Genomic DNA, 54,335 nt, shown 5'->3' with positions numbered 1-54,335 from the left:
AAAAGAGAATAGGGTTTCAAACCAGACAACCAGATGCCAGTATAAGCATATATATATATATATAGAACAGGTAACCGCATTGACCATTTAACTGGGAATGCTTATGGAAAATTTCAGGCTTGCACTAAAAATCGACATTTTGCATTTTTTATAAGCTCCCCTCCCCCATTTTAAGGGGACATCTCGTCAAACCAGTTTAGCTGCATTATATCTCTTTCTGCAGAAAAGGGTGTTAAATTATGATACAGAATCTAGGTAGTAGGTGGCCATTACCTGCTGTTTGGCTAACACTCTCAGCACACCGTGGCAGGCAGATGGACGTTGAAGCGTAATGGGAGTTATTGCCCACCAAGCTGCTCTATGCGAGCAAACAAGCAAAGGTGCTGTTTAACCTTTTTACATTCAGAGGGGCACGTGTGACATAATAAGCCCCTCTGGCTACATGGGTGCTGCAGTTTGAATATGAGGGGCTTATTCACTAAACTGTACGTTTGCAGGAGAGTTAAAACAATTTGACTCCCTGGTGTAATTATGCAATATAAAGTGGCAAAACACCAGTGAGCTTCTCATGCAAGAAGACCCTCTATAGTGTATAGTTATTATGGGAACATTTCTAGAAAGCCATCGCGCTGTCTTACCGTACAGAATCACGGTTCAGTGAATAAACCTTCGTAGGTGCTGCTAAAATGCATTAAAAACCAGTATTTTGTGGATGCCTGTAGCAGTCTTATCGACAAGGTGTTTTATATGTCCTCTGTCCTTATATCTTATCCGTTCCATCATTCCACTGCCATGTCTGATGCAGCGGAGAGACAATGCTATCTGGAGACGAGCGAGAATAGGTTCTATATACGAAAGGGGACCACGTGGCTAATTGAACTGGGGACGCTTATAAAAAATGCATCTTGCAGGGCTGCACTGACCTGATAACAATCCCGTGTTACACATTTATCAAAAGAGCCCCAGTTAAATCTGGTCACCCACAAAGTGTTACCCTAGATTATGTCTGTGTGCCACGACCAACACCCGTAGGTTCTCCGAGCCATATTTTATTATACGTTGAGCGATGTGTTGTGTTAAGTGTGCTGAAGGCTGTATTGATAAAGAACCTCAGTTTGTGATTCCCGTAACCATCATGGCAGCAGATTTTCCTACCTAGTATCCTGTCATAGAGGATTAAGGTCTTTAGCAATGGTTGGGGTATACTCTGGCGCAAATGTATATAAATCACTTTGATTCTGCATATAATTATATCCACCCTCTACGCATTGCCGGAAATCTTAATATCCCCCGCGGTCTCGGCAGGTCTGAAAGTCGGGATTCCGTTTAGAAGACTCCCTAATGTTCCACCATTATGTAGCGAGGCCGTACAATTGGTTTAGAAGTGTGGTGGGACTTAATGTTCCGGCAAACAGGATTGCAAAGTTCACCGCAGTTTAGGCACATACATTTTTATCGTTACCCAGCGTCTTCTTCCAGAGAACTCTAAGCCTGCGTTACCTCGCAGGAACTCGACGAATACACTGGAAATACAATATGTTACTTGACTAGTGTACACGACAACATAAGCTTTCTGTGGTTTGTATGCAAATGGCTGTTGTGTCCAGCAGTGCCATGAGTATTCCCTGCAGGGCATGTCAGACTTGAATGTTTTTAGATCCTAATCGACATCCGCAATCATTCTCTACTGTAGGTAAAAGAAGTAAGAATGTAAATTGTTACAGTAACCAGTACGTTGTATTTAAAGGGAAATGGATAAGCACAAAATGTTTAGCCTCTCCGTGTGCTTCGGAGTGCTTCTTTGTCCTAATATGACTTTAAGATGGGCATCTAAATGACCATCCCGACATTTTTCCCACGTTATGTCAGTATTCTTTTTTCGGAACCTGCATTGGCTATGATTTCAGTAGGAACCAATCCAAGATATAGCCCCGGCCGCCATATTTAAATGTATTTAGGTAATATTGGCGGACCTGTGATAGCAGAACAATAGATGGGACTAAATGTATTTGTACATATTTAGTTAATATTTAGTATCCCCCATCCTTAACCCATTCCCCACCATGTAGACATGGCATCGGGCTGTCACATTTATTAAAGCTGCTAATTTTATGATATATTTTCTTTACGTGTAGAGTTTATTTGTTTAGTTGGTTTTATTTTTGGTTTCCTAAATCTTCAGTTGCTTAGTTAAGGTATCTCCTTTTTTTTTCTTTTTTTTTGCATGGACTGCATAGACTTCTTCTAGGCTAAGATAAACAAAAATAGCCGTATTAGCCCAAGCTTTTATTTGGCCATTATAGAAAAATAAGTAAAGGTACAAACACTTTTGGATCCCCAGAGGTTTCTTCTTCTTATTAGGCCAACATAGAAAAACTAGTAACATTATACAGATGAAGAAGAGGCCTCTGAAGTCTTAAAAGCTAATGTAACTTCACATCTTTTTCTATGTTGGCCCAATAAAAGTTATCAACTTCACCAAAAGGCTTAAATCGGAACAAATTTTCCTCTAAGGCAGGCACGAGACTGTGCAATGCTGCCGGTCCGTCAGGCTTGGTTTATCTAATTGAGAATCCATATGGCGCTAGAGGCTTCGACATAACTGGATGACGACCAATCTGGTCCTAGCAGATCTCACAATCTGTGTTTACAGCTATTTAAAACGTTAGGTTTCAAGAAAGAAAACAATGCAGCAAATTCTTTATCATTGTCACATTTACATCTTTAAAATGATCCCCATACAAACAGGACATCTGCTTATTCTCCCCATAGTAATGGCGCCCTGTTATTTTTTATTTTTCATTTGATCTAATGGGAGCGAATTCTATTTCTTTGTACTTTGAGATGATTTATAGTCATGGTAAAAGAATACAATTTAAGCACAAAAATATTAATTGACATAGCGTAAACACTCCTTTGTGAAAAGTTTGATATTAATTCAAGAATCAGAATTATTGGATTTACTATATGGAGCAAAAAATTGAGGCATTGATGTCTTATTTGGCTGGGCTGTATTTACCTACATGATCTGAGACTGGTTAAGGTAGGGTTATTGTATTTATACCTGAAAAGTCCTCGCTCCGGAATGCTTTGTTGTAGAACAGGCCCGCTATTATGAATATTGTTAGATTCAATGTTCTCTATAATAAGCACATGTCCTCCTTCTATCAACATGTCTACTTTACTGTCTTCTACTGCCCACTGTAGGTAGAGCTTCTTGATATATCACTTTTTTCACCTCAAGTCACACAAAAGCTGGCTATTGTTTAATGGGATGTTTTTTCTCTCTCGAGATTCATTGTTTTAAATAATAATTTCGGTTCCTGTACCGTAAGCATACATTTGCAGGTAGAGGAACCAAGTAGAACACACGGGAGAAGCGTAGAACACAAGCTTTTTCCGTTCTTTCATCGCGTTATGTTTCCTATACCCAGTAATAGTTAAGGCTTCTATTATCTAGTTGTAGTACATTTTGTAGAATATCTGACCTGTCCATAACTGTAAGAAGGGATTACAATTTAACACAACCAGAGAGCACATATCTGTAAATGTGAATACTGCCAATGTCATAGAACATGGGACTGCAGCCTGTGTCTCCATCTGTTCATGAACCTTACCTCTGGGGATTGGAGGACCAAACGAGTTGGGGTTATTCAACACGTGGAGGGCCTCGTTCCTCAGCCCTTGCCCTCAATGGTTTCCAACAGTTAGAGTTATCTCCCTGCACAGACATGTATCGGTGTAGCGATGTCCTTGCAACACGACTTGATTGGTGGCCCTTGAGGGATGGAGCTGAGAAATGTCACTTTAGAAATACCTCATTGTCATTTGTAAGTACGGTGGGTCACGGTAGAAAACGGATAACTGAATAATTCCTGGCAAAACCATCAACCAGGCAGTTTCGTTTAGGATAAATCCAGACGAGCACCGGCTGGTGGATGAAGCTGGTTCTTGGCGGGTCTGGATCCATTCTCTCGCGTGGGGATCGACTGTAAACCAGCTCTGGGGACAGATTTTAGAAAACATTTGTGATGTTCCTACTTGAACGCTCATTGATTTATAACATGTATGTCCAAAAGCGGATACGTGAATGGAGAAAGGGGGTGATGTCTCAGTGGCTTAGTGTAGGGAACTACTGGAAGCCGAACCGACATGCGGCAGCAACTTCTTTGTTCTAGCAAGGAGATGAACTTGGAAGGGCTGCTTCACACCCCATCGTACATGTACGAGAGCAAAACTGTTACATATAACAATGTTATGTAAGAGGGGCCCTTGTTACGTCGTTCTCTGGGTGTCCCACCTTTTCTTAATACTTAGCGACAAATACAGTAGTTTGTTTGTGGTAAATGGAAATGTATATATTTGGGGGAAAGAGCCTTCTTACCGAGTTTTTCCAATGAATTCAACAACAGTTTTATAAACATGGATTTGTATGATGTAAACTTTTTAAAGTCAAAAGACCTTGTTGCACATTGTAGTTCTGGCACACACGCTCGTTTTAGATTAATTTGGGAAAGGTGTTTGGCTTATCTCGCCCAAATGAATACCTGGTACTAACGCACTATATCACTTTTAAACAAAAACTAGTGAACATGGATCCATGATCGAGATACCATGTATACCTCCGAATCCCCCCCAGACTGTTCCACTAAATAGCCATTGTTCCCCGGTTTTTACCTCTTTCTCCTGCTTTCCCACCCCCTGCTGCCTTTCTCGCGTTCATTAACGGTGAGCGTTCTGCATTTTAATCCAATCGCCTCATCTCTGGTCATAGTTTAATATATTTGTGAATGTACAACCATGTCTGTATAGCTGGTATCTTAGTTCATAATGTACAGTTGAGAATTATCTGTAATAATAATTCTGGTAGTTTTCAATGTTGCAATATTTGTATATTGTATTTTTCCCTGTGTTCCAAAGCCGCACCTAGTATTACGATGTTAGGTAGGCCGTATCGACCAGTGTTTTTATTATTGTATCTTAGTTATTGTTTTTTCACTAATCATTAATAACTATATTGTTACTGGTTTGTTGTACGGTTGTTTTTTTTTATGTTCTGTGTCTGTTGAGTTTTTTGGTATACCTTTCCCAATGGACTTTAAGGTCTCCAGGTCCACCATTATCCACTTCAGGGCATTATTCACCATAACACACCCTACTGAAGCAAGTACCACCATATTCCAGCATTCAACCGCCAAATGTCATGGCTATCATCATTTAAGCACATGGGAAAGACCAAACGCTCAAGCACAATACTTGAGTGCTAGCAACATGTTCTGATGGTTCAGTTACCAGCGTAGGTGCCTAACCCCCTACTATACTTATATATCTTAAAAGCACAAAATTGGTGACCATGCACCTTCTGGGTGGCAATATCCCAACCGAGTCTATGCTCAAGCACAATAATCAGGCAGGAACGTCATATTTCAACGAGCGGATCCCAAAAAACAAGTCTCATCACGCAAGCTTCTGCTCTAAGCACAGGAACGCTTTGCATATTCTCCGTGTGCTTCTCAGCACTCCACATATCCCCAATATGTATTTCAACACCCTAGCAAAATAACCTGGCCCACACGCTATATGAATGACATTTATAAATACATGAGCAATTGAATGGCATATGTTCTAAATGTAGAGAAATCAACATAAACATTCAATTTGTTGCTATGGTGATTGCTCCACATAAAGTACTATGCTTCACAATTGCATTGGTTCTTGTTCTCTCCTGTAATCTTATGGTACAAGTGTAATAAACCGAAGACGTGTTATTGAGGGTTAATACAAGTTACCCATAACCTCTGTTAAATAAAAAGTATCCATAGCCGAGCTGCCAAACTCGAGTCTCTTAAAGGTTTTTACCATTTTGTCTTAGAGTTCTGACAATTTGCATACTCCATATAGTTAGACTATATCAGATTAATTATATCTTTCAGCCTCAAAACAAAATTAGGTCAGGGTCATTTACCTAAAAAAAAAAAAACAAAACCAGAATTTTAGATAAATATGTATTTGGCAAAATGCGGAAAAATGATTAACTATCACACTCAAAAGGTTAATCCTGTTGATCTTGATATGGAATGTAGAGAAACTCTCCGTAATACAATTATTACCCATTTTATTTCCAGTTACTATAAAAAATTGGCCATGGCTATAAACCACCATTCATGTAAAATGTCATTTATTGGGTGTCTTAAGTAGATTTGTAAATTGTATCACATGCTCACGTATTATATACAGTATTATAAAATGAAATACTTCTTCGACATGGTCAAGTATTTCATATACATCATCAACTTACTCACTCCATGCAAAGTCCAGAAAGGTCTAAAACGGTATTTCCCTCCCGGTGGTGCCGGCGTTAGTTCGTAAAGTGTCGTTCCTTTTCCTGCTTTCCTAACGATATTGTTGATGTATGTTAAAGGCTATACAAAGTTTACATTTTCACATAGCAATGTGTTCTGTATGCGTTGTATGTAACCGTTCTGTAACATAATATCTGAAAGTATTTGTTCCTCCTCCCCATATTCATAGTGAAGATTACGACCAAAATCCTCCAGTTTCTCCATTTTTGTTTTTATCCACTTTGAGTGACAGAGAGGCATGAAATGTGAACGTGCCTTCAGAAGCCGAGGCATCAGTTTCACGTGGACTTTTTCCTTACATGAAATAAAACGTACAGTCCGTGCACGGGTAGTAAAAAATATAAAAGGCAGGTCAAGGTGTATCCAAGACACAAATGGAAAACCAACTAAATAATTCATTAATCTGTGAGGGAAGCCCTCCAGGCTCCTGGGCATCTATATCATGTGTCCAAGGCCAAGTGTCTTGAACCACCCATGGTATGTACGTTCAGGAAACCTTTAAATGATCACTGGTGGCCAACACATCACCTTTTTAACCCTATACAGCCTATTTTGGTCACTTGAGTGGATCCAAAAAATATTCCCCGTTGGTCACCCTTCACCAAGGTTCTTGCTTCACCCGTTTCACTTATGTGTTGATTCGTTTTGACTGTAAACTGATAGCAAAGAGAAAAAAATGCTCCTCGATTACATTTAATTGGAGCTTCGTAATTATGGCTTCTCTGGAGTGTTTATTGTATTAATACGAGACTCCTCCAATACAGAGAGCAAACGGAGTGTGCGTCTAATGAACAACCCTTCTCCAAACAGCGACATTTGTACATATTTGTGGAAGGACCTGACATCACAATTCCGTCATGAGGTCATCAATTATCCTGCTGTTACTTTTGTATTAGGTTTTATTCAGTTTGTGCTTAATATTATATTGTAGAACATACAAATTATTTTGTCAGTTTTGTTCTCTTGATATTGTTGAGTTACACGTCGCTTTGTCTTATTTCTAATTTCACCCTGGTTCTGATGGACATGATACCGACGGCCACAAAGCATTACATGGCTTCTTTCTCCTGAAACCAGACTTAGCAGTTGAGGTCTCAGGAATCCTCCCTACGAAAAAGTTTTGTATTTGAAGTGAATCAGACCTATCCAACATTCCAGGCATCTCTGTATTTAAAATTGACGTTGGCTGCTGGTTTGGTGGATATTGGTACTAATGCCATGTTCTCTGATGCCTGTGGAAGTCTTGTTGACTCTCTGCCCCCTCTTGCCATGCTTAATGTCATTCGTACTCGGGCTGCACTTTTTCCACTGCCCCAGATGCCCTGTAATTAGTATTCTACCCCATAAATAGACCTTCTTAGCGGCAGCGAGATTGATTATCAGATGCCACTGCTTGCTTTATTGCAGTAACAACAAAGCTCAGCAGAAACTGGCGAAGCCAAGAACAAAATGGCCGCCTCCATGAGCCTCTGTTACGTGGGTCTGGGAAGGCATTTTTTTTTTTAGAAAACTGAGGTAGTATTTGGTGTTTTCCAGGCATATTTTTCATTCATTTCGTAAGATGGCATATTGTATACATGGATAACCAGACCATATGTCACACAGCATCATTGATTGCCATTTCTGAGTGGTCTGTGTGGGGTGAAACTTTAAATACATCGCATCTTTTTTTTTACTCCAGCTCCTTTTTTCCCTGATCATTTCGCTCAGTTTTTAATCATTCCAAAAAAAAAAACACCGCTAGAAATGTAATATTATTTACCGCATGCTGAGGCCTGGCCTGGTCTTGATCACACTCCAATGTCTCGCTGACGTATGATGTGTTACCGGTTAAATGTTCATAGCAATAATTGTGTAAAGACAACAACTCGTTGTTATTCAGTTAAAATGCTGTACAAGTGACTTGTAGAATCTTAGTAAATAGAGTTTAATTAAATTTATATTCCAGACCTGTGTTTTGTGTTTTTTGATCCATACATAAGGCATATGAATAAGGTGACGTAGGAGAGGCCCAAAGTCTACACAGCGCGGCAACCTGCTACTTTCTGAAAAATCAGCCCCCATGTAAAGGTTTCATATAAGAAAGGAGGTTCATAGAGCGGGTAATAGAACAACGTGAACATTCAAGACCTCAGAGGACCCTTTTTCAGCTGTAATCCAAATCACTGACACTTGATGAAGAAAAGATAAGATTGGTGCTTGCGTCATACCTCAAACAACCGATTCAAAGTCTTTTTAGAGACCAATTAAAGATGCCTGTTCCAGCTTATCTTCTGTATGTATACATTTTAGAAACTAAATATAACATTCCAAACATCCCACCACTTATAAATGTTCTATAAGTTCTATAATTATGTCAAATCTTTAAACATATTTATCAGACATATGACGCAAAAGAGGGCACTGATAAATTGAAAGGTTTTGAAACATTCTGCACATCCAGCGCATTTGACATTTCAAAGGATACATGTTCAAGTTCTCCCGTTAATATGTATCCTTAATTGGTGAGGCGCCATGGGACATTATTATTATTTTTATTATTATTATTACTATTATTATTATTCATATATTTTTAAAAACTTTTTAGTTTGCAAGAAGCAATACACTTATATAAATCATAAAAGAACACTCTCTCACATAAACTACAAACAGCAGAAGTATGGGCTTAACTCCTTCATGACCAAATGTATTTCACGCTCCAAAGACCAGAGCGTGTATTCAGACAATGAATACCCATGTATTATAAATAATTGGAACACCCTGTCTGGCAGTCATATTCTTATTGAGAAGAATAAGAGTAAAGACATTTCCTATACGGTTTTTATTGACCTTTATATAGCTTTACTTTCTTGTAAGTCCATTTGCAACAATATATCAAATTCTGCAAGTTGTTTCCTATTCTGGTATTATAGTAATAAACAGCATACTGTACAAGCCTGTCCCCTAGTGGCTGCAAGAGGAAGGACAGGCTCCTAATGGTCATTTTATATATATATGTATATATATATATATATATATATATATATATTGATACTTTCCCTGCATATTTTCCATTGTTATTCTAAGCAACTTCTCATTTTGAAAATAACTGATTTTGTGAATCATAAAAAAGCAGTTTACTGCCCTTTAAATAATAACTACACTTCTTAAATTGGTTGTGTAACAAAAGAAAAGGAGTAACAAAAGTGCGATACAGTCACATATACATGTCCGTCGCTGGCTATGCATCCATCTCTAGAAGCTGATCCAGTATGGAGTTTGGGTAACGCAACATGACCTCTCACCTGACCTCTACAGCCAAGGCATGATCAGCCTACCAAAGAAGCCATGTGCGCATGTGTCCACACCTACTGGAGCACGTAGCTTTGGGGTAAACATGTCAGGATGGAGATATTGACTGCTGGGTCCTCAGTCTTCGTAAGGTAGAGGAGGAACTGGACGTACCAGTTGGTCGCTGTACTTGGGGTGGCGTGGGAACAAAACCAGAATCCAGTCCTAGAAAAGATTTATCAGGATCCCGCACAGCGGAGGATGTCTCTGGGTTTTGGCCATACGTGGCTTTCAAAATTGTCTCTGAATTCTTGTGGCGGTCGGGTGAAGAACGGAACATGTCCTTCACTGCGATGCTCTGTGATTTACTTGGTTGGTTGAGAACGGTTCTGGTTCTGATATCTTTGCTTTGCTCACTCTTTGCATTAACAGCGGGCGGGAGTGGCAGAGCTGCGCATGTTGGTATTAGCGGGCCAGATATATTACCGCTGCTGGGTCTCCTATTCTCCTGGACCTTGAGCTTCGAACTTGGTGGGCAGGGAGCAACTTTAAGTTCACTGTCTCGTAAACCGCCAGATAAAGATCTTCTACTAGCGGCTCTGGCGCGTTGATTCTCAGACAAGCTAATTGTTGGAGCATCTAATGGTCTGCAAGTTTAAAAAAAAATGTTATAAAAATAATAAAAGTAAATTCAGCTAATAGCAACTATTATCAGTGTTCACCCATCATCCACATGGTCATTTACATGGCGGCTAATGATACAATGATTATTCAAATAATAAATATATTTAATCAATTCTAATTTTAATTTTTAAAGAAAAATAGGACGATGAGTCCAGTGGATCGGGCCCTGTATCTAAGCTGACAATTGGGGGACTTTGTGTGGATCACTTGCCCTTGAGTCAATCCACTTTCATTGGTGGGAAACATTTGACTTCAATGGCTACCTTGGTCATGGAAGACGGCTAGTCTGGTTTCAGCCCGGTAAAGGAAGCTTGCCATTTTTATTTGATCTATTTTTCCTGTGTTTCTCAAGCAATAAGTGGATGAAGAGCCTTTAGTGGAACCACTACTTGGAAGCTACTTATTGGTTCTCATACAGGGCCGGACTGGCCCACCGGGATACCGGGAAATTTCCCGGTGGGCCGGAAGGTCAGTGGGCTGGGCGGCCATGAAGACAGCCGCTGAGCTGCCTCCCAGGCTGCCCGAAATCTAATCAAAGCGGCCGCTGGGTGCTGATGCGGCCGGCCGGCCTCAGCACCCAGCAGCCGTGTGCGATGGCCGTCTAGTGATGGGAGCAGTGTGAGGGGTGAAAGCTCCGCCCCCTCGCACTGACCTTTCACCCCTCACGCTGCTCCCATCACTATGCGGCCATCAGATTGCTGGGAATGTAATCTGAACGGCCGCTGGGTGCTGATGCCGCCGGCCGCCTCTGCTTTAATACTTTTTTTTTACTTTATATGGCGAGCCGATCCTGCTTACCATATAAATAAATAAAAAAAAAGTGTTAAAGTAGCTCCGGCCGGCGGCATCAGCACGCACCGGCCGTTTAGATGACATTCCCAGCAGTCTGATGGCTGCATAGTGATGGGAGCAGCGTGAGGTGAAGCTCCGCCCCCTCGCACTGCTGCAGCACCGGATGTCAGGTCAGTGGCATCCTGTCAGCACAGAGGAGAACAGTGTGCAGCTGCCAGGAAGTCAAGAGAAGTAGAAGGTGAGTAAAATAATGTATTTTTTGTACTGTATAATGTTTTTTGTAAAAAATCGGCATGTGTGTGTATGTAAGTGTGTCCCCCTATATGCCACTCTGCCTCCAGAAATGCCTTATATCCCCCTATATGCCACTCTGTCCCATGATATGCCTTTTAACCCCCTATATGCCAGAGTTGCATATAGGGGTATAAGGCATTTCTGGATGCAGAGTGACATATAGGGGGTCAAAAGGCATATCTGGAGGCCTTTTAACCCCCTTCATGCCACTCTGCCTCCAGAAATGCCTTATACCCCCTATATGCCACTCTGTCCCATGATATGGCTTTTAACCCCCTATATGGCAGAGTGGCATATAGGGGGTTAGAAGGCATATCATGGGACAGAGTGGCATATATTATTTTTTATTTAATATGGCAAGCTGGATCGGCTTGCCATATAAAGTAAACAAAAATGTCCCATGATATGCCTTTTAACCTCCTATATGGCAGAGTGGCATATAGGGGGTTAGAAGGTATATCATGGGACAGAGTGGCATATAGGAGGGTTGAGGCATATCAGGGAGGCAGTGTGGCATATAGGGGGTATAAGGCTTTTCTGGAGGCAGAGTGCCCCATGATATGCCTTTTCACCCCTTTTATGCCACTCTGCCTCCAGAAATGCCTTATACCCCCTATATGCCACTCTGTCCCATGATATGCCTTTTAACCCCCTATATGCCAGAGTGGCATATAGGGGTATAAGGCATTTCTGGATGCAGAGTGACATATAGGGGGTCAATGGCATATCTGGAGGCAGAGTGGCATAAAGGGAGTTAAAAGGGATGTCATGGTGCAGAGGGGCATATAGGAGGGTATAAAGCATATTGGGGAGGCAGAGTGGCATATAGGGGGCATAAGGCTTTTCTGTAGGCAGAGTGCCCCATGATTTGCCTTTTAACCCCCTTTATGCCACTCTGCCTCCAGAAATGCCTTATACCCCCCTATATGCCACTCTGTCCCATGATATGCCTTTTAACCCCCTATATGGCAGAGTGGCATATAGGGGGTTAGAAGGCATATCATGGGACAGAGTGGCATATAGGGGTATAAGGCATTTCTGGATGCAGAGTGACATATAGGGGGTCAAAAGGCATATCTGGAGGTGGAGTGGCAAAAAGGGGGTTAAAAGGCATATCACGGGGCAGAGGGGCATATAGGAGAGTTGAGGCATATCAGGGAGGCAGAGTGGCATATGGGGGTATAAGGCATTTCTGGAGGCAGAGTGGCATATGGGGGTATAAGGCATTTCTGGAGGCAGAGTGACATAGGGAGTAAAAGGCATTTCTGGAGGCAGAGTGGCATATAGGGGATTAAAAGGCATATTATGGGGCAGAGTGGCATATAGGAGGGTATAAAGCATATCAGGGAGGCAGAGTGGCATATAGGGGGGCATAAGGCTTTTCTGGAGGCAGAGTGCCCCATGATATGCCTTTTAACCCCCTTCATGCCACTCTGCCTCCAGGAATGCCTTATACCCACTATATGCCACTCTGTCCCATGATATGCCTTTTAACCCTCTATATGGCAGAGTGGCATATAGGGGGTTAGAAGACATATCATGGGACAGAGTGGCATATAGGGGGTATAAGGCATTTCTGGAGGCAGAGTGGCATATAGGGGGTTAGAAGGCATATCATGGGACAGAGTGGCATATAGGGGGTATAAGGCATTTCTGGAGGCAGAGTGGCATATAGGGGGTTAGAAGGCATATCATGGGGCACTCTGCCACTCTGGCAAGTGGGAAGCCTGGGGGCAGAGATGCATAACTCGGGGGTAGGTTGTCAAATGAAAGGAAATAAAAACCAAATCATAGCTTTTATTAAATATGGAAAAAAATAGTCTACATGAATTAATAAAGAAATAAAAGTTTCTTACCAGAATATCGTGACGAATAATGTGATCAGTGTTTTGTTCCACTGAATTAAATGGAACTCTTTCATCTAAAAATGTTCGCAGTAGTAAATGTTTTGATCCCATTATGTGTAATGTATTTAATTTATTAGGGCCTTTTAACACTTTTGCTTTCTGGCATTTTAATACAAATAATGAGATAAAAAGAATGGCACATAGTGTGACTCGGGTGTGTATAAGGGGTGCGTGTGGGTGTAAGAGCTTCACCGTGAGATAAACTATATGGGGCTGGTCTCGAAATTTTTCCAGGGCTGCTTTTCAGTCCCAGTCCGGCCCTGTTCTCATAAATAAAAAATCATGTTAAGTAGAAGGTCTTTTTTTGGCATTTTATTTCTACCTTTTTGTGCTCTTGCTGGTGTTCTTTTGGTAAAGCAATGAGGTTACAGGTGACTGTTGAAGGTGTAAGTCCGCCTCGATAATACGCCTTTCCTCCTTCAACTCTAGAAATTCAGGGAATGAAAAAGGTTATTCTGTGAGCAGTAAGAACCGATTCTTTATCTGCAGAGCCTTTAGTTCTAGTTGATATCATTTATTGGGCCATGGTTAAAAAAGATGTAAATTTACGTATATTTTCAGGACCTCTGAGCTCTCTTCTTTACATCTTCTATGTTGGCCCAATAAGAGGTATCAGCTTTCTCTTGGGCTAATAGGCCTGATCCATTTCATTTAACACCTTTGGTTCTGTAAGGCACAATTACATTAAACCAACTGCCCATTGCAGGCTTCCCATACTGCAGTAATAGATATAATATTTAGGAGCACATTATCCCTTTTTATTTCAAACACATTGAATCCGTGAGCACTTGACTCAAGAAAGGATCTGCATTTACCTGACAGCGATGGTTCCGGTGACGCAGCCTGAGATTCGGCACCATACTGATGTTCTAATTCCAGACGTTGCTGCGCCAAAAATAAAATAGGATTTTTTTCCTACTACTGCAGTATATTTACAGTATATCATACCGGTATTACCGCTCTAAACAGCAAGGACACTCATTATGTTTAACATGACTGGTCAAAGGAGGTGCAGGTCTTGGGATTGGATGGACCATGGCATCTTAGCTCCAGAAATGGCTCGCAATAATGGTGATTTTCTTTTACAGTTTAAATTCTTACAGGGTAAGAAGAAAACATGATCCATCTTATTTATCACGTATCTAACTTATAAATCATTTGACAGATAGATCAACTGATACACAGATGTGTAGCTCAATTGATAGATAGATAAACTGCTCCACAGATCCACACGGGTATTCAGTTGAACATGATTTGTGAAGCCAAAATGATGTATTTTTCACATGCTTTCCTTACAGCAGAGACGTCCAGGAGATTGTGTGATTTGTGTGACACCGAATCCCACGTTGTTTATATCACACATTTATAGACACCCAGCTCGTTATGCTCAGAAAATCAACGCAACATCTGGCGCTAATCATTATGCAGTTGTAAAATAAATTTAAAAGTATGATTTTGGATTTGCGCTGCTTAATAACTAAGCCATAAGCATTAACCGGAATTTAGATGAAGCTGTAATAATTGTTATTGTGCTAATTAACCCTCGCAATGCATTGCTCTCCCTATTGTTACTCTAATGTTATAAAACTACAGGGGTTACGTATAAATAGTATTTCCTAAGGAGGTCAATAGTCCGGCTTCACAATGTATCTCTGCGGTTATGTGAAACAGAAACTTTCTGACTGTTTAGAGCCGGTTCTAAGTCAAACTCTGAATTAGTTTTAGCGTAATGAAAGAGATCGGAGTGATTCAGCCCATCTAATCCGCCAGTTTCTCCGGTTTCCATACCTTAAGCAGTTCTTGTCTTAGATTCAAGTTACCTTTTTTGCTTTTAAATTCTCTGTGGGATATGATGGCGCAATAAAAACCAATAAATAATAATAATCCCTTGGTCTTTCCAGATCATTTTTGTCCTGCAAACCATACCCCGTTTAATGAGGTATCCACCAGGGGGCAGCAGTGTCACATAAAATTATGATGTCACCCTAAATAAAAATAATAAACCGCATAACGAGGATGTTGTCCCCGTCGGCATGTAATTGAATGGCCGCCTTAAACTGTTACTACAACATACTTGTCTGTTTTAATAATTCTAGCTAATGTTATTTTAATGCAGCTGCATTATGTATGAATTTGCTCTCCCTAGGGCTTCCACTATGTTAAAGAACTATAGCCCCCCTGCTCCGACAAGCGGGTAGTCTGTAACAAGGTAGGCATTTAGTTGGGAACACCCAAGTTTGGTACTGTAAGGGCCCATGGACCGCACTAGAACCTGGGCCTCAGACTGCTGTCCTTATTATAAATTCAAACACATTCATAAAAATTCACTTTTAAATAAATATTTATTTATTATTTATATTCCTACATTGGTGGCAGCTCTACTAAAACTATTAGTATTTAAATCACTCGATCTGTTTTTACTGCCACGTACCCCGTGCAATCTCCACCCCGGCACCCAACAGTTTTTAGCAATGAAATGTCGCTGGAATCCTCTGACGGATCAAACAATTGGTTGAAGGTCAGAGGCAGAGAGTGGAACGTGGTATTTGGGATCTCTAATCCCCATCTTTGCTGTCTCTGCTCTGTGTGTGCGCTCCCACTCAGGACTCAGTGTGGAATTTTACTGGATATGGATGTAGAACCACTCACATCACCCTTTGCCGAGTATGCGTTGTCTTTCTAATGCACAAGATTCTCAGGATTGTGAATTAGAAATAGTAGTGGGATATGCATAAAAAGTTATTCTTAGATTTTCACTATTCTGATTGGATGATGATGTGACCCCTTTTGAATCCCACCGAGCTCTACCTCCATCCCGAAAACTGAAAAACAGAGGTAGAGCTCGGTGGGAGAGCCGGATAGAGGGGGGCAAAGTCTGGACTGTCCACTTAAAGCTTCTAAGAACCACCTACAGTACTATGGAATCAGCAGGGAACCCAACTCTAATCCTGATTAATACCCTGCCCAAAATACATATCTAAGCACTCTTATTCCAATATGGACACGGCTAAAAGAATTCTACTGAATTCAGAATGTGCTGCTTCCAGGCATATAATATACGATCACGAAAGCAGGGCCTTCATCGCCTTCCGTACTGTATTGTTAGAATTGTTTGTGTTATTCTCCCCTCATTGTTAAAGTGTTCCGGAATCTGCTGACGGGCTATAAATCAAATGTAATGAGAGGAACAGTAACAATACAAGGTCAAAAGATTAAGAAATCAGCAAAAGGTGGCTTGGTGAATAGCAGATAGAATGGCATGGGGAGAGTTCTTGGCAGATGGACAATCTAGAATTTATGCATATGTGTAATCTTAAATTCCAGCTCCTTCCTCTTGCAAAGGCTTGGAGGAATTCAGCAAAAAATGCCTCTTTCCTTGCCCCCGGTTTCTAGTCTTGTAGATGTATTGGGCTGAAAACATCTTCTGCTCACATGCGGTATACTCATTCCAGCCACTTCTGGAGCTGGCTTGCAAGAGAGTTCCACCCCACCCACATGTGCAAAAAAAAATGCTCCCATTGATTTCAGTGGAAGCAATTTCTTGCCTGTGATTGGCTGCTTCCTGTTAATGGATCCTTGGACCACCACAGGCTTCAACAGCCAGAACTGTATTTAATGAACACAATATTCTGTGTGGTTGTAGCAGAACTTATACCTGCTGACCTCAAGAAACCCTCACTAATGTGCGATACACCTAACAGTGACGGAAATTAATGAACCCCATTTATTGGTTATTTTTCCATGAAAGAAACATCTAAGTAATGCTCATGAAGAATAAGAGTAGACATCCCCGAGCCGAAAGGGTAATCAGGCACTTGTTAAACAAAACAGGCAACCCAAGTCTGAGAGCTTTGTCAAATTTCCCATGAATTGCGCCCCCCCCCGTTCCAATATAGCGACCTGTAATAAGAAGCTATATGTTAAGTCGCATACCTGCAAGAAGCTGATATCTTTCTCCAGCGTCCTGCATTCGTCTTCAAGTAAAGATCTGTGTGGGAGAAAGAAGAAGATCTGTGGTAACCGGACAGGTGGAAGAGATCATGAAGATCATTTTGTTCTCTAACTAAGATGACTTCTGCATTCTGTGCTGAATGTTGTCAGCCCCCCCCAAGCATGTTACAACTTAACACGGATAATAACACAAGCGATAGACGGCTTCCATTCTTGGATTCAATTATGGTTTTGTCTCAGATGCCACGGTCTACATTTAGAACAAGGTTAGTTATTTAGCGTTAAATAATGTTGCTTGTCGATGCGATGTGAATGCCCTCCCCACCTTCTATTACAGCAGCAGATGACATCTAAAACACGCAATTACAGTAGCAAGTACTTTGATCTCACACGGCCACATTTTTAGCATCCGATCAAATGCACGCGGCTGGGACACAAAGATACGGTTGGGGGGGCTCGGTAGAACGCCGTTGAGAATGCTTTTTACTTTCAGGCTTCGGAATGTCAAGATTTTGATCAAAACTGAGATATGCCGACTAGCTGAACAAAAAACCCTCTGTTTGTGTGTCTGAGTTCATTATCCTAGAAATATACAGAAGGGATAAAAATAACCAGGGGGGTGGAGAGCTGGAAGGGAGCTATCAAACCGTCAAATGTATCTGCCAAGCAAGTAGACCTCTTCACCTCGCCAACACATACAAAGTCTATTTCTACCACCTCACCAAGTTTCCCTGAACAGCGTATCAAAATATACAGGGTTTTTTTTTGCACATAATACCAGGACATTGAGATGTATATTAATAACTGACTGTCTGCAATAAAAATGCTACATGCACAGCCGGCACTATGTAGAGGATAGAACATTTATGTTCGCATCCCAGACATACGACCAAAGCTAAATGGTTGGAATGTTCACAACGTTCTGACTTGTTCAGCTTCTGTTCATTATTTGTTGCCCTGATTTCCATGGAATTCCTCTAGATTGGGTCCTGGGTTGTCTTTACTGCTATAATGAAAGATTATGGTCCCACTCTCGGAAAAGCCGCGTTGAGTTCCTCTCTTGATGCACTGATCGTTTTATTTTGGACATAAATAGGTCTACATACCACCGCACATGTGTGAAGTCTGGGTACCAAATTATTTTTGTTGCTTGTAAATACTTTGCATATATCTGGTAATAAACTATAGAAGTCATCAGAAGCAGATGGGTCAGTCTGTGCACCAAGAAGGTTTGAGGAGGTCTACGTTATACCTTTGTCTTCACAACTCTAGATCCAATTTGGTGTTAGTAGGGTCCCAACTGCAGATAGATGCCATTGCATCTAAGGCTGGGCCCAAGGAACCAACCTTGACTGTACCATGTAATATAATAAAGTCAAATAGTCAAAATAGTCTTAATGGAAAGTTACTGTATATGGATGCCGTGAATTATCCTTAAGAACGTTCAAAATGTCTGTCAGTTTTGGGTTCTACTGGGAATAAATATGATCAGGACAGGTTGGAAAGATTTGTAGAAAAACATCTTCTAGTTACTCCATGTATGAAAACATTCTTTGAAGATTAGCAAAGGATCATAGGAATTATGGCCAACAGGTAGCTCATCAGCTGCTGTCAAACTGCTAGACCGATGACAACAAAACGGGATTTGTCAGAAATAGACAGAGGGTCACGGAAGATGACGTTCGGAAAAAGCTAGAGCGCCACATATTGACCGTATTATGTTTAAAACGTAGCTGGATCCCGAGGGCAGCGATCCACGGATGAATGAGGCATCACTAACATGGGCAGGTGCAGTTCATTAACACACAAGGGTGGTTTTGTACTTTGTAAAATCTCCGAATACGTCCTGGACCGCTTCCAAACCCTCTGGAAATCTGACCATTGTCAGTCTTAAGGAATAAATCCTTGTGAATTTGATTTAAAGTGAATGAAGTTAGTATTCATAGCGAAGGCTAAATAGATTGACACAGACAGGCACATTTGGGCTAAATTTCCTTTTCGCTAACTCTACAGGGTCCGGAATCAAACAAAATCGAATGTATTTAACCCCGAGTTTCATGATCAATAACAATCAATAGACCAACGAATACTAAATTGTTTTAGTGTCATGGGGCCTCCGGAAACAGAATCAACCCATCGGTCATCTTTGTTTCACAAAACGTTAAATTCTGAGTGCAGTGAGTATATAAACTAAGCCCCTCGTCGCTGCTGAAACATGAAAAATACTCAAGTTCCATCAAATTTCCTGCCTAGACGGACAGCGGTTTTTAGGTCATTTCGGAAATTTCTTTGTGGATTTTTGTTGGAACTCCTGTAATGGACATCATTCGTGCCAAGCACTCAGGCTAGATCTGTTATCTAACGTTACATGTAAATTGTACAGCGCTACGGATTAGGATGGCGCTACATAAAACAATAAATAATAATATTTATTATTAATTAAACTGATTTTTTTCATTCATATTAATTCCAAATATCAAGTGTTTCCGTTCCTTAACTGTTCATAAGCTTCAACTCCCATGATGCTCTGCCATCCCTGTTTTAACCCTTTGTTATCCCCCAAAACGAGGCGGATGACAACTCCTGCACTGCTGTTCAGTCCGGTGTCGTCTATTGGCAGTTCTGGGTTAATGGTGGATATGAACTACCTTATTGTATGAGGTGAACAATTTCACGCGGAAAGTGAATAAACTCGCTTATCTTCCACATCAGACGGCAGACTCTTTCCAGCGTCAAACGCCAATAAACATTAAACGCAGTCTAAATATTCCAACGCGATATAGATGACGTCATCTCTGAGCTAAAGCGTTTGAATTGTCCTGTTTTTGGAGAAATGACAGATGTGAAACAGGTCCGAGAAGTCTTGCCAAGCGACCGGCCCTCCACACCCCGGATAAGGACCATCAATGTTCATTTAGTGAGTTATCCCAGAGAACTTTCCTTTCCTTCCTCAGTAGTTGGGTGGTTTTTTCCCCCGGTTCGCTATATATATATATATATATATATATTCCGCACTCTCACCGGGGATCGCAAATCATTCCGGCACAATCGCCTTTTTGTTCTGGTGTTTCCCCCGCTTTCTCTCCCTGGAGCTACTAATTCTGTGAAGCTCCTCACATCTTTGATATCCTTCTGCTGTTCTAGTAAGATTTCCTAAGAGAAGAACCGCCTTGGAACTAGGAGGTTTGGCCCGTATCACAAATGCGAAAAAGAGTACTCTAGTGGAACAACACCTTTAATCGATGACGTACGTTCCGACATTATGCTAATGACGCTTTCACTTGCAATAAACATCGCCCAAATATATCGCAACAAACATAGTGTACGTGTTTCATGCTATACAATATAGACAATACACGTGTGTTTATGCTATACAATATAGACAATACACGCATGTTTATGCTATACAATATAGAAAATACACGTGTGTTTATGCTATACAATATAGACAATACACGCGTGTTTCATGCTATACAATATAGACAATACACGCGTGTTTCATGCTATACAATATAGAAAATACATGCGTGTTTATGCTATGCAATATAGAAAATACACGCATGTTTATGGTATGTGTAAAGCATTGTTCACACGTCGGAGACAGACCCACTTTTCCCAAGACGGTTAAGAGCAATACACGTAGGAAACGCGACAGGCCGGCCGGTATGGATATTTTATGGGCCTCAAATAAATGTGGATTCTCGATAAGACATTTACATGATTGTTAATTCTTAGAAAAGCAGAAAAGGGTCTTGTTAATTTATTAGGTTTATTGCAAAGCGTAAAACATTTCATTATCCCCGCGGGAAGAATAACACCACAAAGAAGGTACGTTTTTTTGCGGCTTACAACAGAGCTTCTATTATGTATAAAATAAAGAGAGCCATAAATAAAAGTTTAATAGTATATGCATTATTTCCAGTATGCTAAACACGCCGGTACACATAGAGACGTGTCTGGGGGGCCGAGACATTTACGTGACCCTGTGACCTATTGAGAGCGGTTTGTGTAATTGGGAAAGGTATTGGGAAAAAATATAATGTATTTTATTTACACAATTTAAGTAACAAACACTGTTTTGACTTTTAGGCCCACCTGGGAGCTCTTCTGGTTTGGCTCAGAGTCTCCAGCTGTTTCTCTGGATCTCAGGGTCACTTGTCTCTTGCTCTAGGGCGGGGAAGCAGTATTTAGCCACGCCTACTCCCTGCCCAACTCCACGCCCATGTCTGTGTCTAGCCCTGCCCCTCACAGGCTAATAATGCCCCTCATGAGTCTAGTTCCACCCTTATGCCTGGCTAGCTCTGCCCCTTGGAGGACGCTTTGTACATCGCTACGGAACCTGATGGCGCTATGTAAATCAAGTGGTGTAACTAATACAAGATATCGCTCGCGGATAGGTATCTCTGCTTGTGATATAAGACACAAGGTGTGGATTTAGAGCACACAGTTCTCCAAAGAACGCCGGGGATCCCAAGGCTGACCTTCAGTGAGGATCCGTGGCGTTAGAGGCACTGACGGGGTTAAATAACCAGCAGCTAAACATAAGCGAAGTAGCGCCGGAGGATTAAACATCCTTATGGAAAGTTAAAAGTCTGCAAAAATGAGACAATGGATCATTTTTCTTGGATGCTGAAACAAAATAAGGCAAAAAAATTGAAATAATTTACTAAACACGACAGGTCCTGCCAGAATTTCCTGGGCTTGCGGAGCCCTCACCCTACGTCGCGTCCACAGATACTCGAGAATCCTGCCCGCTGCGTTTGTTAAAAGCTGCCGTTTTTGGCCGTGTTTGTTAAGCCAGATTATAATAAATGCTTCCCCAGAAACAGATGCAGCCGGCGAGAATTCCCGCTAGGCAGCGGCCTGATGCATATTTTCCTGGAGTACATCAGCAGTTTTTTTCCCCCCATAAATAAGAAACAACCCACAGGCCGTTAAAGCCTCCAGGATGCGCCAGGGATGATAGACATTTGGTACAGAAGTGGTAATCACTCCGAAAGAAGACAGTTTTGGGTCTTGGGGTTTATTTTTTTAACCATTTAAAAAAAAAAAAATACGGTTGCAAACCTGCAGTGCTAGTATTCTTCTTCAATAAAAAATGATGTTTTTGTCCTCGTTCACTTGCAGTTAGTGCACTAAATAATGAAACTTAGATGTTCAGAGGAACCCCCTTGAGAGGTCGGAATTTCGATTTCCTAGTCTTGTTTCTCAGTGGAAAATTTTGTGCATCCCTATTATCCTATTTTTTTTTATAAAAACAGTATTTATTACAGAATATTGTAACAATAAGCTATGGAAGGAAACACCTCTGTACTCCGATAATGTATTCCACCATATATTTAATATTCATATTTAATGTACCGTAGAGTTCGGCCTCCTTCCATTTATCGAGTGAAATAACTGACTGGAGTATGCAGTCATATAAACATATCGTTACTAATATTGTTACTAGACACTGAAGGAAGATTCTAGCCTTCCATATGGGCTACAATGTATCCAGATTCATCTTTGATAAATATACAATGCAAAAAATATAAAAAAAAAATGATATATAAATAACAAAGTAGAACAATGACATCATCTGTGAACAGCAGACTACAGAGACCTAGAATGACCGTGTTCTTCTAACCCAGGTAGCGTTATAAGTGGCTCCATCTGAGAAATTGTATATCGCGGTGCCAGCTTCTAAACATATCTTTCAGTTGCCAATGAGCACTTGTGGCCGCTGAGTATATAATTGGAAGTCGTTTGGCCATTTAATCGATGGGCTTACGTCGCAGGCAGTTAGAGGCCCACAAAGCCTCACGAATTGGAATCTATCAATTGTGGTTGACCACAAGCCAAAGCAAGAAATCTTTTTATGACAGCATTGTGTGGCTTGCCATGTATGATGTAAAGATTAACCCCCGGCGTCCTGTCTGCATAAGCCCATCGATAGTTCTGATAAGCGTAAAAAAGCAGAACAAATATTTTTCGAGGTTCAAGACACAACTCATTGAGTGCTCTTTCTATACTGTCCAGAAAAGTTATAAAAACTTGGTGTTTGTCCCCCTCCCTTTATTAAAACCCCTGCCATTGTCCATGTGTAAGCTTATAACCCCCCCCCATGCGTCTCCTTAGGCTTTTGGCTAAATCGGTCTTGTAGATGGACCCGAGCTGACTTTGTAGATTTTAAAGGGTATCTAGAATACTTGGGAGGAACCACGTTTTTTATATCTTGCCGCATGTGGTTTAGTTAAAAGAAATAATAGAAAGGAAGAGAGATTGCTAATAATATAGCACTGGGACTGATTTACTAAATGTATCATTAGACAAATAATGTATGGATGGAAGTCAAGAATAAATTATATAGGATCACATTTTTTTATATAATCATATTATCTTTAATCACAGATTTAAGCAATGTAGCATAACTTCTTATTTCTAAATAATCGTGTTTTTGGCTGCGGTAACTTTTTGTGGTCTTGAGTTTCTTATTTCCCCAGATGACTTTTAGGTTTTGTGCTGATATTCATACTAAGAGTCCTTCTATGCCGTTATATTCATACTAAGAGTCCGTCTATGCCGTTATATTCATACTAAGAGTCCGTCTATGCCGTTATATTCATACTAAGAGTCCGTCTATGCCGTTATATTCATACTAAGAGTCCGTCTATGCCGTTATATTCATACTACGAGTCCGTCTATGCCGTTATATTCATAAAAAATGATGTGTTTTTCCTCGTTCACTTGCAGGTAATGCGCTAAATAATGAAACTTAGATGTTCAGAGGAACCCCCTTGAGAGGTCGGAATTTCGATTTCCTAGTCTTGTTTCTCAGTGGAAAATTTTGTGCATCCCTATTATCCTATTTTTTTTATAAAAACAGTATTTATTACAGAATATTGTAACAATAAACTATGGAAGAAAACACCCCTGTACTCCGATAATGTACTCCACCATACATTTAATATTCATATTTTGGCTGCGGTAACTTTTTGTGGTCTTGAGTTTCTTATTTCCCCAGATGACTTTTAGGTTTTGTGCTGATATTCATACTAAGAGTCCTTCTATGCCGTTATATTCATACTAAGAGTCCGTCTATGCCGTTATATTCATACTAAGAGTCCGTCTATGCCGTTATATTCATACTAAGAGTCCGTCTATGCCGTTATATTCATACTAAGAGTCCGTCTATGCCGTTATATTCATACTAAGAGTCCGTCTATGCCGTTATATTCATACTAAGAGTCCGTCTATGCCGTTATATTCATACTACGAGTCCGTCTATGCCGTTATATTCATACTAAGAGTCCGTCTATGCCGTTATATTCATACTAAGAGTCCGTCTATGCCGTTATATTCATACTACGAGTCCGTCTATGCCGTTATATTCATACTAAGAGTCCGTCTATGCCGTTATATTCATACTAAGAGTCCGTCTATGCCGTTATATTCATACTACGAGTCCGTCTATGCCGTTATATTCATACTAAGAGTCCGTCTATGCCGTTATATTCATACTAAGAGTCCGTCTATGCCGTTATATTCATACTAAGAGTCCGTCTATGCCGTTATATTCATACTAAGAGTCCTTCTATGCCGTTGTAATTATACTAAGAGTCCTTCTATGCCCGGTCTTTGGTTGTGCTACATTGTAATTGTGTAGGATGTGTCGCGTTGGGTAATCTGTGTCAATGATGTCACTGAAAACCTCCAAAAAGAGCTGTTTGCAGTTCTGCTCAAAGCTATCTATAGAACAGGGTGAAGATTTGCTATAGTAAAAAAAAAACCTTATGGGGAGCTATAGGATCCACCTATGCATCTCCCTCACCCCCCACCCTGTGCAGGATGAGGTGGGTTAAATAGGGATAGGGAGGTGAGGGAGATGCATAGGTGGATCCTATAGCTCCCCATAGGGTCTTTTTTTTTTACTATAGCAAATCCACGCCCCATTCTATAGATAGCTTGTATTTGTATATGGTATTGGTGTATTATATATATATATTGAACAAATACAATTTATATACTGTGGCATTGGGTGGTTTTAGCGCTGTGCATTCCTTTTTTTGTATATTAGTAAATATGAAATTTGGGCATTTTGGCAAACAAACTCAGCTGCTTAGAAGTCTTGTAAAACGTGTGTTCCATAATTAATACTTGATTAATGATATTTGCTCATTAAATATTCAGGAAAACCAAGCCATGGGGTCTTTATAAGCAAAATAAGAGTTAAATGTGAAAAGGCACCAAGACGTTGTGTACTCATTATCCAGTAATTTGCGCATGGATATTCACAAAGTTAAACTCGGGCCTCTTGGCAGGTTGAAGCCCTCGTCTGGAATTGTAAATGGAGCCTGGCGGTTTTGTTTTTAGAACTTACAATAACACGGCATTCCAGCAGGCTGCTTTGGCACCCAGCTCCCCAGACTGGGCAATGACATATTACTCCGTGATATCACATCTCCGAGGTCATGTGAGACATCATAGCTCAACCCGCTCAGCTTGTGGCCCTTTTATGTGCTCAGCGCTGATACAGAATCCGTCCTCCTCAAATGTTTTAAAATGTCTTTTTATGCTTGGAGACTGAGTATTGCATTCACTACTATTTTAATTAAATATTCTTCCATAGTCAGATGCAGGGGCCACCATCAGAAGCCTAAAGACAGCATCCCACCCACACTCCTAGAACCTGTGTACCCCATTCACAAACTAAACTAAAAGTCCATGTATATGATACTCTCTTTTTTTAACTTACTTTAGGTGTGCGATAACCTCATCAATGTCAGAAATCTTAAGCTTGTCTTTCAGTTCTTCGAGGTCATCTTCGATGCTGGACCCAGAAGACAGGGAGGACAGAGGTCTGCAAGAAACACGTCATCGCTGGTTATTAGTCCATTTATGAAGCCGTGACATACTCCGCTGAGCTATTCAATGGGCAGACAGGACGTACAGGTTGGGAAAGGGTTAACCATCATGTGCACTTGAATGTTGATGTGGGTGTTGAGTGTCCCATTTAAATCTGTGTCCCCCCCCCCTTGCAAATGCATGGAGGGATTCTGCAGCTTCTCCCAAAGGTAAGTGACATATTTTCCTTTTTTCATATAAACGTACATAAAAGACGTTTATTTTATTTATATTGAATGTGTAATATGCATCCTTTGACGGTATTCTAGTTGTACTAATCCATCATACTACAGTCCATGTCGGAAATGGGCAATACTGGACCGGCATTGTTTTAGCAGACCAAGTTCTTTGTCTGTAAAGCTATTATTACAAGTATCTGAGGGTGAGACAGCAGCATAACATAACAATATAAGCGTACAACGGAAGATAAAAAAACACTAATTTATGTATTAATACGTATATGAAAACTAACATCTTACATACAGGCGAGGGCATGAGAGTCAGGGCTATGTGACAGTTTCCCTAAACATGCGTTGTTCTACACAAGATGAATTCCACTGGGTAATTTCTTGGTGTCCCCGGTAGACTCACCGTAGATCTCTTCCGGTGCTGCCTGTCTGCGACCTGCGCCCCCCGCTGTACCTGGAACAGCTGCTCCCAATCCTGCTTGGAGGGCGACTCTCCCCCATGACATAGTTCACTACTTTAGGGTTGTACTTGGAGAGGACCCGCTCCTCGTCCCTGTAACGACAGACACAAATCTGATTAACACAGATGAATTGCCCTTTTTCTGCAAAGAGAAAATAATGGAGACAATCTTTTTTTCCCCAGAAGTCCTGATTCCACGTAAAGAAGAGATAGCCGAGGTCCTAAAAGCTTATGGAACGTTACATCTTTTCCCTAATTGGTGTAATAATCTCAACTAAGCACGCCATCCAGAAATCCTGAAACTGTGATCAGTCTTAGTATTATAGTAACATCATTTAAGTAACATCAGATAGGACATAGATAATGATCCCAGAATTACTTAGCATAGACGTTAAGTTACTTATTGTTCATGGAGTTGTTAGTATTGGCGCACCACTCTAGAAATATCTTAAGTAACCGTAGGTTTAATTGGCTCAGTCGCTACCAGCAAATAGGATAAGGAGATCAGCTGCTAATTACATTAATGGTCCTCCAATCCTTCCTCCAATCCTTCCCACGCAGGAGTACAAAGCTTTGCGGCCCTTTGGCTAAGTGAGTGCATGTGAGGGAGGGAAAGCTTGGCCCCTGGGAGCCCCTGGGCAAGGTCTATGCTCTGTGTAACCCTTTTTAGTTTAGCGTGTTGGTTAACACGACCATCTTTGGACCCTTCTTGGCACTTTTTACATTTTATTTAATTTTTATTTGGAAAAATGCCACATTTCTGGTTTTTGCCCTCACAATAATGACTATTTTTTTTTTTTTTTACTGATTATTTGATCTCAATATTAGATTTTCAAAATTACCAGGGTGGAGCCGGAAGCCCCGATTCAGCTTTTTGGTGGGAGGTGGTGTGTTACCTTTTATTAGGTGCCCCCTTCCATAGACTACTCCAGTGGTCCTTCCATGGAGATCCATACCTCCTGCAGGCCTTGGGGCCGGGGAATTTGGGAAGGAATTGTATCTTGTATCCGCTTCCCATTGTGGTCAATAAATGGACATTTTGGCACCGTCCAGCTGATCCAGTTAATATCCAGTGCTTAGAATCCCCCGCTCAGCCATTCTCAATGTATTCTACTCTCCATCCAGTTCATTCCCTTTCTGGGTCCATTAGTGTTAGATCCCTCCAACCAACCGGTCATCCGATAACCAAGCCAACTAAACCATCTGCCCAACCCGGTATATGGAACCCATTGTTAAATAACCTTTACAGGGTTCCAACGCCTCGACAAGAACAGCGAGAGATTGAATTCAACGGTTACTGTAGCATCGAGCTTCTCTGTCCTTCTTTCCGCTTGACTTATTCAATAACTGAAAAAACCTGATTAATTAAGATAATTCTAAAAGTAGCATTATTACTGTATCTACTAAACAATGATGCTTTTGTAAAATAATGACCGTCGCTATGGTTAAAAATAAAAAAAAATAGTAATTGAAAAGCAGAGGGAACTGTAACAGACCTTCACGGGCTAAAGTTTGTTAGGAAAATGTCAAGAAATATAAATCCATTTGATATGAAAAGCAAGAATTTGGCCAATTATCATGCGATAGATTAGTCCTTTAGGTACAAAGAGTTAATATTCACCGACTATGTTTTTTTCTTTTACAAATGCCTGGGGATAGAGCAAAGTGCTTTGGTTTTTGAGCAGTTTATTCTACAGATCAGCGAATTTAGTGCCCCCCTTAAGCAGTAAGGATGTCTTTGTTACATATGAAATGTCTGAAACTGTCAGAAGGAATCAGACATTGACGCCAGCTGGACAGACATGAAAAAAACTGACTGTCGGCTTCCATCAGCTGATTACTAAACTAATTCCCCATCAACAAGTCAAGGGGAGAACTGAGTGGAAAAAGAGACAGAGGAGGAACGTCACAGGAGACCTCATCATAAGAAGCTGGGAGGACTTTCCTTCCGGACTCTCCGCTACGCAAACAGAAGCAACAGCCGGCCAAACAGTGGGACTGCATGGACGAGGACCTCCTTAGTCTAGCCCTATTGCATCTTTTCTTTTAAGAAATTATGTGATTTCTTTTAAGTCCATTAATTAGATGTTGGAGGTTTCTTGTGCAAGGAAACCATGTATACTGCGTAGTGTATGAGATTCCTCACTGATTTCATTATGCATTATGCAGGGCAAGCTTAGCCAGTAGGAGAAGTTCACTGGGGTTGACCATGTATAACGCATAACCAACTTACAGTCCAGTAATTACGGTTCTTCACAGTGGGAAAAACCAGCCGGGCCATCAAATGATATATTCCCAAGTACTTTTACTATTCTGTAAAAAAATGTGAGTACGCTAGCGTTAAATGCCCTTTTAGACCACGGTGTATAGATATCCACGTGGCATGAAGTGTTTCTCCGTATGTACGGCAATTAATACCTGTTGGCTACACTGAAACAGAACAGCATGTGCAAATTACCGAACTAGCAGCTCAGTAAAGGCACACAACATTGTGTTCATGTGTCTTTCAATCAAGATGCCTTTGCTTTTCATAGCGGGAACGGCAGCCAGCGATGGATTAATCCATCTGAATGCAGGCTTGGCGGAACCTTTCAGATTGTGTCTGCCCATTCAGCCCGGTAGATAATCAAAACACAGAGCCAAGCAGAAAGTGATCTACAAAATGCTTAAAACACATATCAAAAACATTAACAATAATGTTATTTCATTTAAATAAACCAAGAAACTCCGGTGTCGTCAAAAGCATTGATAATTATACAAAAAAGCTATCCAAGAAATTAGACAAAGACCGGTCTCAAATAAAACTTTAGATCTAACGAAGCACAGGAAAAAAAATGGACAAACAGTTTTGTATCTGTGCCAATGGAGCGAGAGGGGCAGCTCTTCATCCACATGGTGGCAATGCCACCATACTCTTCTGGAAGCAGATGTGACGTCAGCGCAGGACGGGTCCTCTAACCGCGGGTGGCGAGTGCCCTGGTTACGGCTCTGTAGCTGATAATTTATAGAATGCATACTTCATTAAGTACAAAACCCAAGAGATGTTAATGATTAAATAGCGAGTCTGAACCCAACAGAGTCAGAGACAAAAAGAGACGTAGGATGGGGTGGCAAATAAAATGGGATAAGTAAAACCCAGAGAGTAAAGAAGGTGTCAGTAATGAGCACGGCGGCAAAAAGACAACTCATAAAAGGCATCGGTATCTGTGCTTTCAGGCCTCGCTTCACTGGGGTCAATGACGTTGACTCATTAAAAAAGCCATATTGTTCTTTGCCAGAAGATATAAATAATGACAGTGAGAGGGGTCATGTGTATTGTTCGGTAGCCAAGCTCCCCTGCATGCTTCCCGGCACAGCAGAGTTGCTATGACCAAACCAATGAATCCCCTATTGTATTGGAAATGCCGGACTACGTGAACAGGATTACACAGAAAGGACGGGGAGACGCGCTGGGAAGGAAGCTGTCTGAATAGAAAATAACTTGGTGCGTCGTTTGGGTGACGCGAACAACCTACGAAAATTCACAGCTCGGGACAAAAACCATTAAAGAAAAGCATCTGCCATCAAAAGACTAAATAATGATAAGTTTGTCTATAAAGCTGGAAGTCTAGCACAGCCCAGTAATGACCACAAGGGTCATGCAAACGATCTCTCCATGACGTGTGAACGATTGTTGGTGCTGTGGGGTGACATTTTGATGTCTAAGGTGTTTTATATGTCTTGTTTATGATATGTATGTTCTGAATAAACTCAACCACCAAATTCACATGTACGTTTCAGCCTCTCCTGGGCCTAATCAGTGAGGTGCGGCTGGTCTTCTTCTAGACACCGTGAGCAAGGAGGTCCACATCTGGACTCACCTTTTACTTTAAAGGAGTGCAAGATTAACTCAGTTGAGAACACACCCCTCCTAAATACCTTGCCCTACAGTGAGTCCCCACTTGGGGGCATCTTGAATTTTATATCACATGCGCCGTTATAGAAAGACAATCTTCATTAGGCTATTAGATTAATATGCAATGCTGATGTACGGTTTGATGTCAATAAAAATATTTTATGTTCGTTGACCACACAGAACTTACAGTCCATCACGTCGAGCCTTTTGTCGCACACTCAGCAGAAGCATCCGTATCTCCTGAGTCACCATGTCCTTAATCACGGGAGGATCGGCCAAGAGTGAACTGAGGCTGTGGGGAGAACTTTGTCTTGGACACCAGGAGGTAGACTTTAGGTCTCTCCATATGTCCAGGAGGACCTCAACCTACGGAAATATAAAGGATGGTTTCAGGGGAGAATGGCATTCTGTAGGGTAAAGGCAGGTTAGAGAATGAAAGACATTTGAGCCCCGTAAAGCTTCTATTCTGTAAGTTGCCCAAAGTTCTGCCGAGCTACCAGGTCTCTGTCGACTTCGCACTGCTTGGTAAGAATTTGGCAGCTGGATGCTAAATGTCACATCAGAGAAAAACATGTTTAAATCTGTCACTGAAAACACTTTCTCATTGTGTTATTATTAGTTTTATGCACTGTATGTTTTTAGAAGTTATTCTGTTTATTTTCCAGATACTTTTAACGAGTAAGGAGTGGGCATCGGCAAACAAACTCCCGAGAGAAAGGCTGCCCCAGGGAAGAAGTGCTTCACTCAGAGACTTCGGGTAAAACCCAGGGCCCTGTTAATCTTATCTTTTGGACAGAATTGAAAGTCAAAGCTAATTAAGGAGAATAGTATTAATCAAAGCAAAGAAAATCTAAATGTCTTATGGGAAACATAGAAATGGCCAATTTCTTTCTAGCAAACACTTCAATAGCAGAAGTCAGGTGTTTCCAAACCACAGGTTTTCACACTCCACAAAGCATGGAGGCTACTGTAACTTTCAATATTATACATTATTATGTGTGTGTATATATGTATATGATATATGTATATTATCTGGATTATCTGGCAGATAAGGGGCATCCTACATACAGTGCAAGAAACGTAAAACCATTATTACAATGTAACACGTAACATCTTACGTTTCATGAAATCAGGTTTTTTTGTACATAAGCAAGAATCCTAGACCATAAATTGTGGGTTTACCAAAGTAATCACTTTTTTACAAAATATATCTATTGCCTAACGTTATTTTGTTTTATGCCCAAACACGATGGTTCTTAACATATCTTCAAATAGCCAGATTTATTCTTTAGCTAAAGGTTACCAGCATAGTTACCAAGCATCCCTGTTGAGAAGAGATATTCTGTCTTTTGGGACCGAAACCCCTTTTTCCACCCCTGATGCAACCCAGAGCCTCAGAATGTTTGTTAGTCATAAAAGTCACAATAATGTGTCTAGAAGCAGCAGAAATGGTAAAAAAATATGCATTTTTCTTTAGTCATTCATTAGTCAGCTAGCCCTGTAACCCTACTATGCCAAAGTGCCCCTCTGAGACATTGAGAGGTATGCATAAAAAAACTTTTTTTTTTTAGAGGAACTGTCACAATTGAATTATTCAAAAATAAATTTGGAGAAACAGCAAATATATTATATTATATTAAAATATATATTACTAGTATATGTATATTTAATTAAAAATCACCATTTCACTTTAGGATTTCTCTGAGGTTTACGCTGTGGTTCCACTACTTCGGAGATTAGACCACCAGCGGTTGGGTTTCTAGCAGCCGGGATTCAGACAGGGCGCACATTTATAAATATCACGCACTTGGATTTGCTTACTGTGTCTGTCTGTGTGCAGACGGGGATGAGGGAGACAAATTATTTAAATTCATCCCGCTAGTGATACTATTTCAGCTTAAATAAACCCACTTAATACCGCTTCGTACATAGATTCTAGATCAGCTATGGACTATAACGCTTATATCGCTCAGCCAGGCACAGATCCTAGAAGAATATTGTGTTTCTGTGAACCCGACTGTTTGCACCGACGCACCAAGTGGCAATAACAAGCAATCCGGTACATGTGAATACAGAGGGCAGCTCTATCTCTGCCCTTCCACATATAGACGGGGCTGGGAGGTATCAGATTTCCCGCTGCCAGTTCTAGGAACCATTTCTAATTCCGTTCTCTGAAACTGAATTTCGTTACTCGGAAGACTTCCCCATCATGCCTCCTACGAAGCTCTAAACATGTGAAGCTAGTAAACTCTTTCACGGCCAGCCGAGATTGCATCAGATGGACAGATACCGTCCAAGAAGCCAAAGCATGTAAGATATGAGCAAATGTTCGGAGGAAATACTGAGTTTGCAGCAAGTTCCCCAACATTCATGTATCTTCTAGAGAAGGTGCGTTAGATGCCTACACCTATTCAGCGGAGATGCTGCAGATTTTTGTTTTATCATTCTGCGCATGCGCAGTCATAACTGTGATCCGCTATGGTCCCTGGTGTACCAGAAGAGCAGGTCTTGGATCCCATATCCATACCGTCTTATCCAAGGACACTTAGGAAGCGCTCTTTGAAGGAACACAACTTCAGCACCAACATGAATGTTGCGTTCTCCATGTCTGCCACCAACGGCACAGAGAGAGAAAGCCCAGCTACTTTACCTGTACGGAACCTAATTAATTCATTAACGTACTCTTAATTAAATGAGACTTTGTGTGAGTTAGTCCATAGATTCTAAGCTGGAGCTAATTTCTCACTCCAGTGAAATCTCTTGATATTTTTGTTTCCAGCTGCATTTTACACGTAAAGCTCTCCCGAGTCCCGAGACCAGATTTGGAAATGTTTCTCACGTGCACACGAGCGGATTTTCTTAGAAAGTCAAGGTATTATTTCACAATATATTAGCTGATGAATAACAGATGCAGTACGTGGTCTAAATCTAATCCCTAAATACTTTGTTAGAGAAATTCAGGGTTGGAGGAAAAAATCTTTTAGATGGATTTGTTAGCGAAAAGGGTCAGGGATCAACCGAATGAGGAGGAAAAAAAACAAAATATATTTATAAAAGAGAAGACATTTAGGGGGTTATGTATTTTTGGGGGTCTGATGGTTCTAGACTGCTATTCCCAGTTTACAACACCTAGAATGTCAAAGTTTGTCCATAAGAAAAACATGGCGTAAGGCAGAAGGAGAAAAAGAAGACAGAGAGGAGGAAAAAAAGAGTGAACGAGAACAACACTAGTAAAAAAAAATGAAATATAAATGTTTGGGTAAAACAGACAGATGTATATAGACCTAAAGTGGGGGGAGTCATATAGAGTAATCAAAGTCCACATACTGCTAAAAAATCACTACCCTTCCTGAGTTTGGTATAAGTAAAGTAATGGTGTGTGCCGCTGTCCAAGCCAATAACACATAAAGGTATAGAAATAATGCATAGCAGCTGATGCAAACGGTATACACGGCACTGACCTCTCCGTGAAGCTCTAAACTGAGGTCAACAGCTGCATCTCCCAGGATCCTCTTGATCTCAGCCCTCTCGGTTACCGGCACCTGCTCCTCCACAAGTCTCCAAAGTGACGGAGGCGGCTCGACGAGTTCTCCATAACCGCTGTCCTGGTCACTGACGGGCTGCAGCATCGCCAAAGAGTCTTTGCATCTGTTCGAGGAGCCTGTGATTAGAAACACGGTATCAGTAGTATAGATATCGGGATGTATATATATATTTTAGATATATATATATCGTATATATAAAATATATATATGTTATAAAATGTATTATTTTGTCTCTTCTAGGTCTGGTGGTAACTAATGTCTGCTTCCAGGCCATTATGGTAAGCGGTGCATCTTTTAATCCAGCGATCTCGAAGTATCTGTCGACAGTATTGTGCAGGCAACTAAATCACAATTTTCACTAAATTGTTAAAAACTACTAAAAATAGTAGCCTGCAGGATGCATGTTTAATCCCTCTCATTTATAGTTAAGTCATGTTTAGGTCAACATTAAACTAATCCATACCGAGGAATATTTGTGTTATGAACATCGCTCTGAATTTAAAAGCCCCATAGCAGGGGTTATTAACTTTTTCATTATTAAAGACCCCCCCCCCGTGGATTGCCCAATATATCCCCAAACACCCCCTGACAGTGATAGTTAATAATCTATCCTTTTTTTTTTAATTATTATAGATCAAGTCCCAAGGGGTAGGTGAGGAACCCTTTGCCCTATAAAATCAGTTCATGTGTCTTCATATTTTGCCCCATTATATGTAGGTAAGAGACCTTCAACCTTGGGTTCCCTGCATTAAAAGGCTGGAGGTTATTATCCCTGCCTACGAAAGGGTTAAGAGCAGGTATGGGGGATACATCATATTAGTAAGATGTATTGCACTGGTGGCTACCTCCAGCTGCTTTGATTGGCTAGGTATGATGGGAGTTGCAGTCCACATCTGCAGGGACAGAAAACTCACTGGACAAAGTGGATTCTCCCCCAGATCCAAGAAGAAGCACAACGAACACAGGTATGGATCACAACTCCCATGACACCCTACCAGACACTGAGCCGCTGAGCATCATGGTAGTGGTAGTCCACAGCACCTGGTGTGAGGTAAGGATGGATGTTCCCTACGTGTGATGTCATATAGAGTGGTGTGTTAGAAGACCCCATGTTATCAGGTGTAGCCCACCCGAGGGTAATAGTTGGGGGAGGGTGGGTTGCTCGGGGTATTTAATACACGGACCCACTTACTGTCTTCTCTCGGCGATGTATGACGCCCCTCCTGCAGCTTCTGCTTCCGCCTTCCCGGTAAACAATTCCCGTTGCTAAGCGCGATGTGCCCTTTCCGCCAATCCGACACTCGGCCCCGCCCTTTAAAGCGACAGCGTTGCTGAGTGTTCACACCGGGGCTTTTGTTTGGGCTCTCGTGTATTAAAAGGGTTAAAGGGCATTTTCTTGGCAGATGTCGGTTATTTTTTTACCCCGGGGCTAAAAATGCATCCAGTTTGCACCCGCCGGGTAGTAGTATAGTGATTGCACTGCACTTACCCCCCCCCCCCGACATGTCAAACAGGGGCATTTGGGCTTTAGAAAGTGTGGTCGGAGGCACAGCCAGGGGCAGAATGCTTTCTTTGTTATTTATTGCTGTTTATGCTGTTTTTATTCAAATTATTGGGGTTTTTATGGCTGTAGAACCCTGTGATTCCCTCATACCCAGCAAACATTCTCAGCTCCTAGAAAAGAGAGGCATCAGGGGAGGAAAAGGGACTGAGGGATTTGGTTCTCCTAAAGAGGAGCACTTGGGAGGCAAGCAGCATCCGGTGAGGGTATCCGGGTCACATCAGACCTGAAGCACCCGAAGACCAGCTAGCTGAGCCCTACGTCTGGCTCATGTTTCGCCACTTTGTGACCTTTTGACCCAAACTGATCAGGTTTGATAAACAAATCATAATCTTTTGGGACAGCTCTACCAGAAAGGATATGCGACCCCCTCCATCCCGCCTGCAGAAGGGCAAATCATCTCTTCCAAACAGGGCAGCAGCGAATTCCCGACTAGGCCGACAGGTCCCAGGACAGCAGCCGCCCCCCCCCACCGGAAAACCAGCTGGCGCATTACTCTCTTGGGTGACAGTACCCCTGCTGCTCAATTGGCCGGTTACAGAGATCTCCAGTGTCCCCAACTGGCCCATTTACACTATGGAGGCCTCCATAGACCTCGGTCAAAGCCATCTCGCACGTTGGAGGATGGAGAAGCAGAGTTGGCGGCTGAAGGCGCTGCCCTGGGTCAGGCCTGGTGCAGAACCAGAGGAACCATTGGTGTCCTCAAGTCCTATCGATAGCTATTTATATAACCGAGAGGAATATCATTAACAATAACCTATCGTCTGAGGTTTACCTGCACATCATTAGAACAGAGGGGCGTCGGGTTGGGGATGAGCGGAAAAGAGCGCTGGGTCCCAGACAGGGACTTTCCTGCTTAAAGCGGTGAGCGGGAAGGAATAATCCATCCTCGCGCACACGAGAAGGGCCAGAAACTCTGCGCTGTATCTCCTAAATCTCCTAAATCTGGCAGCTTCCATAACCAGACGGGAAGAAAACATTCTTTGCAGCCGTCTGACGGAACGTCGCCCCCCGAACCCCTGAGACTTTAATAACCTCCCAGCGCTCGGCGTCCGTCCTGCTGTAAATCCAGAATAATGATGTTGTGTCTGCTTCTGCTGCATCGGAAGGTAAAGCCACCTGGTTTCCGGAATATTCAGAGCCTTGGAATCCACTTTGCAAACGTGGAATTACAGATTTAAAGACGCATTCACCCCGCTCCAAAACCATCTCGGAAATATATGTATTTATTTTATTTTTGATGAGCGTTTGCTGGGATTTTGACATTTTTTGGGGGGAAAACAGAGAATTGACAGTATTTGAAAATAACAAAATAAATAAATAATGAGGACGTGACTGTAATGCGGAATGAGTTGGAGTTTCCAACTTCCAGATACTCCGACATCAAAGAGACTTTTTGTTGTTTATATTAGAGCTGTTGATGTTCTGATCGTATTTATTTGTATGTCCGGGACCCGGAATGGTGATGTCATAACGGATATCGGAGTGGAAAAAAAAGGATTTAAAACGCGTTTATAGCCAAAAAAATCAAAAGTCCCTTTTTTTCCTCTTTCATTTCCAGTTCTGAAGAATTCCAAGCATTCTTGAAGATTTTACAGTAGATATTCCAAAAAATGCAGATCTCCCACCGATACGGGACTATAACTCCCATCAATCTCTGCAATCACAGCAAGTAACCAGCAGAAATGTATAGGATGCATTTTTCCAGACCTGTTTATGCATTTAGAAGCCTTAACGTTGACACATTATGGTTCGATAGAAACATATCTGGTAGACTGCGCTGGCAGATTACATTTATTTATATAGCGCCGTCATATTCTGTAGCGCAGATCAGACCCAGTTTAGTCCGCCCGTTTTTCTCGATGTAAAGACTGACACCTTAATCAGTCGTTGGGCTCGTCTTAGATTCAGGAGCCATATGCCGATCCCATTAACTTCCTTTACCGTATTACCCTCTACCACTTCTGCTGGGAGGTTGTTCCACTGATCTATCACCCTCTCAGTAAAGTAAAACTTCCTTACGTTACATCTAAACCTCCGACCCTCTGGCTTACTCTGTCTGGCTAAGCTTTTTGATGGACTTGGCTCAGGACAGGTGGCTTAGGTGGCTTGACAGCTCTGCCCGTCAGATGTAAAGTAGACATAAGATGGACAGCGTCTTGTTTTTTTCTCCCCGTATCTCATACCGAGAAGATTTATGTCATAGATTTCTGTAGAGATATTTTTCTTCCCCAGCGAAGCCGCCTCAGGCCTCTGTCTGTCATCTGAAAACGGGGTAAATTTATGCTTTAATAAGCTACGGTGAATCGAGTGATCCAGAGGAGCACCACGGGGAGGAAGACCGCCACGGAGGTGGACTCAGACCTCCAGAGTGCAAATGAATCTTTGATCACCCAGCGGGGTGCTGCTCCCCCGCCTGACCGAGGCCAGAATCCGCCGCCGGCAGCGAGCACCGTAACCGGCAGAGGATGTCACCGTTCAGCCCAGGAGATCTGTTCAAGCTAGGGGCCCAAAAGTATTGTGCGCAAAAACATTTGGCTAACAGTACACGGGCAACAGAACTCGATGCTTGCAATCCAGTCCTGTCTAGTACATATTTGCCACAATTAATTGTATTACAAGGAGCAGGGAAAGGATCCAGTCAGGGAGGAGATGCTGCATAAAGCCCTTCTTCCTCTGGAGAGGGCCCTCTTTACATATATATATAGGTTTGTCTTAGTGTTAGTCTAGTTTTCTCAGACCCTTTGAATGTAGGGACTGTAAGAAGCGCTGCGGGAATTGTTGTAGGTCCCCCTGATCTCCCCCCTTTCATAATATGCCTATTCATATTATAGGCATTAGAGGCATAGGTAACTGGTGGGACCCCCTAAAACACAGTTACGGGGGGATCCTTCCATCTTCCTGATATATATGTGCACACATAAATAAATCACTGGGGCGCTTACTTAAATAAAAGTTTAAATTGATATTAAAACTTACTGGATCCCTGTATTCCTGCATGGACAGCGACCCCCAACACCAAATGGAACTGCAGCACCTGCTGTAAATCTACTATTGCTTTCCATGTTAACTCTTTAAATGTCACGCATGTTCCCATTTACAGCAGATATGAAACCCCATTTTTTATCATACCCCCCCCAACAAGCAGCCCTGGCATTATAGAATGCGGGGAGAAGACTGTGATTCCACTTTGAATAATAGGAGGGAGTCAGCGAGAGGGGGGTATCCGATCACATGTTTAAGCTCAGCCCAGGCAGAGAGAGCTGAAAAGAATGAGGTTTGTAATGGGAGCCTCTTACCCACCCAGAGTCGCACCGCACTCCCTCCTCTCCTCCCTCCACTGCCTGAAATTCTGAAGTGAGAGGGCAGAGAGCCAGTCCCCCAGTGCACAGAATGAGCTTGTGATCTGCAGAACACACCAGACATCACAAGAAGGATCTCCGCACCACCTTTCTTTAGAAGCAGCAGGTCTGAATCCATACATTATATTTGGAGAGAATTCTTTGTTACTGAGGATAGAAACCTGCTGAGGATTATAATGAAAGGAGAATTATTCTACTGAAAAGTCTATCCCCAAGTTCATCAGAGGAACCTTTGGTGGGCAGAGGACTAGACAAGCTTTAGATATAAGCCACAAGAACTGAGGACCGTGAAGACCAGTCCTGTATTCGCACATTTAACCATCAGCCATGGCTTTGTGGAGACATTTAATCCCAGGATGTCCTAAAATGAACATGTGGCTTCCTATCTCCATGCTGTGGGTCCTCATCGCAGGCGAGTTGGTCCTTTCGTTGGCTGCCCAGGTGAACACCTGTGAGGCCAATGGTAGCATATACTACGTAGGTGAGTGGTACTTCTTGGACTCCGATCACTGCACTCAGTGTGAGTGTACAGTGGAAGGGCCAGCCTGTGCCAGGACAGAGTGCACTGCCCTACCACCTGCGTGCATGCACGTCAGCCACTACCCCACCGACTGCTGTCCAAGGTGTGAGAAGATTGGCTGTGAGTACAGAGGAGAGGTCTACGAATTGGGAGAACAATTCCAGGTAAATTTCCGCGTCTCTTTACCCTAAGGATACATCCCATTGGGAATTCACATGTCTGCATTGTAGAACTGATCACCTATATTATAGATATGGATATTTATGTATAATAATGAATAATGGTGAAAGTGGAATGGTGAAACCAATGGAATATTCTGATTGGTTGATACCTTTTAACTACTACCGTTCTAGTGCAAAGAGCTAAATATGGAGTAATCACTGGAAACGTTCCATTGGTTCCCGTAGCGATTGCTCCACATTTAGAACTTCCATTTAATTGCACTTTATAGGATGCTTTGTTTCCATTCAGCCTTAAAGGTTGAGAATTCTCTTAATGTGTCAAATATAAAGTGTTGGCTACCAGAACACCAAGAACGGTTTATGAGATTCGGGTATCAACCTCAATATACGCGGCTGTGCGCAGAAACGTATCAGTATTTTTAAACACAATTGATTATTGATTTCAGTCCCACTTGATAATTTATGGAGTAAATGGAGAACCTTCTCAATGCTTTTGCAATTCATAAGGTTGGAGGTCTATGGTCTATCTATATGCACCATAGAAGCAAAACCTATCAATGACTTTATCTTCAGCCCACCTGGAAACATTTGTAGTGATGTCTATGGCTCCATCATATAAATCTCAACCTTTCGTGAACGTCATGTCCTCAATAAACATGTCAAATTCCTAAATATTCTCAGATAAGTCAGATTTATTCCTTTTTTACCGTACCTCTGTTTATATAGAGCCTTTCTTTATGATCCATATCTTTTTTATATTTAGACATATTAGCCCGAGAGAAAACGGAGACGATAGTTGAAGGTGATACCTTTTATTGGACCAAAGAGGTTAAGTAACCTAAGGTTTTGGGACCTTAGAGGTAAGAAGAAGAGACCTCAGAGGTCCCAAAGGTTTATGTAAAGTCACCAGGCTATCCATGTTGGCCGAAATAAAAGGTATCATCTTTGACTAAAGACTCGGAACATTGGAATGATCTGCGTAATGTGTTTGTTTAACAAATCTGAGCTCTGTGGCAATATCACAAGACTTATATTAGTTTGATTTTGTTGTTGAGCACATGAAATATGTACACGGCACCAAAAAAACGGAGCATTCTTCAGCGGAGCCAATTGTTTCCATTTGGGATCGATTCTAATAGTCTCAAGCAAAATGATTATTTCTACATGTGGCTCTGAAGTTTCGCAATCTCAAGAGTTCCACCTCAAGTTTACAGAACATTTCAAACGGACCTTAAACTTTTTTTCTGGTCTGGTTGTGTTAGTAAAGCTCGCAGTGTAACAGACGGGGATTCTCAGGGGGTGATCGGTGTCTTGTCCGCCGTTTCACAAGCTGAGAAAGGTTAAAGGGTCACTAGGTTGCCCCCGATAAACAGAACTGTAAACCTTAATTGACATGGCTATTGAGGCTGATGGTAATTCTCTAACAAAAGAATAAAAGGGTGAAAGGCGCTATTATATTGTGGTTGGTGCGTCCTTAGCTACAGGAAGAATTATGTTCAGTGCGCTAAGGGTAGTATAGTTTAGGAGCAGGTCAATAAAATGCTCTCAGGACTGTAAACTTAGTAACAGGTGGTGTTAGTTACCATTGCGCATGCTCTGGGATCAGATGAAGGCTTGGTGGGCAGTGTGTGATCTGAATTTGTAACTGGGTTCTAAATTAGTTCTCAGTGGAGCTAATAGATCAGATCTAATATGTGATCCCCCCCCCCAGAAGTTACAGAGTATAGTTTTGCAGGCTAACTGACCAACTAACTAAGCTACCTATATGGTAAATTCCATGGTAAATTCTGATTTATTAACACGACTCCTTTAGGGCACAGACGGAAAAATAAGTGTATGTGCAAGCTGAGACATTCCTTATACATGGAGATTATAGAAAAAGACAACATTGTTTGCGTCATTTTCATGTGCTAACATCATTTCCACCTGCTGTGAGACCTCGGACCTTACTCTGTCCTTGGCTTTGACATTCGTCCCACCTTGTGGAGTAAAGCCAGCACAGACCTCTCACTCTTCCTCATGGCTCCACCAAGTGAAAGCAGTGAGATATCTCTGCTGTTGGAGGCACTGACTTCACGATCTCACCTTTAGACGATCAGGGATGACCCAACTCTTCTAGAATGGTGTAAGTAGTAGAAGGACTCATGACATCTTCATTCAGGTCTTTGCATGATCCATAAAAGTGTTGTTGCGTGTTTCCTCCACATAAGATGGAGTGCGCGGCGGTGCCATGTTGCTCTGGATGCCCAATTTCTGCACCACCAGCAGTTCAGCCCATGTTGGGAAGTATGGCTGAGCGTTACTTTAGTTGTACATTACTTTGAGTTTTATCCCTAGAAGTTTTCTAACCATGATATGAATATAAACCCACGGCTGCACTCCACAATATAGTTTATGCTTTACTTGTTATAAATGGTGTAGATCCAAACTGGACCCAGAACTATTCATTAATATCTACAACAACTTTCTTTGAGGTGATACTTTGTTTCTCGAAAGTCATGTAAGGATAAGTTACAGATTTGTATCGGAGTTCTTCAAGAAGCACGGGTTGTTATTGCACTAGCGGCCTTTGCTTGTCAGATGCGTGGTTTCGTAAAGCCGTGATGGGGAGAGCATAGGTCCGTACATGCATGCGTGAATTCCAGGTCAATAAAATGCTGAAATGTAATAAAGCTGTCAAACAGATTTTCCATAACCATGAAACCAACCATGAAATACATGTTACTACAATACCGACAACGTTTTCATGATACATTCTTTAGCGTGACAATAACCCCTGGCCGGTCTTTCTCGCTAACAGGGCTCTGGCAAAATAACCTCCTTACAACTTTATGTAGTACTTTGTGGGATCTAAAACTAACTTGCTTGCTGTGATCTTGGGATTTCTAGACGTTGCCCAATCTCATGCTTTGGACCAGAAACATGCTAGCGATAGCCCTCATAGTGGTCTGTAAAGTGGCAGTGCCCGGACATCGAGGTTTCAGACCTTGGCAAGGTTTGCCAAACATGCCCGATGGATACACAGGGCACTCGCGGACCTCTAGGCCTTAAGGGATATTTTGCCCTTGCACAGCAGCTGAAGAAGGCATGTAAAAATGGAGTAAACAAGATAAAATGGATGTTGCAATGCATAAGGGGGCATTACATATGTACCCAGTTACCTGCGAAGAAACTTGGGTGAGTATCCAAGCTCTAACACTAATACCTAAAACTTGTGACTTTTTACTTAATAAATGACGAGACAGTTTTAAAAGACGTGAATCTAGTACGTTATTTTATTCATATTTTTTGGGTTGAAGTGTACTTTTCTCCCTCTTCTTCCTTGGGGTTGAATCCCAGCCGGCCGTATGGATATGTACAGCAGCTGTTGGTATGCATGTCTCACTTACATAGACCAATAGGAAGTTGCTTCTTTGTGAAACCAAAACATTCCGGCTTCCTGTTCCAAGGCTCCGGAGACAAGCTTTTATTTTAAGGACATGTTATAGTAAAAATATCTCAGGAACCCTCAGGTTCCTCGGGTCTCAGATTACACGAGTGCCGGAGGATATGTTCCAAGCGAAAAACGCCAGGCGCTTACAGTACTTTGTACTTCATGGAGAGTTGGGATAGTATTCGTAACAATGCAATTATCTGCGAAGCCTTTTAAGCTTAATATATTATTAATATTATCTCCATTTTGTTTATTATCAATGGACATTATTTAATCGTAAATTCTAATGTTGCCGGTATGTGGAAATAACCATTGGCTACACTTTAGTTACTGGAATTTGGAAATGAGACTTCTGTCTCTATTGAAACCAGGAGACATGAGTATGAATGTCTCACGTGATCAGAATCGCTTCCATTGAGGTTACTGAAGTGTTACGTGTTCAAACATATAGATGCAAACTATTTGCAGAGATAGGTTTCCCATAAACCAGTATGTCTGAGGAGTTATAATGGATCCTTACCGGCATCCCGTGAGATGGAAAGCTTAAGCAAGTTTTCACCTGCCTGCCAAATTACTCAGTGAATCTACCTCTTAGGTCTTTGAGCTACCGGCCAAAATCATTAGCAATACAATATCATTCCTCCCAATTGTGAGCTTTAAGTCAGAGAGTACGAGCATTTACAGTTATATTTAATTACCAATATTTCTGGCTAGTGCAGATCCAACATGGCTTTACAGTTTGCTCAAACCCATCATAGCTTTTCACAGTAGAAGTGCGAATGGGAGCATGAGTACCTGTGTCTGCAGGAGGCTGATATGAACATGTTGATGTAACCATGGATGGAATAGGTTGGAACAGTTGAAAAAGTAAAGTGAGTATTTTAAGATACGTATTAAAGGCAATACTTTTGCAAAGTTCTAAATCTGGTGCAATCACATAGCAACCAACAGAATGTTCCTCATGATTTCCCCATTTACAAGAGGCAAACAAACTGGAAAGCAGAAGCCAATCTAGAGCTAAGACCGGCCTTGGGCCCAACTTGCTTCACTGCATGTGAGCTTAGCTGGGCTCGGCCCGTACATAAGGAATGTCCACAAGGACCCAAAATACTTAGTGAGAGGAGATGTTCGATCGCTGCTTCAAGTCCTGACAAGACAGGTAGAACCAGACATTAGGCTTAGGTCTGGCTAGACCCCCCCCCCCCCGGCTTGCTTAGATGTCACTTTTACCCCTTATGTTGAGACAATCTTCGTGCGAAAAAGTGTTTTTCCCAGCTTTGTCTTTGTCCCATTCCAACCCGCCTTTGGCTCGGAATACAGAATACAGACTCGGAACACTAGACTAAAGTATCGTGTAGCTAACAGAGGATGGACAGCGTGTGTTACTGGAGTAGTTGGTGAGGCTGATGTGACTCAGCTGTTGAGCTGGCAGTTATCAGGAAGCTGCCGACAGCAATATTTATCTCCCGGGCTTTGCAAACACTGGACAGAAGTTTTTTTCTTTGTGGAGAAATATCCTGACTAGGCAGAGCTGCCTGTACATCAATGGCTTCCATATGAGTCAATAAACTGGGAATGCGCTCTACAAATGGGGATATATGTGAGACCCATGCGTTGGGAATTGTTTGCTTTGCTTGTTAAAGTACTAGGCTTGACAAAATGAAATAAATGTTTCAAGCTATACAATGAATACTTGGGTTGTAGCTGTTTCCTTTAGAGGGAGATTGGGGCCACATTGTTAGTGCCGTTCAATGTTGTTGGGAGCCATTGTTAAATTTCCTATAATTGTGATCAATTAAGACACTGCTTAGGGCTACATATTTGTCTTAACTATGTACTCAATGATACCCAGGGGAGGGCTGGTGACATCTCGCCCAGGGAGGCAGAAAGGCTAAGGGGCACTCTTGTCTCCTTGTCCATATCCTGGTAACTAGCACACACACTAACACAAACTTACTGTAACACATGCACTGTAACACTAACACTCACGCTAACACATACTCATACCCAAACATATTCATTGTATCCCACCATCACACCCTTACCTTGGCCAGAGCCTTTCACGTAATGTCATGTTTCATGAATCCACTGTTCTCCCACCTATGCGGAAAGAGTTTGGCAGGCTGAGGCCATTGGCCCCCAATGGTGAACCAGCTTCCCGATAACACCCATCAACAGACCCTTGTGCCGTGTTCTTCTCCAAGCATTTGAGTGTGACGGGTACCCTTTAATCATGTTATCAAAAATACCTACTATGTCTATCTTTGTTTCCCTTTCCAAGCTGTACATTTATACATCATTCCTTCTAAAATGGGGCAATTATTCTGTAACTTAGGTCTGCACCCCTGCTCTGTTCCCTAATCCTGTATACGAAACCTCGACAACATACCAAATATTTATAGCGCCTTTGAATTGGCTGAGTGTTACAGGGAAGGGTACCCCTCCTAAAATTAGCCCCATCCAGTCCTTGGAATCAAATTCTCAGCCAACAGCTCGGCTTTCTGGCTCTGCCATCAGAAGCAGACGGGCGACAGCGGACCTGCACTTTTTCGAAATATTTACCTTTTAAATAAACATTTTAATGAGTTATTTAAGTAAAGGGATTGAGTGGATCTTTGTGTGACTGCATATAGTGCAATATTCACATATTGGCCATATTGGTCTATACACTGACTAGTTGTGGACCACTCACTTAGCATTAAGCGCACAGAAAGGATCCAGGAACAGGATAAGTGCATTCTTTTTGCTATTTGAAATGTTGGGACATTATAATGACAATATATTCTATGGTTACAATTTCAGACTGAATCGCCATAAGGTTTACAGATCTGTAAAGCAGATATATATATAAATATGTGTTTCATTCTCAGGGTGTGTGCCCAGTAAGGGGTCCTGGATCTCGTTAGTAACCAGACTGTTAGTAATTTTCCCTATCTGTAGGCAGTAAATAAACGTATTACCCTTCAGCCCTTCAGCTGCGTAAAAGGATATGCTGCATCAATGTATATTTCAGTTCCGTCACGCACACCTTGTAGGGGGCTGCTCTTCATTCTAAAACAACAGATGATTGTGTTCTTTGAAGAATGCCTCAAGCCAAGCTTGCCCTAGGGGACCTAGGCACTTTGATTTGTAATGGGTGCATGAAGATTAAAGCAATGTCAGGAAAGAGGCCCACAGAAACTCATTACGATTTATAAAAACAAATCTACTATAAAGTATGAAGTGTAAAGCAGTGTAAGTAGGAACTGAGCAACCACAAATAAAGTAGGAGGACAGTAGAAGACAAGGTCCTGCTGGTATTCTGCTTAACCATGAGATCCATGAGATTTGCCCCATATACATAAAGGTCCAGAAGGTATGGAGTAGCGATCGACGCATTAGTTGTTGACTTTTTGGCATTGTTAGATTATTTGGCCAGTTTTCACAGCCTGATGACCCATGCCTGTTCGTTACAAGTTCCTTATTAGGCTTGGAATCTTTGTAGCAACAGTCTGTAGAAGAAAACATCAGTTCTAAAAATACGGCTCAGAATTTGTGTGAAAAAAGACAGTACGGGGTTTTCCGTAATTATCTCTGCTCTACGCGCATCTAGCTTGAGTGCACGTGCGAGATTGCTCACTCAATGCATATTCGATTTATACATAAAAACCAGGAAAGTAATGAAGAAATATTCGGCTGGCCAATGGGAACATCTGAATGTCACTAAAATTGACTGTTTGGGCTACTCTAAAACCTTAGTAGTAGTTGCCCAATAAGCATGTTTTTCAGATTATGATTCAGGTCATCAGATGATTGTCGCTTTTCTCTATATAAACAAGATATGGCTGCGTATTAAATTGATCTATACACTGATAATTTGTAGCAGTTATCTGGAGTTTGCTTTAGCGCTGCTCTAAGGCTTGCAGGGCAAACACCTACTTTACCGGGGGCTGCTCATAAAATAGGATCATCCTAAGAAGAAAAAAATGAAATCCAAATATTCCCATCAGCGTAAAGCTGTTTTTTGGCATCTTAAAGGGACCCTGTTATCTGTAGACTTTAACGATAGGGTGACTTACACCGGTGCTGGTCTAGTAATAAGCGCTGTCTCTGAGAAGTGCATGTCTGCTTAGCGTTATCAGCATATTGGATAAAAGAGGTCCTGGTTTATCCGCTTTTCCCCTTTGGCAGCGGCCGGGACAGAGATTACTCAGAATTCTTCGAATCGACGATCTACGTATTTGGACCCCAGACGAGAGAAGCAGCATTCCTAATGTGAAAAACATCCAGATTTGAAATAGTTAATAAATAGGCCCCATTCTGCCGCAGTGGCCATACAGTGTTGTTTAAATAAGCCCTTTAATGCGATTTCCGGCTTGGTGGGAACGTTCGTCTGCTCTCCAGGGTTAACTGTTTCCAGCTGCGAAGGATTTAACTGGAAGATAGATCTGAAAACCACTGAGAAGGGAAGTTCAAGATCACCTCTCCAGGGGGGCTCCCGAAAAAAGTGTCTCTTCATCAGCTGGAACTGCCGTAGTTTTGGGATATCTCAAAGGGGTCACAGTGCTGGGGACTCCTACGCCCATAATGCCCTTCAACACCAGACACTTCCATTTATCTACCCCCCTCTCGGTCTCCAAGCCTCTGATCCTCTCGTTCAAGAAGACCTCTTCTTCTAACATTTCTCCTCCTTTAAAATTCTCGCCAATAGCGATTTCTCAGCGATGCATAATATTAAAGGTTTCAAGACCGTGTTTATGAACAATGAAGAACCTATTCTCTCGCATGGCGGATTGTTTCTGCTGACGGCTGTGTGTTCAGCACTTTGGACTTTAGGTCCCTGTCTACTAACATTCATGTCATCTCGTGTGAAACCATGAAGGTCAGCTGGCATCTGCTTAGTTCAGTTCAGAATAGGAGAGGTTGGGGTGAGTGTCCCTCGGTTGACAAGAAGGTCTATTCCGGCCACTGGGGGCCAAGCATTTCCAGCTGGGGATTATATATCTTTAAAAGGGGATTCTGGCGCATAGTGTTCTTATAACTACCATATCTGAGAGCTTCTTGATGAGTTGACCCTGCGACTCTTCAGATATTAACCCTTTAATAGTCCTTCACAAAGATTCCATTATAGTGACTGACCGTAACCTGATAATTGTAATAATGTTCCTTATGGATACCATGACTTCTCAGGAGGTAAAGATATCAAAGTCATCACCTGTATCCAAGCAGGGATTTAATCTGTGCAAAATCTGCCCAGTTACCCTGTAAATGTTTATCAGTAAAGCCAACTAATAGCAATTATCCTACCCGTACGGATCACATTGCCGAATACCCGGTACTGAATCATGGCTCCATGTCCAGTTTTTGGGATTAGTGTTGTTCTATACCCAGGTATCAGAACAAAAATGAGATTAAAGACGCACTAAGACCTATTTATTTGTACTAAGACTCCTTCGGTCACCCGAGTCCCTCTAATGATGCCTTTTCTGTATCAGAGACATAAATCTGTTTTCAAAAACTATTTAATGGTTTCGGGGCTGATTGAATTAAATACATCCTGAAACCTGCACTTCATTTGCTTTTCCGAGATGATCTGTAAATCTGTATTTAATACAGCAGAACTCAAACAGTTTTGTGTCTCAGAGTAAACTCCATTATATTTTTCATGGTGTAATTTGTTTTGTTCTTTCCCAAAAGACCCTTATTTATGGCCTAATTTATAAAAAAAAAAAAAAAAAAACCTTTACAAAATGATCCCATGAATAAGCCGGTAGATAAATGGAGCAGCCGCCCAGCAGAAGTGGCAGAGGTTTATACAGTGAGGGGATGTAAACATGCATGGGATAGGCATTTGGCATTTGGAGTCTAAGATTAGATCAAGGACTGATTAAGGTTTAAGTCTTTACAGCAGAAGAAACAGGCAGATTAGATGGGCTGAATGGTTCTGATCTGCCAGCAGATTCTATGCTTCTTTACTCTGTAGTGGTTCAGAATGGGAAAGAGCGCCACCTTGTGTCTAAATACATAATTACCACAACAATCATTCTGCAATACATGTAGAACCAGATGAAACTTTAGAAGAACTTATTATTAAACAATGAGTAAGTAAAAAGCAACTCACAGATCGCAGACTAGATGAGCAAAAAGCTTTGAATGCTAACAACACCCTCAAGTTTGTAAGCTTGCGAGCCAGGCCCTATCACCCTAACGTTATGGTTTGTCTTAGTCTGTCAATTCTCGTCTTGTCATACCCCTTGAATATATTGTATTAAGCACTGCGTAAATTGTTGGCGCTATATAAAAAAAAAAGATAATAATAATATCAGAACCTTATACAGGTTCCTTGTGAGTATTTTGTTGGAGTTGATGCCTTCTATTGGACCAACAAAGTAAAACATGTAAAGTCCCCCAAGCTTCCAGGACCCCGGACGTTTCTTCTTTAGATGCGATAGGGTCCATCGTATATAACTACGTATCTTCCAGCACTTTGCGACGTGCCATATATTTCTAAAGGCTGTCGTTACATTTCTCTTTCAGCCGTCGGAGTGCGAGCAGTGCACCTGTGACGTGGATGGAATTGCCCGATGCCTTGTGGCAGACTGTGCCCCGCCGCCCTGCGTGAACCCAGTGTACGAGAAGGGAGAATGTTGCCCCCGCTGTAAAGACGGTCAGTGTCTCAATACGACAGAGCTTGTAATAGCCGAGAGCAGAAGACAAAAATTACAAACGCATATAAAATAACCAGAAAAAGATAAACTACACCTATTTCTAGGATCGTCTTGACCAAGACTTATTAGTTTAGAAATTCCCACTCAAGCTCTTGTAATGATGTCCTTAAAACTAAAGTGGTCCAGAACTGGTCAAGGTCCGAGTCTTTCCATCAGATAAAGTACTGATAGTTTGTGTTGGGCCAATGTAGATATACTATATGAAGTTATATAACCTTCTGGGACCTCGGAAGTCCCTCAGAAATGTTGACCACGGCTTTCCTGTCTCTTTCTAGGTCCAAATTGTTACGCAGATTCATCCCAGAGTCGGGTAATCCCAGGAGGTCAATACGTTTGGGTGGATTCGTGCACCAAGTGCCGTTGTCATGATGGACAAGATGTCGGATACTGGGAAGGAAACCGGCTGGCGAAGTGCGAGAAGACAAAGAACTGCAACCCAGAGGAAGGAAGAGAAAACTCTTAAACAGCAGAGCTCACAGTATTTATGCGGCATTCGGCCCATGGCCCTCCACCCCAGAGCTGTAACAGTGTTGAGATGCCATGGGTTGGTGTATTCATTGTTCTTAGCCTACTCTTCCTTCATGTATTTCAGTTAGACTGCTCCAAATGTGTGCCACTAAAAAGTTATCGATACCATTATCAGCGAAGTCACATGCCCGGGGGTAGGCGAAGCGTCTGTAGAGAGACCAGCGTCTGTGGCAATAAATTGGTGCATGCGGAACGTTGTGACATGTCCACCGCAAATTCCGCTGGCACGTATCCCTGATTAAGGTCCCTATACATCAAAGTACCTGGCCCGTATAGCAGACAGGTCCATCATCATACGCCGTGATACAAAATACCCGGCACCGGAATGATATGTAATACCCGGCACCTGAATGATATGTAATACCCGGCACCTGAATGATATGTAATACCCGGCACCTGAATGATATGTAATGCCCGGCACCTGAATGATATGTAATACCCGGCACCTGAATCATATGTAATACCCGGAGGTAGTCATCAGAGAAATATATGCTAGAAACCCTAAGGCTGACCCTGATGGCATAGGGACCACTCTGTAATGTCTTCTCCTATGTCCTTAGGTAACTTCCGTTAGAGAACTTTATGACGTGCTGTTAGATTTCCCCTTATATATATATTTTTTCCCAGTGGATGGAGCGTTACCAGTAGCTTCTCGTAGAAGGTAAAGGTGCAAAGATCAGATTATTGTGTCAGCTTTAAAACATAACATAATTAAAGGGCAGATCCCTACTCCTTGGGACGTTAATAAAATGAAACTAATTAATTTCCCGTGGGTCTAAGTGTTCCATGAGGGCACTTCAAAAGAAAGGGGCTACGGCCAACGGGTAGTCCGGCCACTTCTAGAAGCGACCTTTATCATTTTCCGTAACATTCCACTAGGGACGGCGATCTCACACCATGTACGGAAGTTCAGTTATTTCATATTTTGTAACATTAAAAATTCTGATTTACTTTTATTTAAAATATATATATTTTTTTCCTATAAACATATTAGAAAGATAAGTCGGGTGCCAGCGTATTTAACACATCGATATAAAGAAGAATGCACCCGCCACAACGGCTGGGTATAGAGGAAAGATAGGTTAATGTCTTCGTTGCGGCACCAAAATGGATGTTAATGCATCATTCCAGGGACGACGGCCTCTTTAGAAGGCTGCGATGCCTTTTAGCGGGCCGGTGTTTCTAGATACATAAGCTTTCAAGATCTGACTTTTCCTTCTTGGGACATAAAAACCGTACCTTTAAAGCCCACACAAGTAGGTGTACGTCGTGTACACAAATATCGGTACTTTGTAAATGTCAGCCTTAAAGTCTCTTAAACTTCTCTCTGTAAATAGACGGCAGGGATTGGGTTCTTCCTAGCGTAACGCAGTGAGATGCATCCGTTATACAGAGTCACCTCTGTTATATTTGTAAATGCGATTTCTTTTTTTTGTACTGAATAAAACTCCCAATAAAACCGATCTTTGTAATCGCTTCCTTGAGCAAATCTTTCATTTCCTTTTGTGGTTTTCTTCAATTTCTGAAAATTGACTCTTCTTAGATTGTAAAGAATTTTCACGAGTTGGAACGAACAGACGGATTCCCAAGAGTACAACTCCACGACGCTCTTACATATCCTATCTCTGGTTAAAACTACGTAACTCCTGTGAGAATACCATTATTAACATATATAGCGCCATCATATTCCGCAGCGCTGTACAACCATCGTATTGGGGGTATCTTGTAATTGGGTTCTATACGAGGGTTGGCGTTGGAATCGCTGGTTAACACCGTCGTCCAGTTAAAACACTGAATCTCCCTCCTGGTTATTAATAGAAAGCATATAGGGACACTTGGTTGTAAATAATGTACATAATGGAAAAAGGATTGAGAGATTCTGGTTTAAGCATTTTGGGTCCCTAGCGGAAGCTTGTGTAAGGTAACAAGTACATAAGGCACTGTTTAGAGCCAGACTGGATCCTTTCTATGCTTTTGGGTGCATTCTCTTTCCTTAAGTGTGTACAGTATGTAATGAATCGCGTTATCTAACATAATAACTGAGTTGCTGAATGGCACGTGTAAAGTGCTGCCCCCGGCAGTGTGTGAAAGGAATTAGTCTGTTATTCCTCCCCCGTGCTGCAAGGGGCAGCACTTTAAATGTGACATTATGTATGCCTGGGAAAAAATGGCTGATTTGGTCACAGCCCAGAGTCATCTAGCGTCTGCATGGAGGCAACGGTTCCTTTTAGCCATATTCTGCCACTTAATGCAACCAGTTATAATTCCTGCAATGATTAGTAGTTATTATTTATTGTTTTATAAAGCGCCGTCATATTCTGCAGCGCTGTACCCGGATTACCCGTATATACACTCCTTCTGCCAAGATTCTCAGTAACATCACATATTATTAAAACTATATTAGACGTATTATGGGGGATTCAATTATTTGTATTCTATTTTTCTTTAAAATTGTTACATTTTTTATTTTTTTTTATTTGCATACCTAAAATAGATCCGTCACTTTCCCAAATCCTACTTTCCACACTTGTACATGAAATAAACCGATATAATGGTATTTAAAAATGAAAATAAAGAATAAATATGTACTGGAAGCCCACATGATATACATACTGTCGAAGCAGCCATTGTAACTTCTTGTTCTCAGGATCTAGATGATTATTCCTCCCCTTACATTAAGTTACTGCTGCTCGTTGGAGAGAGCTGCTAAAAGCTTCAAAAGGCTACTTTCTCTTTTACCTTCAACCCCAAAATAACAAATACTCTTTTCCATTTTATTTTTTCAATTGTTATTTTATGAAAACTGTAAAGGCGTAGATAGCAATAGGTTATTGTTTTCTGAAATTTCACACTCAACAATTATAGAAAAGAAATAACAAGCAGACACATCCGAAGCGGAAGGGCAGACCCTTTTATCCTCCCCATTAAACAGACGGTCACAAGCTGGACCTCCGTAAACTCAAATGCTAATATCAGCGTGAAGTTCTCCGGGCTGTAGAATCGGGTCACGATGAGCACCCATGGTGGCCACGAAGAGCACCCATGGTGGCCACGAAGAGCACCCATGGTGGCCACGAAGAGCACCCATGGTGGCCTGTACTACAACCTGAGGTCACCGAACCACCAACGAGAACAGCAATTCTAGGAAAACCTGCTATATTTTTCTAGCCGGTCTTAAATGAACGCACACTTTTGCACACAGGTGGCCTGTTCGTAAATTGTCATAATCCCTTTTTTTTAAATAGCGTGAATGGAATGTTTCTTCCTTCCTGAGGAACATCCTACCATCTCAGCTTTCTCCGAGGCATGCTTTTCTCATTATACTTTCTGATCGGTGTGGGGGGTTTGAAATTAAAAAGATATACATACATATATATATATAATTCTGGATCCTCCTGAAACCGCTTCAAACGTAAAAACTATTTTACAGCAAGATTCCACTACATCGAGTGTTCCCTCACCTAGTAGCGAGGTTGACCAGTAGACATTCATAGGCAAATAATACCGGTTCCCAGGAACTCCGCTTCCTCCGCCAAAAGATTTCATCTTAGATTTACTTCCTAGAGTCTGTCTTAAATAGTTTCCTAAGCGTTCTTAGTTTCCATTAAATCCTATTCTTTATTATTGTTGATCTGTAAGCCATATACAAGGAGCTACAGATGAACCAGTACTGGTGTGAGCCTCTTCAAAAAGCTCTGGGTAAGGAAACAAGGCTTTGGATGCTCATTACGCTGTAACAGAATCTCCAAAACCATATGTTTTCTAGCACTGGCAACCGTTTTATCGCGTTCCGATGGGCAGAAGCCAT

The 54,335-nt window shown here is 41.6% G+C and overlaps 2 protein-coding genes across 2 annotated transcripts; one reads left to right on the top strand and one right to left on the bottom strand.

Moving 5' to 3' along the window:
- Positions 1–9,741: 9,741 nt before the first annotated feature.
- Positions 9,742–34,318, bottom strand: CCDC24 (coiled-coil domain containing 24). Its single transcript, XM_053470330.1, has 8 exons — positions 34,151–34,318; positions 30,877–31,055; positions 26,738–26,887; positions 25,998–26,102; positions 17,243–17,297; positions 14,125–14,194; positions 13,632–13,734; positions 9,742–10,279 (listed from the first exon to the last, which is right to left on the bottom strand). Exons 1-8 carry the CDS (start codon positions 34,316–34,318, stop codon positions 9,742–9,744), a joined length of 1,368 nt encoding a protein of 455 aa, XP_053326305.1.
- Positions 34,319–39,265: 4,947 nt separating this feature from the next.
- On the top strand, positions 39,266–50,811 carry LOC128500812 (von Willebrand factor C domain-containing protein 2-like). The gene is made up of 3 exons (XM_053470089.1): positions 39,266–39,841; positions 49,809–49,938; positions 50,275–50,811. Exons 1-3 carry the CDS (start codon positions 39,485–39,487, stop codon positions 50,460–50,462), a joined length of 675 nt encoding a protein of 224 aa, XP_053326064.1. The 5' UTR covers positions 39,266–39,484; the 3' UTR covers positions 50,463–50,811.
- The last annotated feature ends 3,524 nt before the right edge of the window (positions 50,812–54,335 follow it).

This window comes from Spea bombifrons, chromosome 6, assembly GCF_027358695.1.
Source record: "Spea bombifrons isolate aSpeBom1 chromosome 6, aSpeBom1.2.pri, whole genome shotgun sequence".
Classification (NCBI taxonomy): Eukaryota; Metazoa; Chordata; class Amphibia; order Anura; family Pelobatidae; genus Spea; species Spea bombifrons.
Note: the sequence above shows the minus strand (reverse complement) of the source record. Positions and strands in the feature narration are given on the sequence as shown.

Excerpts from the sequence above, each read along its gene's own strand:
- CCDC24 (XM_053470330.1), bottom strand. The coding sequence starts at position 34,318 with ATGCTGCAGCCCGTCAGTGACCAGGACAGCGGTTATGGAGAACTCGTC. Across the intron at positions 26,888-30,876 it reads AAGGCTCGACGTGATGGACT|GGACGAGGAGCGGGTCCTCT; the intron begins GTAAGTTCTGTG and ends CTGTCGTTACAG. Across the intron at positions 26,103-26,737 it reads AGCACCGGAAGAGATCTACG|ACCTCTGTCCTCCCTGTCTT; the intron begins GTGAGTCTACCG and ends TGTTTCTTGCAG.
- LOC128500812 (XM_053470089.1), top strand. The coding sequence starts at position 39,485 with ATGGCTTTGTGGAGACATTTAATCCCAGGATGTCCTAAAATGAACATG. Across the intron at positions 39,842-49,808 it reads AATTGGGAGAACAATTCCAG|CCGTCGGAGTGCGAGCAGTG; the intron begins GTAAATTTCCGC and ends TTTCTCTTTCAG. Across the intron at positions 49,939-50,274 it reads TTGCCCCCGCTGTAAAGACG|GTCCAAATTGTTACGCAGAT; the intron begins GTCAGTGTCTCA and ends GTCTCTTTCTAG.